Consider the following 64,883-nt stretch of genomic DNA (forward strand, 5'->3'; position numbering starts at 1 on the left):
GAAACCTGCCTTCTGCAGATAATTAGATTTCAAAGGTTATGGTCTTGTGCTGGAGGAAAAGAGATTGAATACCTTTCTTCACAGAACCCAAAGGTGGAGGAGGAGGTGGAGGAGGAGGAGGTGGTGGTGGAGGAGGAGGAGGAGGAGGAGGTGGCGGAGGAGGAGGACCAGTACTAGGAGGTCTCTTTGCAGGAGGCATTCCCAAGCTTCGGTCCTCAGGAGGGAACAGTAACGGTAATGATCCATGTTTATAATAAGAGGCTACAATGTACTGCAGCGGTCTCGATGCTACAATGTACTGCAGCAGCCTCGAGATGCTACAATGTACTGCAGCAGCCTCTAGAGGTTACAATGTACTGCAGCAGCCTCGAGATGCTACAATGTACTGCAGCAGCCTCTAGATGCTACAATGTACTGCAGCAGCCTCTAGATGCTACAATGTACTGCAGCGGCCTCTAGATGCTACAATGTACTGCAGCGGCCTCTAGATGCTACAATGTACTGCAGCGGCCTCTAGATGCTACAATGTACTGCAGCGGCCTCTAGATTACAATGTACTGCAGCAATGCTACAATGTACTGCAGCGGCCTCTAGATGCTACAATGTACTGCAGCAGCCTCTAGATGCTACAATGTACTGCAGCGGCCTCTAGATGCTACAATGTACTGCAGCGGCTTCTAGATGCTACAATGTACTGCAGCGGCATCTAGATGCTACAATGTACTGCAGCGGCCTCGATGCTACAATGTACTGCAGCAGCCTCTAGATGCTACAATGTACTGCAGCAGCCTCTAGATGCTACAATGTACTGCAGCAGCCTCTAGATGCTACAATGTACTGCAGCAGCCTCTAGATGCTACAATGTACTGCAGCAGCCTCTAGATGCTACAATGTACTGCAGCAGTCTCTAGATGCTACAATGTACTGCAGCAGCCTCTAGATGCTACAATGTACTGCAGCAGCCTCTAGATGCTACAATGTACTGCAGCAGTCTCGAGGTTACAATGTACTGCAGCAGCCTCTAGATGCTACAATGTACTGCAGCAGCCTCTAGATGCTACAATGTACTGCAGCGGCCTCTAGATGCTACAATGTACTGCAGCAGCCTCTAGATGCTACAATGTACTGCAGCAGCCTCTAGATGCTACAATGTACTGCAGCAGTCTCGAGGTTACAATGTACTGCAGCAGCCTCTAGATGCTACAATGTACTGCAGCAGCCTCTAGATGCTACAATGTACTGCAGCAGCCTCTAGATGCTACAATGTACTGCAGCAGCCTCTAGATGCTACAATGTACTGCAGCAGCCTCTAGATGCTACAATGTACTGCAGCAGTCTCGAGGTTACAATGTACTGCAGCAGCCTCTAGATGCTACAATGTACTGCAGCAGCCTCTAGATGCTGCAGCAGCCTCGAGATGCTACAATGTACTGCAGCAGCCTCTAGATGCTACAATGTACTGCAGCAGCCTCTAGATGCTACAATGTACTGCAGCCCTCTAGATGCTACAATGTACTGCAGCGGCCTCTAGATGCTACAATGTACTGCAGCAGCCTCTAGATGCTACAATGTACTGCAGCAGCCTCTAGATTACAATGTACTGCAGCAGATGCTACAATGTACTGCAGCAGCCTCTAGATGCTACAATGTACTGCAGCAGCCTCTAGATGCTACAATGTACTGCAGCGGCCTCTAGATGCTACAATGTACTGCAGCAGCCTCTAGATGCTACAATGTACTGCGGCATCTAGATGCTACAATGTACTGCGGTGTTTGATGCTACAATGTACTGCAGCAGCCTCTAGATGCTACAATGTACTGCAGCAGCCTCTAGATGCTACAATGTACTGCAGCAGCCTCTAGATGCTACAATGTACTGCAGCAGCCTCTAGATGCTACAATGTACTGCAGCAGCCTCTAGATGCTACAATGTACTGCAGCAGTCTCTAGATGCTACAATGTACTGCAGCAGCCTCTAGATGCTACAATGTACTGCAGCGGCCTCTAGATGCTACAATGTACTGCAGCGGCCTCTAGATGCTACAATGTACTGCAGCAGCCTCTAGATGCTACAATGTACTGCAGCAGCCTCTAGATGCTACAATGTACTGCAGCAGTCTCGAGGTTACAATGTACTGCAGCAGCCTCTAGATGCTACAATGTACTGCAGCAGCCTCTAGATGCTACAATGTACTGCAGCAGCCTCTAGATGCTACAATGTACTGCAGCGGCCTCGATGCTACAATGTACTGCAGCAGCCTCTAGATGCTACAATGTACTGCAGCAGCCTCTAGATGCTACAATGTACTGCAGCAGCCTCTAGATGCTACAATGTACTGCAGCAGCCTCTAGAGGCTACAATGTACTGCAGCAGCCTCTAGAGGTTGTATTAATATGGTTTGTAAGCGGTGTTTGAGATAAGCCATGATAACTATCTTGAACAAGTGTAATGTGTTGCTATATGTAAACTGTACTGCGCCACCTTGTTCTACACGTCCTCAAGACAAGTCAATTACAGGTCTGTCAGAGTTGACCAAAGTGCCAAGGTTTATTACATAACAAAACAATAATACAATGCATGACCCCAGACACCCCCCCCCCCCCAAAAAAAGTAACACAGTCCAACTTTAAACATACTCTTGAAAGTTGTAATCGTGGAATGCACAAGGCACAATTTCAAAAGGAGGTAGTGCATCATCAGTTGCTCTCGTCATCTTAGTGTTGCAGACCTTGGGGAGTGAAGTTCCCCAGTGCTGGATGAGTGAAGGAGTTTGGGAACCCCTGGTATTGAAGACATACATTATGGATAGATAGCAGCAGGGCAAGAAGTAATGCCAAGACTTGCATGTAAACACTTTACATTAAGTGGTGACTAAACACTCTTTGTAAGAGAACACTGGTGACTAAACACTCTTTGTAAGATAACACTGGTGACTAAACACTCTTTGTAAGAGAACACTGGTGACTAAACACTCTTTGTAAGAGAACACTGGTGACTAAACACTCTTTGTAAGATAACACTGGTGACTAAACACTCTTTGTAAGATAACACAGGTGACTAAACACTCTTTGACAGATGATAACACACTGGTGACTAAACACTCTTTGACAGATGATAACACACTGGTGATATTAGTATGCGAAAACACGCATGTAAATCCATACGACTTGCCTTTGCTCTCTAACCCAATAGTTCCCTTCTAAAACCAGCCTGCCCCAGAGGACTCTGCAGAAAGGGCGACGGAACATATAAACAAACATATAACGAAGAATATTAAACTAGTCCACCTGCTAGGGGCAATCCCAAATCTATTGCCCAAATACCAGCTCATTTGTGGACGAGACAAACCAAAAAACAACCTAATAAGGGACACAAAATTATATTTTTCAAAGAAACAATAATTATAACCCTGGCTCCTTTATAAAATATCAATATTAAAACTTCAAATACTTTATTAAATACACAACATTAGTAAAAAGACACAGTTCATATTACATTGTTAAAAGCGTATACGTTTCATAGTTCCTGTGCTATACCCTGTACCCTGTACCCTGTTCCCTATACCCTGTTCCCTATACCCTGTACCCTGTTCCCTATACCCTGTTCCCTATACCCTGTTCCCTATACCCTGTTCCCTATACCCTATACCCTGTACCCTGTTCCCTATACCCTGTTCCCTATACCCTATACCCTGTTCCCTATACCCTGTTCCCAGCTTACAACCGGCTTCCAAGCCGCTCCCCCCCCCCCAACAGTGTTGAAGACGTTACTGCAATACAAATCATAGCTGTCATTTACTTGAGTAAGCGGTAAAACCATTTACAGAAAATAAACAAAAGTTGCTGACCAAACGTTTGACAACTTGCCACAAGCACAGGCCACGTGCGTCGTCCATGGCAGAAACACTGGCTCGCTAATCGTATGTTGCGGCTCGCTAACTTATACCCCAATTCTCACCTGGTCTCAGTCACACCAGCCACTAGGTGACAAGGGCTACATATATTTCTGTAATGTATAGAGGGCACTAGTTGGTTGGTTGTTTTTAACCATAGCCCCATGTAAGACAAAATGATGTTAGACAAAGTGTGTGATGTTTGAAACCCTTATGCTTCCACAGGAGGCCCTAGACCCCCATGGTACCTCCAGGAGGCCGTTCCTCAGGCCCCAGACCGTTTGGTGGTGGGGGCCCCTCCGCTGGCCCTCCACGGTTCTCAGGGGCCCCAGCCTTTCCCCGGAGCAGCGCCCCCGACCTCCCCAGGGGACGGGCAGGCCCCCCGCGACCAGAGACCCCTGGTGGACCCCCTCCCCCAATCCCCAACACCCCACGGCCCAACCAGAACTTCCAGAGTCGAGGGACCCCGCCTGTTCCAGGAGGAGCCCGGATACCCAGCTCAGCCCCGGCACCTCCACCACCCAACCTTGCAGGCAGACACCAAGGCTTGCCCCCTCCCCCTGGCCCTATAGGGGCCCCGTCTGGGCCAAAACCCTCCTTTGGGGCCCCTCCGGTTCCCAGTAGTGGACGTCCCCCTCTACCCCCAGCCCCCCACCCTGGCAGACCCTCAGAGGACCCCTGGTCCCCACCCCCACCCCCACCCCTGGGGGGCCACCGGTCCTCCATATCCAGAGATGGACCACCGCCACCATCTTTCAACTCCAAGCCCCCCAGCTTGTCTTCCTCTCGGCCCTCCATCGGCGGTGGTGGAGCTCCCCCTCTCCCTCCTGGCAGACCGGGCCCTCCACTGCTGCCCCCAACGCCTGCGGGAGGAGACGAACACACCCCCAGACTACCACAGAGGAACATTTCACTCAACTCGCCGGCGCCGCCACCTGGCCGGTCAGGACCACTGCCACCCCCTCCCAGTGAGAGGCCGCCCCCTCTGGGTAAAAACCCCCCAGGACGGACGGGTAAGGATGCTGCTTCCTTCAGCCTCCCTTCAGGTCATATAATGATGACCACTGTCTCTTTTTGGGTTAGCTTAGCAACTAGAAACATAGTTAACCTTTCTGTGGTCAGCTTGGTCAGACATCAGGACACCGTGTATGTTTTTTGAGACTGGATGGAATATAGTTTGTAGCTATGATGTGAATTATAGCGATGATATACATGATACTATTATATAGAACTAGTGTTGCATTGAACTCTGTGGTGTAACCTCTTCTCCCCCAGGCCCGCTCCCTCCCCCTCCCTCCTCAGGTCCACGTGGAGGCAGTATAAGGTCATCTCCAGTCCCCTCACCTCCTAACCGGCCGGGAGCAGAGCCGCCCCGTGGGGGACAACGGCCCCCGCTCCCACCAGACCGACCGGGAATAGGAGGCCCTCCTCCCCCACCTCCTCCCATGGGCAACGGCTTCCAGAACTCCCATCACCAACACATTGGTGAGTGTAACAGAAGGAATTCACATGATGATTAATCCTGCTTGAGACCTTACTCCCTGATGTGCCCTTAGCTCCCATTGCTAATGACTTGGCTTCAGCTCAGTGGGCTAACAGTTTTGTAGACCCGGGTTTGAACCCATATAGGTATTTTAATTGACCTCGCTGAGAGTTGTGTTTCTCTCTCTGTCAGATGAGTGGGAGGCCAGGTTCCAGTTCCACCCTGTCTCAGACCTCCCTGTCCCAGAGCCTTACGTGTCCTGTCAGAAGACATACCCCAGCAAGTTGTCCAAGACTGACGGCAGAGGTAGGAACCAAGGCTTTCCTCCCAGACCTGGGTCAAATGCACGTCAAATACTTTGACATTCATGCGCTCTGCTTTAAAAATAGCAAGGCTAAATCAAGTGTTTTCTATATGTATTGATTTGTCCCAAATCTGTTTCCTCCTGAAAGTTTCCATCCTTCAGAGTATCTTCCTGTCCTTGACAGCCTGCTTGACATGTCCGCCTTATTTTCCTCTTCTTTCCTGTCCAGGTTCCGATAAAAAGTCCAGGGGTGCCCCCCACTACCCCCTATCCCCAGGTGAAGCGGTCGTTTTGGGATGTTTCCCCTTCCTCCCCTCCTCTCCCTCCCTCCCTCCCTTCCTTCCCTTCCCTCCTCTCTCTCTCCCTCCCTCCCTCCCTTCCCTCCTCTCCCTCCCTTCCCTCCTCTCCCTCCCTTCCCTCCTCCCTCCCTTCCCTCCTCTCCCTCCCTTCCCTCCTCTCCCTCCCTTCCCTTCCCTCCCTTCCCTCCCTCCCTTCCCTTCCCTCCGAGTACATGGATGTAAGTATGTCACTTCCACTGCCTCTGTCCATGAGGCTTATAGCACCTCCATGGAAGGACCATATTTACAGTGGGACTCACGCAACCATGTGTTTCTGCCTGGAGTTGACAGAATATTCTCATTTAACGAACAGCACTCCAAACCAACCAAAGTCGCAACAGAGGCTCGTTTTATAGGCTATGCATTTGGTTTTGCTCCACTATGTGTGTAGTGTTGAAACTGTATACTTTTGTTATCATTTTTCACTGTGCCTTTTTTTTCTTTTCAATTCCGGATTGTTATGAAGGATCTTTAACAGGTTAAGGGAAACAGTCTGTTTCTGGATGCTGTGCCTGTCTTTGCCAAAGAGCAACCGAACTATAGCATATCAGTTACAATATTCTAACCATCAAAGGGTACTTCTCCATACAGTTCATGTGCAGTTCACGGCATGTCTTGAACTTTGTTTTTACACGGTAGAGACAAAATGGACGCTTGTGTGTTACAGGATGCGTTGATGGAACTTTAGGTGAAAATGGAATGTTTTCTTTATGCCTTGAAAGAAAAAAAGAATGTCACTCATGACAGTTGTTAGTTTAATTTTGTATGATTTGAGTTGTTGGGAAGGACTATTTGTTTTTATTTTCTAAAGTTATCTATTTGACTATGTTTTGTTCTATACAGTTACAGTATTATCTTCTGCTTATTATATTATTATTATTATTATATTGCTTCTGTACTACAGCTCTGGGACGTCTCCGCTACTTGATATTAACATCAAGCTTGTCTCAGAACCACGTGCAGAGTGACAATCTAATATTTGACCTATGAAAGTAAATCATTCAAATGTATTAATGTTACATACATGATCCTGAAGTTATGAGATGAATGAGCTTTGCTCATAGAATTTGCAAGTGTTTAATGTATGCAAGGAGGATATGATTATGGATCAAAATATGCTGGCTGTAGGCTGATGTGAGAGAGAAAAGTGCTATGTTTGGCCTCAGTGTTTTCTCTGTTCTGTAAAGACGATATGATATGATACGATATGCATTTCTGAATAGAGAATGGGGGAATGGCAGGAGCACGTGTGTTTGACCAAAGACAGTTGGCTGCAATAGGACGTCGTCTCTTCCCACAGAGCGGTGTCTCAGATACAACTTGCATTGGAGACTACCTAGGACCAAACAGACAGACACAACTTGCATTGGAGACTACCTAGGACCAAACAGACAGATACAACTTGCATTGGAGACTACCTAGGACCAAACAGACAGACACAACTTGCATTGGAGACTACCTAGGACCAAACAGACAGATACAACTTGCATTGGAGACTACCTAGGACCAAACAGACAGATACAACTTGCATTGGAGACTACCTAGGACCAAACAGACAGATACAACTTGCATTGGAGACTACCTAGGACCAAACAGACAGACACAACTTGCATTGGAGACTACCTAGGACCAAACAGACAGACACAACTTGCATTGGAGACTACCTAGGACCAAACAGACAGATACAACTTGCATTGGAGACTACCTAGGACCAAACAGACAGACACAACTTGCATTGGAGACTACCAATCAGACCAAACAGACAGATACAACTTGCATTGGAGACTACCTAGGACCAAACAGACATTGGAGACTACCTAGGACCAGACAGACACAACTTGCATTGGAGACTACCTAGGACCAAACAGACAGACACAACTTGCATTGGAGACTACCTAGCAAACAGACAGACACAACTTGCATTGGAGACTACCTAGGACCAAACAGACAGACACAACTTGCATTGGAGACTACCTAGGACCAAACAGACAGACACAACTTGCATTGGAGACTACCTAGGACCAAACAGACAGACACAACTTGCATTGGAGACTACCTAGGACCAAACAGACAGATACAACTTGCATTGGAGACTACCTAGGACCAAACAGACAGATACAACTTGCATTGGAGACTACCAATCAGACCAAACAGACAGATACAACTTGCATTGGAGACTACCTAGGACCAAACAGACAGACACAACTTGCATTGGAGACTACCAATCAGACCAAACAGACAGACACAACTTGCATTGGAGACTACCTAGGACCAAACAGACAGACACAACTTGCATTGCATTGAGACTACCTAGGACCAAACAGACAGACACAACTTGCAACAGACACAGACACAACTTGCATTGGAGACTACCTAGGACCAAACAGACAGACACAACTTGCATTGGAGACTACCTAGGACAGATAAACAGACAGGACCAAACAGACAGACACAACTTGCATTGGAGACTACCTAGGACCAAACAGACAGACACAACTTGCATTGGAGACTACCTAGGACCAAACAGACAGACACAACTTGCATTGGAGACTACCTAGGACCAAACAGACAGACACAACTTGCATTGGAGACTACCTAGGACCAAACAGACAGACACAACTTGCATTGGAGACTACCTAGGACCAAACAGACAGACACAACTTGCATTGGAGACTACCTAGGACCAAACAGACAGATACAACTTGCATTGGAGACTACCTAGGACCAAACAGACAGACACAACTTGCATTGGAGACTACCAATCAGACCAAACAGACAGATACAACTTGCATTGGAGACTACCTAGGACCAAACAGACAGACACAACTTGCATTGGAGACTACCTAGGACCAAACAGACAGACACAACTTGCATTGGAGACTACCAATCAGACCAAACAGACAGACACAACTTGCATTGGAGACTACCTAGGACCAAACAGACAGACACAACTTGCATTGGAGACTACCTAGGACCAAACAGACAGACACAACTTGCATTGGAGGAAAAAAGAGGACCATTAAAGTTGTGTGTTAGTTCCTCCTCAGGTGACAGACATAATGAATGACATTCCTCATGGGGACATTTTTCTTTCAGTCTTCTTTCAGAATGTATTCTGTCTCTTGTTCCCTAGTTATCTCTGTTAACCCAAAGTCAAATATAGCGTAGTTGGGTCAGCTACACGCAGAAACTGCCCACGGGAGATTAGTTCCCTATGACATTTACAATGGTACTGCAGAGTGCTTTATGCACTTTGGCTTCAAGGGAATTTATATAGGATTATTCTTTTTGATGCATTCAACTGTTTTTGTTTCTGCCTTTTTGAGTGTATTTTCTTCCTGATGCTTTTCAATGTAAAACAAAGCAAACTATTTCCAAATGGATTTTTTAAATAAAGCAAATAAAGTTGAGACTTCTTGTGTTCTCGTACAAAAGGAAGTTAGTTGCTTCACTAACACTCTCAAACTACACTATTTTAGAATCAAATCCATTTTTTAATGGGGATATGCAACGAGTGGAGTATTCTAGGTTTCTATCTATTTTAAAGGTGTCTAGTCTTAGCTAATTCGTTGATTTATTGACCTAAATGTATTGATTTATTGACCGGTCTTAACTCACATTATACAGACCTCTTGAGAGACCCATACCCATGTCAGAGTGCGGTCGCTTTCCCACCCAATCAAAGCCGAGTATAGCTCGTCGAAACAACACACGACAATTGGATGGCTGGCTTGTCACTCATAATTTAGGGCGTTGATGAACAATGGCACGAAATGAGGCCACAAATGAGAATTGTTTAGTGCTTATCAGGGATCCTTGGGACATAAACCTTTCCTCTCACCATTTTACATGTCAACTTCAATTGGGGCAACATCAATGTCTTGACGTGCCAAGCATCCCAAATAGCTTTACGCCAAATGATAATAGCATGTACTACCGTTAGCTAGCTGTCAACAGCAGTAGATAGAGTTCAGACTAACGTTTATATAGCTACATTTTTATTTATTTTTTAAACCCGACAATCACGTGTTAAATATGCAATATCTCGTTACCAGATGTGCAAGGTATGACGCTTTTATAACTGACGCGTAATGTAACGTTGTATTTTCGCCATATGTTTTTTTAGCAAGCGAGCTAACTGACGTTAATGTAACTGTTACTATCAACGAATAGCATGCTAACTTTATAATGCAATATCTGTGGTATGCATGTCATCAGCACTGCACTCCTTGTAAATATCTTTGTTTTGGTTATTTTTGACAACAACAGATTCAGCCTCTCCTGTATAGGGGATTGGTAGGGCCAGGAGTTTTTCCTAGACTTGTCACTTGATCAGGAAACGCTATTGGTCCTTGGTATTACATATGTTTTTCTGACAACCCAAAAAAAGTGTATGACTTATCCTACTACAACTGATTATTATTGTTTCAACAAGGGCATTGCGGATGTATTATCCTGAACTGGTGCCCAGCGTGACTGTTCTGTACTCGGATATCGAAAATATTCCCATCGGTGAAGTAATTTAGTGCTCCTACAACCACAAAACAACCATGGATACCTACGTAGCCATCCATGGCAAGAACATATCCCACAATCCACTCTCCTCCACCCAAGCCATGTCTATCGACAAGCTCTTCCCGGCTCTCCTGGAGTGTTTTGGGATCATCCTGTGTGGATACATCGCCGGTAGGACAGACATAATCACCTCCTGTCAAGCTAAAGGATTAGGGAACTTTTTGTCTAAATTCGCCCTTCCGGCGCTGCTTTTCAAGAACATGGTTCTGTTGGACTTTAATAACGTGATCTGGTCGTTCCTGTGGAGTATCCTGATAGCCACGGTGTCGGTGTTCGTCCTGGTGTGTGTTCTGACGCTCGCCGTGGCCAGTCCGGAGAGCAGGTACAGCAAGGCAGGACTCTACTCCATCTTCGCTACGCAGAGCAACGACTTCGCCCTGGGGTATCCCATTGGTGAGGATAGTTGTCTTTTGGAATGTGATCGTAGTACAATAGGGCCAGTTTATTTTACTTTGGAAAGTTCAACCTCTTTGTCAAAACAGACCCAGCCGTTCCCCACACAGTGCATTCTGAAAGTATTCAGACCCCTTGACTTTTTCCACGTTGTTACTTTACAGCCTAATTCTAAAATTGATTACATAGTTTTTTCCGTCATCAATCTACACACAATACCCCATAATGACAAAGCAAAAACAGGTTAGACATTTTTTCACATTTATATAAATAATTAAAATTTTAAAAAAATCACATTTCCATAAGTATTCAGACTCTTTACTCAGTTCTTTGTTGAAGCACCTTTGGCAGTGATTACAGCCTTGAGTCTTCTTGGGTATCACGCTACAAGCTTGGGGAGATTCTCCCAATCTTCTCTGCAGATCCTCTCAAGCTCTGTCAGGTTGGATGGGGAGCATCGCAGCTCAGCTATTTTCAGGTCTCTCCAGACATGTTCGATCGGGTTCAAGTCCGGCTCTGGCTGGGCCACTCAAGGACATTTAGAGACTTTTCCCTAAGCCACACCTGCGTTGTCTTGGCTGTGTGCTTAGGGTTGTTGTCCTGTTGGAAGGGGAACCTTCGCCCCAGTCTGAGGTCATGAGTGCTCTGGAGCAGGTTTTCATTAAGGATCTCTCTGTGCTTTGCTCTGTTCATCTTTCCCTCGATCCTGACTAATCTCCCAGTCCCTGCTGCTGAAAAACATCCTCACTACATGATGCTGACACCACCATGCTTCACCGTAGGGATGGTGCCAGGTTTCCTCCAGACGTGACGCTTGGTTTTTGCTCTGACATGCACTGTCAACTGGGACCTTCATATAGTCAGGTGTGTGCCTTTCCAAGTTGTAGAAACAGCTCAAAGATGATCAATGGAAACAGGATGCACCTGAGCTCAATTTATAGTCTCATAGCAAAGGGTCTGAATACTTATATAAATAAGTTATTTCTGTTTATTTTTAATACATTTGCAAACACTTCTCAAAACCTCTTTTCGCTTTGTCATTATGGCGTATTGTGTGTAGATTGATGAAGAAAACATTTTATTTAATCAATTTTAGAATAAGGCTGTAACGTAACAAAATGTGGAAAAAGTGAAGGGGTCTGAATGCTTTCTGAATGCTCTGTATTTGTTGGAACATCTGGGAGTCCCTGTGGTTTGGAAACCATACAATAACATCTGCCACCCCCGTCCCTGCAGTGGACGCCCTGTACAGGAACACATATCCAGAGTACCTGCAGTACATCTACCTGGTGGCTACTGTCTCCCTGATGTTCCTCAATCCCATAGGATTTGCCTTCTGTGAGGTCCAGAAGTGGAAGGACCACCCAGAGAGACAGCAGGGCAAGTTGCAGATCGGTCAAGAGTGGTGCTGCTGCAGGTCATTTCATCTTGCTTTCTTCTGTGATCAATAGTTTTTTTCTTTGTTTTGCAAATTACATTAAATGGTGCTTTATTCTTTATTGGACTAGGAACATATTTACCATTCAATAAAAGTAGTAAATACGTAGGAGTTTGTAACAAAGAAATTAGAGTGAAAGGATCTGTGTATCTGTTAGCTAGCTGTGATGAGAATGGAAAAACATCTTAATATCACAGTGCATAATAAAGGCTAGAAAACATGGTGTCAGGGTGTGTCTTAGGGGGTTGGGTTAAAACATGGTGTCAGTGTGTGTCTTAGGGGGTTGGGTTAAAACATGGTGTCAGGGTGTCTTAGGGCGTTGGGTTAAAACATGGTGTCTTAGGGGGTTGGGTTAAAACATGGTGTCAGGATGTGTCTTAGGGGTTGGGTTAAAACATGGTGTCGGGATGTCTTAGGGGTTGGGTTAAAACATGGTGTCAGGGTGTGTCTTAGGGGTTGGGTTAAAACATGGTGTCAGGGTGTGTCTTAGGGGGTTGGGTTAAAACATGGTGTCAGGGTGTCTTAGGGCGTTGGGTTAAAACATGGTGTCTTAGGGGTTGGGTTAAAACATGGTGTCAGGATGTGTCTTAGGGGTTGGGTTAAAACATGGTGTCGGGATGTCTTAGGGGTTGGGTTAAAACATGGTTTCATGGTGTCAGGTTGTGTCTTAGGGGTTGGGTTAAAACATGGTGTCAGGATGTGTCTTAGGGGTTGGGTTAAAACATGGTGTCAGGGTGTGTCTTAGGGGGTTGGGTTAAAACATGGTGTCAGGGTGTCTTAGGGCGTTGGGTTAAAACATGGTGTCTTAGGGGGTTGGGTTAAAACATGGTGTCAGGATGTGTCTTAGGGGTTGGGTTAAAACATGGTGTCGGGATGTCTTAGGGGTTGGGTTAAAACATGGTGTCAGGGTGTCTTAGGGGTTGGGTTAAAACATGGTGTCAGGGTGTCTTAGGGGTTGGGTTTAAAACATGTTGTCAGGGTGTGTGTCTTAGGGGGTTGGGTTAAAACATGGTGTCAGGATGTGTCTTAGGGGGTTGGGTTAAAACATGGTGTCAGGGTGTGTCTTAGGGGTTGGGTTAAAACATAGTGTCAGGGTGTCTTAGGGCGTTGGGTTAAAACATGGTGTCTTAGGGGTTGGGTTAAAACATGGTGTCAGGATGTGTCTTAGGGGTTGGGTTAAAACATGGTGTCAGGGTGTGTCTTAGGGGGTTGGGTTAAAACATGGTGTCAGGGTGTCTTAGGGCGTTGGGTTAAAACATGGTGTCTTAGGGGGTTGGGTTAAAACATGGTGTCAGGATGTGTCTTAGGGGTTGGGTTAAAACATGGTGTCGGGATGTCTTAGGGGTTGGGTTAAAACATGGTGTCAGGGTGTCTTAGGGGTTGGGTTAAAACATGGTGTCGGGGTGTCTTAGGGGGTTGGGTTTAAAACATGGTGTCAGGGTGTGTCTTAGGGGGTTGGGTTAAAACATGGTGTCAGGGTGTGTCTTAGGGGTTGGGTTTAAGCATGGTGTCGGGGTGTGTCTTAGGGGTTGGGTTAAAACATGGTGTCAGGGTGTGTCTTAGGGGTTGGGTTAAAACATGGTGTCGGGGTGTGTCTTAGGGGTTGGGTTAAAACATGGTGTCAGGGTGTGTCTTAGGGGTTGGGTTTAAGCATGGTGTCGGGGAGTGTCTTAGGGGTTGGGTTAAAACATGGTGTCGGGGTGTGTCTTAGGGGTTGGGTTAAAACATGGTGTCTGGATGTGTCTTAGGGGTTGGGTTAAAACATGGTGTCGGGGTGTGTCTTAGGGGGTTGGGTTAAAACATGGTGTCGGGGTGTGTCTTAGGGGTTGGGTTAAAACATGGTGTCAGGGGTGTGTCTTAGGGGTTGGGTTAAAACATGGTGTCGGGGTGTGTCTTAGGGGTTGGGTTAAAACATGGTGTCGGGGTGTGTCTTAGGGGTTGGGTTAAAACATGGTGTCGGGGTCTGTCTTAGGGGGTTGGGTTAAAACATGGTGTCGGGGTGTGTCTTAGGGGTTGGGTTTAAACATGGTGTCAGAGTGTCTTAGGGGTTGGGTTTAAACATGGTGTCAGGGTGTGTCTTAGGGGTTGGGTTTAAACATGGTGTCGGGGTGTGTTTTAGGGGGTTGGATTAAAACATCGTGTCAGGGTGTCTTAGGGGGTTAGGTTAAAACATGGTGTCAGGGTCTCTTAGGGGGTTGGGTTAAAACATGGTGTCAGGGTGTGTCTTAGGGGGTTGGGTTTAAGCATGGTGTCGGAGAGTGTCTTAGGGGGTTGGGTTAAAATATGGTGTCAGGGTGTGTCTTAGGGGGTTGGGTCCTTCTGTAGCTCAGTTGGTAGAGCATGGCGCTTGTAACGCCTGGGTAGTGGGTTCGATCCCCGGGACCACCCATACGTAGAATGTATGCACACATGACTGTAAGTCGCTTTGGATAAAAGCGTCTGCTAAATGGCATATATTATATTATTATTATTATAAGCATGGTGTCGGGGTGTGTCTTAGGGGGTTGGGTTAAAACATGGTGTCAGGGTGTGTCTTAGTGGGTTGGGTTAAAACATGGTGTCAGGGTGTGTCTTAGGGGGTTGGGTTTAAACATGGTGTCAGGGTGTGTCTTAGGGGGTTGGGTTTAAACATGGTGTCAGGGTGTGTTTTAGGGGGTTGGATTAAAACATGGTGTCAGGGTCTCTTAGGGGTTGGGTTAAAACATGGTGTCAGGGTGTCTTAGGGGTTGGGTTAAAACATGGTGTCAGGGTGTGTCTTAGGGGTTGGGTTAAAACATGGTGTCAGGGTGTCTTAGGGGTTGGGTTAAAACATGGTTTCATGGTGTCTTAGGGGGTTGGGTTAAAACATGGTGTCAGGTTGTGTCTTAGGGGTTGGGTTAAAACATGGTGTCAGGTTGTGTCTTAGGGGGTTGGGTTAAAACATGGTGTCAGGTTGTGTCTTAGGGGGTTGGGTTAAAACATGGTGTCAGGGTGTCTTAGGGGGTTGGGTTAAAACATGGTGTCAGGGTATCTTAGAGGGTTGGGTTAAAACATGGTTTCATGGTGTCAGGGTGTGTCTTAGGGGGTTGGGTTAAAACATGGGGTCAGGTTGTGTCTTAGGGGGTTGGGTTAAAACATGGTGTCAGGGTATCTTAGAGGGTTGGGTTAAAACATGGTTTCATGGTGTCAGGGTGTGTCTTAGGGGGTTGGGTTAAAACAGGGTGTCTTAGGGGGTTGGGTTAACGGCAATAAGGCACATTTTTGTGGACTGTAAGGAAAGTGGACAGTAAAGTGTTCTTCTATACGGTGGTGGCTGGTGGACATTGTATCCCACTTTTATTCTATTTTATAGGTACTGAAGAACCCTATAGTGTTCATGGTGGTGGTCGGGATCGTGTCCCACTTTGTCCTGGGCCAGAGGATCCCTGCTGTGATGGAGGAGTTTGTGGATGGCCTGGCCAACTCCTTCGGATGAGCAGCTCTATTCTACCTGGGACTATCTATGGTGGGACAGGTGGGCAAACTCACCAGGTCTACTGGAGTAGCCCTTATCCTGCTCATCACTGCCAAACTGTGAGTTACAGAAATGTCAATAGCTGACTTTCCTTCAAGTCGTTATCAACCTACCCTGTGGGAATGGATGGATAGGGTGCTGACAACTGCATTACTGCAGTCGTAAATAGGGTCCTGTCCTAGTGGTCCTATCCTAGTGGTACTGTACTGTCCTAGTGGTCCTATCCTAGTGGTACTGTCCTAGTGGTACTGTCCTATCCTAGTGGTACTGTACTGTCCTAGTGGTACTGTCCTATACTAGTGGTACTGTACTGTCCTAGTGGTACTGTACTGTCCTAGTGGTACTGTCCTAGTGGTACTGTACTGTCCTAGTGGTCCTGTACTGTCCTAGTGGTACTGTCCTATCCTAGTGGTACTGTCCTAGTGGTCCTGTCCTGTCCTAGTGGTACGGTACTGTCCTAGTGGTACTGTCCTAGTGGTCCTGTACTGTCCTAGTGGTCCTGTACTGTCCTAGTGGTACTGTCCTAGTGGTACTGTCCTTGTGGTACTGTCCTGTCCTAGTGGTACTGTCCTAATGGTACTGTCCTAACACAGTGGTATCTGTCTCTCCTATGTAGGCTGGTGATGCCTCTCATCTGTAAGGACATGGTCGACCTGCTGGACTCTACAGGTTCCAACAGCAGCAGTCTGAACCACTCCAGCCTGTCCAACTATGCCTTTCTCTACGGGGTGTTCCCCCCTGCTCCCAGCGTAGCCATCTACGCATCACAGTACAACATGGAGCTGGTAACACACACACACACACACACACACACACACACACACACACACACACACACACACACACACACACACACACACACACACACACACACACACACACACACACACACACACACACACACACACACACACACCACAGAGCAACATGGGGCTGGAGGTGGGTGAGTATAACATTATCAATTCGTATTTAATTTCTTAGCAAATAGCCACCTTTCTAGACAGCCAAGGCTTGTATTTACACATCTCTCTCTGTACCTCCCTGTCTGTCCTCCTGTAGGTGACATCAGGGATGGTGATCAGCACGTTCCTGTCTGCCCCCATCATGTTCGTGTCAGCCTGGCTCCTGACCATCCCCCTGATGAACCCCAAGCCACTGGTCACTGAGCTGCAGAATGTCAGCTTCAACATCAGCATCGTCAGCCTGGTCGCACTGGTGAGGGTTCTCTCTATTTCTGTTCTCATCTGTCTCTCTCTGTTTCTCTCTCTCTCTCTCTCTCTCTCTCTCTCTCTCTCTGTCTCTCTCTCGCTCTCTCTGTTTCTCTCTCGCTGTCTCTCTCACTATCTCTACATGAAAGGCAAATGAAGAAGGCAGACTTTGACACTCTTTTCAATAGGCTTGGTTGTTTAGCTGATTGAAGCAAGGGGTTTATCAGGGCTTACTGACTCCATGGTGTTGATCAGGGCTTGCTGACTCCATGGTGTTGATCAGGGCTTGCTGACTCCATGGTGTTGATCAGGGCTTGCTGACTCCATGGTGTTGATCAGGGCTTGCTGACTCCATGGTGTTGATCAGGGCTTGCTGTATCCATGGTGTTTATCAGGGCTTACTGACTCCATGGTGTTGATCAGGGCTTGCTGACTCCATGGTGTTTATCAGGGCTTGCTGACTCCATGGTGTTGATCAGGGCTTGCTGACTCCATGGTGTTGATCAGGGCTTGCTGACTCCATGGTGTTGATCAGGGCTTGCTGACTCCATGGTGTTTATCAGGGCTTGCTGACTCCATGGTGTTTATCAGGGCTTACTGACTCCATGGTGTTGATCAGGGCTTGCTGACTCCATGGTGTTGATCAGGGCTTGCTGACTCCATGGTGTTGATCAGGGCTTGCTGACTCCATGGTGTTGATCAGGGCTTGCTGACTCTATGGTGTCGATCAGGGCTTGCTGACTCTATGGTGTCGATCAGGGCTTGCTGACTCTATGGTGTTGATCAGGGCTTGCTGACTCTATGGTGTTGATCAGGGCTTGCTGTATCCATGGTGTTGATCAGGGCTTGCTGACTCTATGGTGTTGATCAGGGCTTGCTGACTCCATGGTGTTGATCAGGGCTTGCTGACTCCATGGTGTTTATCAGGGCTTGCTGACTCCATGGTGTTGATCAGGGCTTGCTGACTCCATGGTGTTGATCAGGGCTTGCTGACTCCATGGTGTTGATCAGGGCTTGCTGACTCCATGGTGTTTATCAGGGCTTGCTGACTCCATGGTGTTTATCAGGGCTTACTGACTCCATGGTGTTGATCAGGGCTTGCTGACTCCATGGTGTTGATCAGGGCTTGCTGACTCCATGGTGTTGATCAGGGCTTGCTGACTCCATGGTGTTGATCGACTCTATGGTGTCGATCAGGGCTTGCTGACTCTATGGTGTCGATCAGGGCTTGCTGACTCTATGGTGTTGATCAGGGCTTGCTGACTCTATGGTGTTGATCAGGGCTTGCTGTATCCATGGTGTTGATCAGGGCTTGCTGACTCTATGGTGTTGATCAGGGCTTGCTGACTCCATGGTGTTGATCAGGGCTTGCTGACTCCATGGTGTTGATCAGGGCTTGCTGTATCCATGGTGAAGAATGCAGCTTTAATGATAGAGGATTCATACCAATGGCTTTTTAAAATTCTAATCTACTCTGCAAGGACTTTTGACAAGTTGAGTGGGTTCAAGCTGTATTTAAACACTGGATACACTGAAACACATCGTGTTTGTGTTTGTAGGTGTGGACCATCGCTGTCATTCTCCTCAGCAAGAAGTTCAAGAGGCTCCCACACATGTTTTCTATGAACCTCTTCCTGGCACAGGTTATTACATATATATCTTTCATATAGAGTACATTCTGAAAGGGTTATTTCATATACAGTACATTCTGAAAGGGTTATTTCATATACAGTACATTCTGAAGGGTTATTAAATATATCCTTCATATACAGTACATTCTGAAAGGGTTATTTCATATACAGTACATTCTGAAGGGTTATTAAATATATCCTTCATATACAGTACATTCTGAAAGGGTTATTTCATATACAGTACATTCTGAAGGGGTTATTACATATACAGTACAGTCTGAAGGGGTTATTACATATATCCTTCATATACAGTACATTCTGAAAGGGTTATTTCATATACAGTACATTCTGAAGGGTTATTACATATATCCTTCATATACAGTACATTCTGAAGGGTTATTACATATATCCTTCATATACAGTACATTCTGAAGGGTTATTAAATATATCCTTCATATACAGTATATTCTGAAGGGTTATTTCATATATCCTTCATATACAGTACATTCTGGAAATATTCAGACCCCTTGACTTGTTCCACATTTTGTTATGTTACAACCTTATTCTAAAATGGATGAAAAATGTTTTTGCCTCATCAATCTACACACAATACCCCATAATGACAAAGCAAAAACTGTTTTAAAAAAGAAGACGTTTTTAGAAAAAAACCTCAAATGCAAATATCACATTTCCATAAGTATTCAGACTCTTTATTCAGTTCTTTGTTGAAGCACCTTTGGCAGCAATTACAACCTTGAGTCTTCTGGGGATGACGCTACAAACATGGCACACCTGTATTTGGGGAGTTTCTCCCATTCTTCCCTGCAGATCCTCTCAAGCTCTGTCAGGGGTGGGTGGGTGACTGAATGGATGGGTGGGTGGGTGACTGACTGGATGGGTGGGTGGGTGACTGACTGACTGGACGGGTGGGTGGGTGACTGACTGGACGGGTGCGTGGGTGACTGGCTGGATGGGTGGGTGACTGACTGGATGGGTGACTGACTGGACAGGTGGGTGGGTGGGTGACTGACTGGACGGGTGGGTGGGTGACTGACTGGACGGGTGGGTGGGTGACTGGCTGGATGGGTGGGTGGGTGACTGACTGGATGGGTGGGTGACTGACTGACTGACTGGAGGGGTGGGTGGAGGGGTGGGTGACTGACTGGATGGGTGGGTGACTGACTGGATGGGTGGGTGGGTGACTGACTGGACGGGTGGGTGGATGACTGACTGGACTGGACGGGTGGGTGGGTGACTGACTGGATGGGTGGGTGACTGACTGGATGGGTGGGTGGGTGACTGACTGACTGACTGGACGGGTGGGTGACTGGCTGGATGGGTGGGTGACTGACTGGATGGGTGACTGACTGGACGGGTAGGTGGGTGACTGGCTGGACGGGTGGGTGGGTGACTGGCTGGACGGGTGGGTGGTTGACTGACTGGATGGGTGGGTGACTGACTGACTGGAGGGGTGGGTGGAGGGGTGGGTGACTGACTGACTGGATGGGTGGGTGACTGACTGACTGGATGGGTAGGTGACTGGGTGGGTGGGTGACTGACTGGGCGGGTGGGTGACTGGCTGGATGGGTGGGTGACTGACTGGATGGGTGACTGACTAGACGGGTGGGTGGGTGGATGACTGACTGGACGGGTGGGTGGGTGACTGAAAGGACGGGTGGGTGGGTGACTGACTGGACGGGTGGGTGACTGACTGACTGGACGGGTGGATAAGTGGGTGACTGACTGGAAGGGTGGATGGGTGGGTGACTGACTGGATGGGTGGATGGGTGGGTGACTGACTGGATGGGTGGGTGACTGACTGGATGGGTGGGTGACTGACTGGACGGGTGGGTGGGTGACTGACTGGACGGGTGGGTGGGTGACTGACTGGACGGGTGGGTGGGTGACTGACTGGGTGGGTGACTGACTGACTGGATGGGTGGGTGACTGACTGACTGGACTGGTGGGTGGATGACTGACTGGTCTGGACGGGTGGGTGGGTAGGTGACTGGATGGGTGTGTGACTGGGTGGATGGGTGGGTGGGTGACTGACTGGACGGGTGGGTGACTGACTGGAAGGGTGGGTGACTGACTGGATGGGTGGGTGACTGGCTGGCTGGACGGGTGGGTGGGTGACTGACTGGATGGGTGGGTGGGTGGGTAGGTGACTGGATGGGTGGGTGACTCGATGGGTGGGTGGGTGACTGACTGGATGGGTGGGTGACTGACTGGATGGGTGGGTGACTGACTGGAGGGGTGGGTGACTGACTGGAGGGGTGGGTGGCTGACTGGATGGGTGGGTGGCTGACTGGAGGGGTGGGTGGCTGACTGGATGGGTGGGTGACTGACTGGGTGACTGACTGACTGGGTGACTAACTGGGTGACTAACTGTTACCCTGTATGGCCTGTGGTTTACACTACAGTACTGTTACCCTGTATGGCCTGTGTTTTACACTACAGTACTGTGACCCTGTATGGCCTGTGGTTTACACTACAGTACTGTGACCCTGTATGGCCTGTGGTTTACACCACAGTACTGTTACCCTGTATGGCCTGTGGTTTACACTACAGTACTGTTACCCTGTATGGCCTGTGGTTTACACTACAGTACTGTTACCCTGTATGGCCTGTGGTTTACACTACAGTACTGTTACCCTGTATGGCCTGTGGTTTACACTACAGTACTGTTACCCTGTATGGTCACAGGTGATGTCACAAGACGAGGTGCTGTTCCTTGACCCTGTTTCCCAGGTGACATCACAAGCCCCCATGATGGGGAAGTGACACGTTCCACAGCTAGCAGGAAGTAAACAACACGGAATGAGAACACTACCAGTTGGGTCTCCAATAACTTCCCTCACAACACCACTCATTATGTCCTCTCTGTTGAAGCGTTGGAAACCTACGTCTAGCTGCATTCCACTGTGTATAGATTAGGAATGAGAACACTACCAGTTGGGTCTCCAATAACTTCCCTCACAACACCACTCATTATGTCCTCTCTGTTGAAGCGTTGGAAACCTACGTCTAGCTGCATTCCACTGTGTATAGATTAGGAATGAGAACACTACCAGTTGGGTCTCCAATAACTTCCCTCACAACACCACTCATTATGTCCTCTCTGTTGAAGCGTTGAAAGCCTACGTCTAGCTGCATTCCACTGTGTATAGATTAGGCTACTGGTGAAAATCAATAGTTCATTTACAAAAACAAATTATAAGCCTTAACTGTGCACATTTTCTGAATATGTGCTCATGATCACAGTCACAGACAGTTCAAAGTGCATCCGTCTCAAATAGTAATTCAGATTCCCATGTAAAATGTCCTTTTAACCGACTACAATATCACACATTATATATTTTGGGGATTAAAATGCTCAACATTTGAAGAAAAGTCAATTTTCTTCCCGGCTAACTATCAGGAAGTTTGAAAAGACAGGCAGAGTGTTCAGGGAGCTTATAGTCATGAGCCGGCCTTGACTGACAGCTCTTTGAAACCCCTGATGTCAACCTGGGCTGCAGTCCTGCAGTAAAATCAGCCCTAGCAAATCAGGTGGTACACAAACAGCTCAAACGTTGAAATGGCAACATTTGGCATGTCTCTACTGGGAGGGGTTCACAGCAGAACTGACAGATGTGTTGAATGACAACTACCCCCCCCCTTTTGTTCCATCATGTCTCTACTGGGAGGGGTTCACAGCAGAACTGACAGATGTGTTGAATGACAACTACCCCCCCCCCTTTTGTTCCATCATGTCTCTACTGGGAGGGTTCACAGCAGAACTGACAGATGTGTTGAATGACAACTACCCCCCTTTTGTTCCATCATGTCTCTACTGGGAGGGTTCACAGCAGAACTGACAGATGTGTTGAATGACAACTACCCCCCTTTTGTTCCATCATGTCTCTACTGGGAGGGGTTCACAGCAGAACTGACAGATGTGTTGAATGACAACTACCCCCCCCTTTTGTTCCATCATGTCTCTACTGGGAGGGTTCACAGCAGAACTGACAGATGTGTTGAATGACAACTACCCCCCTTTTGTTCCATCATGTCTCTGCTGGGAGGGGTTCACAGCAGAACTGACAGATGTGTTGAATGACAACCACCCCCCCTTTTGTTCCACGCTTGAAGACCAGTAACACCAGACAGATGAAAGAGGAGACATAAGTATCTCTACCATAGATGAATAGTGTAAACGTTTAATTATATTTGATGACACCCTACAGGCACCAGTAGAGTAGCTGTATAATAATAATAATAATATATGCCATTTAGCAGACGCTTTTATCCAAAGCGACTTACAGTCATGTGTGCATACATTCTACGTATGGGTGGTATAAACCACACCCCTCCACAAACACACCTTCTCCGATGTTGGTTACAAAGCGGTACTTATTTAAATTAGGTGAGAGAATATCATGTTACCATTGGTGTATTAAAATGAGTTAGGGTGATGTCACCCCTTTTCCCTTAATAAAAGTGTTTGACATGGGGACCAGTATCTTTATGACCAACCTTGATCAATGTAGGAGAAACACTCATTTTTTTTCATACTTTGGTCATCATACGTTGATCTGGTTTCATCCAAATATCATCACATTTCATGAAAAACTGTTCATGACCTTTAAGTATCCTCGGCATAGTGGCATTTAAGACGTTTCTCTGCCCCTGAAACAAAGTCTATAAACTCCTCTGTGTAAAGCTGTAGTGGTGGAGGCCAATCTAGTCCAGCGGGGTCAGTCAAGTTCAATCAGACCCAGCATGGCTGTATTTCAGCAGGGTCATCTCCTCTTTCTGTCGTCAGCTGCTTGTCCCTGGTTCTGTCTGTGTCGTCCATTCTGCTGCAGCCCGTCCAGTTGGAGGTGGTTCTGGCTGTAGAGCTTGATAAGGGCTCCGGGAAGCAGGGCCACACAGGCGATGGCCAACAGCTGTAGCAGCGTCCCCCAGGAGAAGATATCGTCCAGGGAAGAGATCTCTGACAGGATGGAGCCGGTCCTCACGCAGATGAAGTTATACGGGATCAGACCTGATGACGGAGAGACTGGGTTAGACCTCCTAGATAAACACTAGACCTGATGACGGAGAGACTGGGTTAGACCTCCTAGATAAACACTAGACCTGATGACGGAGAGACTGGGTTAGACCTCCTAGATAAACACTAGACCTGATGACGGAGAGACTGGGTTAGACCTCCTAGATAAACACTAGACCTGATGACGGAGAGACTGGGTTAGACCTCCTAGATAAACACTAGACCTGATGACGAAGAGACTGGGTTAGACCTCCTAGATAAACACTAGACCTGATGACGAAGAGACTGGGTTAGACCTCCTAGATAAACACTAGACCTGATGACGGAGAGACTGGGTTAGACCTACTAGATAAACACTAGACCTGATGACGGAGAGACTGGGTTAGACCTCCTAGATAAACACTAGACCTGATGAAGGAGAGACTGGGTTAGACCTCCTAGATAAACACTAGACCTGATGACAGAGAGACTGGGTTAGACCTCCTAGATAAACACTAGACCTGATGACGAAGAGACTGGGTTAGACCTCCTAGATAAACACTAGACCTGATGACGAAGAGACTGGGTTAGACCTCCTAGATAAACACTAGACCTGATGACGAAGAGACTGGGTTAGACCTCCTAGATAAACACTAGACCTGATGAAGGAGAGGAGAGACTGGGTTAGACCTCCTGGATAAACACTAGACCTGATGACGAAGAGACTGGGTTAGACCTCCTAGATAAACACTAGACCTGATGACGAAGAGACTGGGTTAGACCTCCTAGATAAACACTAGACCTGATGACGAAGAGACTGGGTTAGACCTCCTAGATAAACACTAGACCTGATGACGGAGAGACTGGGTTAGACCTCCTAGATAAACACTAGACCTGGGGAAGGAGAGACTGGGTTAGACCTCCTAGATAAACACTAGACCTGATGAAGGAGAGGAGAGACTGGGTTAGACCTCCTAGATAAACACTAGACCTGATGAAGGAGAGGAGAGACTGGGTTAGACCTCCTAGATAAACACTAGACCTGATGACGAAGAGACTGGGTTAGACCTCCTAGATAAACACTAGACCTGATGACGAAGAGACTGGGTTAGACCTAGATAAACACTAGACCTGATGACGAAGAGACTGGGTTAGACCTCCTAGATAAACACTAGACCTGATGACGAAGAGACTGGGTTAGACCTCCTAGATAAACACTAGACCTGATGACGAAGAGACTGGGTTAGACCTCCTAGATAAACACTAGACCTGATGACGAAGAGACTGGGTTAGACCTCCTAGATAAACACTAGACCTGATGACGGAGAGATTGGGTTAGACCTAGATAAACACTAGACCTGATGACGAAGAGATTGGGTTAGACCTAGATAAACACTAGACCTGATGACGGAGAGACTGGGTTAGACCTCCTAGATAAACACTAGACCTGATGACGAAGAGACTGGGTTAGACCTCCTAGATAAACACTAGACCTGATGACGAAGAGACTGGGTTAGACCTCCTAGATAAACACTAGACCTGATGACGGAGAGACTGGGTTAGACCTCCTAGATAAACACTAGACCTGATGACGAAGAGACTGGGTTAGACCTCCTAGATAAACACTAGACCTGATGACGAAGAGACTGGGTTAGACCTCCTAGATAAACACTAGACCTGATGACGAAGAGACTGGGTTAGACCTCCTAGATAAACACTAGACCTGATGACGAAGAGACTGGGTTAGACCTCCTAGATAAACACTAGACCTGATGACGGAGAGACTGGGTTAGACCTCCTAGATAAACACTAGACCTGATGACGAAGAGACTGGGTTAGACCTCCTAGATAAACACTAGACCTGATGACGGAGAGACTGGGTTAGACCTCCTAGATAAACACTAGACCTGATGACGAAGAGACTGGGTTAGACCTCCTAGATAAACACTAGACCTGATGACGAAGAGACTGGGTTAGACCTCCTAGATAAACACTAGACCTGATGACGGAGAGATTGGGTTAGACCTAGATAAACACTAGACCTGATGACGAAGAGATTGGGTTAGACCTAGATAAACACTAGACCTGGGGAAGGAGAGACTGGGTTAGACCTCCTAGATAAACACTAGACCTGGGGAAGGAGAGACTGGGTTAGACCTCCTAGATAAACACTAGACCTGATGACGAAGAGATTGGGTTAGACCTACTAGATAAACACTAGACCTGATGACGGAGAGACTGGGTTAGACCTCCTAGATAAACACTAGACCTGATGACGGAGAGGAGAGACTGGGTTAGACCTCCTAGATAAACACTAGACCTGGGGAAGGAGGGGAGAGACTGGGTTAGACCCCCTAGATAAACACTAGACCTGATGACGGAGAGACTGGGTTAGACCTAGATAAACACTAGACCTGATGACGAAGAGACTGGGTTAGACCTAGATAAACACTAGACCTGGGGAAGGAGAGACTGGGTTAGACCTCCTAGATAAACACTAGACCTGATGACGGAGAGACTGGGTTAGACCTCCTAGATAAACACTAGACCTGATGACGAAGAGACTGGGTTAGACCTCCTAGATAAACACTAGACCTGATGACGGAGAGACTGGGTTAGACCTCCTAGATAAACACTAGACCTGATGAAGGAGAGGAGAGACTGGGTTAGACCTCCTAGATAAACACTAGACCTGATGAAGGAGAGATTGGGTTAGACCTAGATACGTAGAATGTATGCACACATGACTGTAAGTCGCTTTGGATAAAAGCGTCTGCTAAATGGCATATATTATTATTATTATATTATAAACACTAGACCTGATGACGGAGAGACTGGGTTAGACCTCCTAGATAAACACTAGACCTGGGGAAGGAGAGACTGGGTTAGACCTCCTAGATAAACACTAGACCTGATGACGGAGAGACTGAGTTAGACCTCCTAGATAAACACTAGACCTGATGACGGAGAGACTGGGTTAGACCTCCTAGATAAACACTAGACCTGATGACGGAGAGGAGAGACTGGGTTAGACCTCCTAGATAAACACTAGACCTGGGGAAGGAGGGGAGAGACTGGGTTAGACCTCCTAGATAAACACTAGACCTGATGGAGAGACTGGGTTAGACCTACTAGATAAACACTAGACCTGATGACGGAGAGGAGAGACTGGGTTAGACCTCCTAGATAAACACTAGACCTGGGGAAGGAGAGACTGGGTTAGACCTCCTAGATAAACACTAGACCTGATGACGGAGAGACTGAGTTAGACCTCCTAGATAAACACTAGACCTGATGACGGAGAGACTGGGTTAGACCTCCTGGATAAACACTAGACCTGATGACGGAGAGACTGGGTTAGACCTCCTAGATAAACACTAGACCTGATGAAGGAGAGACTGGGTTAGACCTAGATAAACACGAGACCTGAAGGAGAGACTGGGTTAGACCTCCTAGATAAACACTAGACCTGATGGAGAGACTGGGTTAGACCTACTAGATAAACACTAGACCTGATGAAGGAGAGGAGAGACTGGGTTAGACCTCCTAGATAAACACTAGACCTGATGGAGAGACTGGGTTAGACCTACTAGATAAACACTAGACCTGATGACGGAGAGGAGAGACTGGGTTAGACCTCCTAGATAAACACTAGACCTGGGGAAGGAGAGACTGGGTTAGACCTCCTAGATAAACACTAGACCTGATGGAGAGACTGAGTTAGACCTCCTAGATAAACACTAGACCTGATGAAGGAGAGACTGGGTTAGACCTCCTAGATAAACACTAGACCTGATGACGGAGAGGAGAGACTGGGTTAGACCTCCTAGATAAACACTAGACCTGATGAAGGAGAGGAGAGACTGGGTTAGACCTCCTAGATAAACACTAGACCTGATGACGGAGAGACTGAGTTAGACCTCCTAGATAAACACTAGACCTGATGAAGGAGAGGAGAGACTGGGTTAGACCTCCTAGATAAACACTAGACCTGATGACGGAGAGACTGGGTTAGACCTCCTAGATAAACACTAGACCTGATGAAGGAGAGGAGAGACTGGGTTAGACCTCCTAGATAAACACTAGACCTGATGACGGAGAGACTGGGTTAGACCTCCTAGATAAACACTAGACCTGATGAAGGAGAGGAGAGACTGGGTTAGACCTCCTAGATAAACACTAGACCTGATGAAGGAGAGACTGGGTTAGACCTCCTAGATAAACACTAGACCTGATGAAGGAGAGACTGGGTTAGACCTCCTAGATAAACACTAGACCTGATGAAGGAGAGACTGGGTTAGACCTCCTAGATAAACACTAGACCTGATGAAGGAGAGACTGAGTTAGACCTAGATAAACACTAGACCTGATGACGGAGAGGAGAGACTGGGTTAGACCTCCTAGATAAACACTAGACCTGATGAAGGAGAGACTGAGTTAGACCTAGATAAACACTAGACCTGATGACGGAGAGGAGAGACTGGGTTAGACCTCCTAGATAAACACCAGACCTGAGGAAGGAGAGACTGGGTTAGACCTCCTAGATAAACACTAGACCTGATGACGGAGAGACTGAGTTAGACCTCCTAGATAAACACTAGACCTGATGACGGAGAGACTGGGTTAGACCTCCTAGATAAACACTAGACCTGATGAAGGAGAGACTGGGTTAGACACCCTAGATAAACACTAGACCTGGGGAAGGAGAGACTGGGTTAGACCTCCTAGATAAACACTAGACCTGATGGAGAGACTGGGTTAGACCTCCTAGATAAACACTAGACCTGATGGAGAGACTGGGTTAGACCTACTAGATAAACACTAGACCTGATGGAGAGACTGGGTTAGACCTCCTAGATAAACACTAGACCTGATGACGGAGAGGAGAGACTGGGTTAGACCTCCTAGATAAACACTAGACCTGATGAAGGAGAGGAGAGACTGGGTTAGACCTCCTAGATAAACACTAGACCTGATGACAAAGAGACTGGGTTAGACCTAGATAAACACTAGACCTGGGGAAGGAGAGACTGGGTTAGACCTCCTAGATAAACACTAGACCTGATGAAGGAGAGGAGAGACTGGGTTAGACCTCCTAGATAAACACTAGACCTGATGAAGGAGAGACTGGGTTAGACCTCCTAGATAAACACTAGACCTGATGACGGAGAGACTGGGTTAGACCTCCTAGATAAACACTAGACCTGATGGAGAGACTGGGTTAGACCTACTAGATAAACACTAGACCTGATGACGGAGAGGAGAGACTGGGTCAGACCTCCTAGATAAACACTAGACCTGGGGAAGGAGAGACTGGGTTAGACCTCCTAGATAAACACTAGACCTGATGGAGAGACTGAGTTAGACCTCCTAGATAAACACTAGACCTGATGAAGGAGAGACTGGGTTAGACCTCCTAGATAAACACTAGACCTGATGACGGAGAGGAGAGACTGGGTTAGACCTCCTAGATAAACACTAGACCTGATGAAGGAGAGGAGAGACTGGGTTAGACCTCCTAGATAAACACTAGACCTGATGACGGAGAGACTGAGTTAGACCTCCTAGATAAACACTAGACCTGATGAAGGAGAGGAGAGACTGGGTTAGACCTCCTAGATAAACACTAGACCTGATGACGGAGAGACTGGGTTAGACCTCCTAGATAAACACTAGACCTGATGAAGGAGAGGAGAGACTGGGTTAGACCTCCTAGATAAACACTAGACCTGATGAAGGAGAGACTGGGTTAGACCTCCTAGATAAACACTAGACCTGATGAAGGAGAGACTGGGTTAGACCTCCTAGATAAACACTAGACCTGATGAAGGAGAGACTGAGTTAGACCTAGATAAACACTAGACCTGATGACGGAGAGGAGAGACTGGGTTAGACCTCCTAGATAAACACTAGACCTGATGAAGGAGAGACTGAGTTAGACCTAGATAAACACTAGACCTGATGACGGAGAGGAGAGACTGGGTTAGACCTCCTAGATAAACACCAGACCTGAGGAAGGAGAGACTGGGTTAGACCTCCTAGATAAACACTAGACCTGATGACGGAGAGACTGAGTTAGACCTCCTAGATAAACACTAGACCTGATGACGGAGAGACTGGGTTAGACCTCCTAGATAAACACTAGACCTGATGAAGGAGAGACTGGGTTAGACACCCTAGATAAACACTAGACCTGGGGAAGGAGAGACTGGGTTAGACCTCCTAGATAAACACTAGACCTGATGGAGAGACTGGGTTAGACCTCCTAGATAAACACTAGACCTGATGGAGAGACTGGGTTAGACCTACTAGATAAACACTAGACCTGATGGAGAGACTGGGTTAGACCTCCTAGATAAACACTAGACCTGATGACGGAGAGGAGAGACTGGGTTAGACCTCCTAGATAAACACTAGACCTGATGAAGGAGAGGAGAGACTGGGTTAGACCTCCTAGATAAACACTAGACCTGATGACAAAGAGACTGGGTTAGACCTAGATAAACACTAGACCTGGGGAAGGAGAGACTGGGTTAGACCTCCTAGATAAACACTAGACCTGATGAAGGAGAGGAGAGACTGGGTTAGACCTCCTAGATAAACACTAGACCTGATGAAGGAGAGACTGGGTTAGACCTCCTAGATAAACACTAGACCTGATGACGGAGAGACTGGGTTAGACCTAGATAAACACTAGACCTGGGGAAGGAGGGGAGAGACTGGGTTAGACCTCCTAGATAAACACTAGACCTGGGGAAGGAGGGGAGAGACTGGGTTAGACCTCCTAGATAAACACTAGACCTGATGAAGGAGAGACTGGGTTAGACCTAGATAAACACTAGACCTGATGAAGGAGAGACTGGGATAGACCTCCTAGATAAACACTAGACCTGATGAAGGAGAGACTGGGTTAGACCTCCTAGATAAACACTAGACCTGATGAAGGAGAGACTGGGTTAGACCTCCTAGATAAACACTAGACCTGATGAAGGAGAGACTGAGTTAGACCTCCTAGATAAACACGAGACCTGATGAAGGAGAGACTGGGTTAGACCTCCTAGATAAACACTAGACCTGATGAAGGAGAGGAGAGACTGGGTTAGACCTCCTAGATAAACACTAGACCTGATGAAGGAGAGACTGGGTTAGACCTCCTAGATAAACACTAGACCTGATGACGGAGAGGAGAGACTGGGTTAGACCTCCTAGATAAACACTAGACCTGATGGAGAGACTGGGTTAGATCTAGATAAACACTAGACCTGATGAAGGAGAGACTGGGTTAGACCTAGATAAACACGAGACCTGATGAAGGAGAGACTGGGTTAGACCTCCTAGATAAACACTAGACCTGAGGAAGGAGAGACTGGGTTAGACCTCCTAGATAAACACTAGACCTGATGAAGGAGAGGAGAGACTGGGTTAGACCTCCTACATAAACACTAGACCTGATGAAGGAGAGGAGAGACTGGGTTAGACCTCCTAGATAAACACTAGACCTGATGAAGGAGAGACTGGGTTAGACCTCCTAGATAAACACTAGACCTGATGACGGAGAGACTGGGTTAGACCTCCTAGATAAACACTAGACCTGATGAAGGAGAGACTGAGTTAGACCTCCTAGATAAACACTAGACCTGATGAAGGAGAGACTGGGTTAGACCTCCTAGATAAACACTAGACCTGATGAAGGAGAGACTGGGTTAGACCTCCTAGATAAACACTAGACCTGATGACGGAGAGACTGGGTTAGACCTCCTAGATAAACACTAGACCTGATGACGGAGAGACTGGGTTAGACCTCCTGGATAAACACTAGACCTGATGAAGGAGAGACTGGGTTAGACCTGTGTTAGACCGCTGAGCTAAAGGCGATATGGGAGGTGGGAGAGTGCGGAACATTAAAGATGGACATGATCTGGTAATTAATGACATCTGTTGTAGCAGTACTTCAATATAACTAGGGAGAGACTGTGTTAGCCTTCTGAGCTAAAGCCTAAACTTAATGAGCTAATGTAGGTCTTCACATCTTAACCAAAATGACGTATCGTGTCATTCTCAGTAGTCTTATATAATAGACCTGTGTGTTGTGTGGCAGTGCTGCTTCTCACCGATGAGTACGGAGAAGAAGAACATGGAGACAGGGATGTTGAGGATGGGGGACGTCACGTTCAGGAACCAGTTAGGAGTCACGGGGAAGAACCGCAGGAACAGGAGGAAGAAGAACAGACTGCTACGGTTCTCCTCCACCTGACAGAGAGAGGGAAGGAGAGGGCATGGGAGGGAGAGGAGGAGGGAGAGGGCATGGGAGAGAGGGAAGGAAGGAGAGCATGGGAGAGAGGGAAGGAGAGGGCATGGGAGAGGAGGAGGGAGAGAGAGAAGGAGAGGGCATGGGAGAGAGGGGGTGGGAGAGAGGGAAGGAGAAAACATGGGAGAGGAGGAGGTAGAGAGGGAAGGAGAGGGCATGGGAGAGGAGGAGTTAGAGAGGGAAGGGGAGGGCATGGGAGAGAGGGGTGGGAGAACAGAGGAGGTAGAGAGGGGGTGGGAGAACAGAGGAGGTAGAGAGGGAAGGGAGAGAGGGGGAGGGAGAGAGAGGGGCGGGAGAAAGGAGGTGGGAGAGAGGGGGTGGTAGAGGGGAGGGAGAGAGGGAAGGAGAGAGGAGGTTGAGAGGGGGTGGTAGAGAGGGGGTGGGATAACGGAAGAGGTAGAGGGAAGGAGGAGGAGGAGGTAGAGAGGGGGTGGGATAACGGAGGAGGTAGAGGGAAGGAGAGAGGGGGTGGGATAACGGATGAGAGAGAGGGGGAAGGGGGGGTGGGAGGATGAAGGAGATAGAGAGGGTGGGAGGAGGGGTGGGAGAACGAAGGAGATAGAGAGGGTGGGAGGAGGGTGGGAGAACGAAGGAGATAGAGAGGGTGGGAGGAGGGGTGGGAGAACGAAGGAGATAGAGAGGGTGGGAGGAGGGGTGGGAGAGGTGAATGAGATAGAGAGGGTGGGAGGAGGGGTGGGAGAACGAAGGAGGTAGAGAGAAGGAGGAGGGGTGGGAGAACGGAGGAGATAGAGAGGGAAGGAGGAGGGGTGGGAGAACGGAGGAGATAGAGAGGGAAGGAGGAAATAGAGGGTGGTAGAGAGCAGGAGGTAAAGAGGAAGAAAGAACTGTCATTTTAAATGTACTTATTAATGAATGATTGGAGGGATATTACTAAAGTCCCAACACTGTAAAAGAACACATGGCATTCTGCATTCTTACCCCGTGTAACACGCTTAGTTATGTTTCCCTTGTCACTGTTTATGTGTTCCTATTGGTCGGTTGAATTTACATATCAATAAGGTGTTATGTCATAGGTCATGCTTGCAGATAGGGGGAGGTCACGTTCTGAAATAGTGCATTTTATACATTATATACTTCTAGGACCTTTTATTGTCCCCCAGCACAAGGTGCACATTTGTAATGATCATGCTGTTTTAATCAGCTTGTTGATATGCCACACCTGTCAGGTGGATGGATTATCTTGGCAAAGGAGAAATGCTCACTAACAGGGTTATAAACAAATATGCGTACAACATTTGAGAAAAATAAGCTTTTCGTGCAGTATGGAAAATGTCTGGGATCTTATTTCATGAAACCAACACTTTACATGTTGTGTTTATATTTTAGTTCAGTGTATATTTGTGTACATTACCTGTTAGATATTGGTGGCTTCCTGGGGTGCACTTTTCTATAAGAGAGAGTTACCCAGCATGTTCTAATTCAGTTATTTCCATGCCAACAGACGATTCGCAAATCTGCAGCGATCAACATACTGTTGTCCTGAACATGTGTTTCCTGGTGTCTTATCGTCAGAATAATCACCGATCAACTGGGACCGCTGGCTGGACAGTCTTTTCTTTACAAACCAAAAACCCAAGAGAGTTACGAAGTACGATCACATCTGTTATACTGGTGATCAGACCAGTCTTCTGCTTCTCACTGGTCATCTGTTATACTGGTGATCAGACCAGTCTTCTGCTTCTCACTGGTCATCTGTTATACTGTCTGCACTGTTATACTGGTGATCAGACACTGTTATACTGGTGATCAGACACTGTTATACTGGTGATCAGACACTGTTATACTGGTGATCAGACACTGTTATACTGGTGATCAGACACTCTTATACTGGTGATCAGACACTGTTATACTGGTGATCAGACACTCTTATACTGGTGATCAGACACTGTTATACTGGTGATCAGACACTGTTATACTGGTGAACAGACCAGTCTTCTGCTCCTCACTGGTCCTCTGTTACACCTGTCTGACCTAATGTGTAAGCCAATGACAATGTAAGAGGAGACACACACACACACACACACACACACACACACACACACACACACACACACACACACACACACACACACACACACACACACACACACACACACACACACACACACACACACACACACACACACACACACACACACCCCTCTAGTCTATCTTTAGAGAATTGTAATCAAAGGACAAGAGGCAAAGGAAGGGTCTTGTACCCCCCTCCAGTCCTCCTCCAACAACCCCATGGTACTGTACCCCCCCCCAGTCCTCCTCCAACAACCCCATGGTACTGTACCCCCCCCCCTCCCAGTCCTCCTCCAACAACCCCATGGTACTGTACCCCCCAGTCCTCCTCCAACAACCCCATGGTACTGTACCCCCAGTCCTCCTCCAACAACCCCATGGTACTGTACCCCCCCCCCCCCCCCCCCCAGTCCTCCTCCAACAACCCCATGGTACTGTACCCCCCCCCCCAGTCCTCCTCCAACAACCCCATGGTACTGTACCCCCCCCCCCAGTCCTCCTCCAACAACCCCATGGTACTGTACCCCCCCCCAGTCCTCCTCCAACAACCCCATGGTACTGTACCCCCCCAGTCCTCCTCCAACAACCCCATGGTACTGTACCCCCCCCCCCCCCAGTCCTCCTCCAACAACCCCATGGTACTGTACCCCCCCCCTCCAGTCCTCCTCCAACAACCCCATGGTACTGTACCCCCCCCCTCCAGTCCTCCTCCAACAACCCCATGGTACTGTACCCCCCAGTCCTCCTCCAACAACCCCATGGTACTGTACCCCCCCCCCCAGTCCTCCTCCAACAACCCCATGGTACTGTACCCCCCCCCAGTCCTCCTCCAACAACCCCATGGTACTGTACCCCCCCCCCCAGTCCTCCTCCAACAACCCCATGGTACTGTACCCCCCCAGTCCTCCTCCAACAACCCCATGGTACTGTACCCCCCCCCAGTCCTCCTCCAACAACCCCATGGTACTGTACCCCCCCCCCCAGTCCTCCTCCAACAACCCCATGGTACTGTACCCCCCCCAGTCCTCCTCCAACAACCCCATGGTACTGTACCCCCCCCCAGTCCTCCTCCAACAACCCCATGGTACTGTACCCCCCCCCCCCCAGTCCTCCTCCAACAACCCCATGGTACTGTACCCCCCCCAGTCCTCCTCCAACAACCCCATGGTACTGTACCCCCCCAGTCCTCCTCCAACAACCCCATGGTACTGTACCCCCCCCAGTCCTCCTCCAACAACCCCATGGTACTGTACCCCCCCCCAGTTCTCCTCCAACAACCCCATGGTACTGTACCCCCCCAGTCCTCCTCCAACAACCCCATGGTACTGTACCCCCCAGTTCTCCTCCAACAACCCCATGGTACTGTACCCCCCCCCCCCCCAGTTCTCCTCCAACAACCCCATGGTACTGTACCCCCCCCAGTCCTCCTCCAACAACCCCATGGTACTGTACCCCCCCCAGTTCTCCTCCAACAACCCCAACCCCCCCCAGTGGTACTGTACCCCCCAGTCCTCCTCCAACAACCCCATGGTACTGTACCCCCCCCAGTCCTCCTCCAACAACCCCATGGTACTGTACCCCCCCCCAGTTCTCCTCCAACAACCCCATGGTACTGTACCCCCCCCCCCCCAGTCCTCCTCCAACAACCCCATGGTACTGTACCCCCCAGTCCTCCTCCAACAACCCCATGGTACTGTACCCCCCCCCCAGTCCTCCTCCAACAACCCCATGGTACTGTACCCCCCAGTCCTCCTCCAACAACCCCATGGTACTGTACCCCCCCCCCAGTCCTCCTCCAACAACCCCATGGTACTGTACCCCCAGTCCTCCTCCAACAACCCCATGGTACTGTACCCCCCCCCAGTCCTCCTCCAACAACCCCATGGTACTGTACCCCCCTCCTCCAGTGGTACTGTACCCCCCCCCAGTCCTCCTCCAACAACCCCATGGTACTGTACCCCCCCAACAACCCCATGGTACTGTACCCCCAGTCCTCCTCCAACAACCCCATGGTACTGTACCCCCAGTCCTCCTCCAACAACCCCATGGTACTGTACCCCCCCAGTTCTCCTCCAACAACCCCATGGTACTGTACCCCCCCCCCCCCAGTCCTCCTCCAACAACCCCATGGTACTGTACCCCCCAGTTCTCCTCCAACAACCCCATGGTACTGTACCCCCCCCAGTTCTCCTCCAACAACCCCATGGTACTGTACCCCCCCCCAGTCCTCCTCCAACAACCCCATGGTACCCCCCCCAGTTCTCCTCCAACAACCCCATGGTAGTTCTCCTCCAACAACCCCATGGTACTGTACCCCCAGTTCTCCTCCAACAACCCCATGGTACTGTACCCCCCCCCCCCAGTCCTCCTCCAACAACCCCATGGTACTGTACCCCCCAGTTCTCCTCCAACAACCCCATGGTACTGTACCCCCCCCCCAGTTCTCCTCCAACAACCCCATGGTACTGTACCCCCCAACCCCAGTCCTCCCTCCAACAACCCCATGGTACTGTACCCCCCAGTCCTCCTCCAACAACCCCATGGTACTGTACCCCCCCAGTCCTCCTCCAACAACCCCATGGTACTGTACCCCCCAGTCCTCCTCCAACAACCCCATGGTACTGTACCCCCCCAGTCCTCCTCCAACAACCCCATGGGTACTGTACCCCCAGTTCCCACCCAGTCTGTACCCCCCCTCCAACAACCCCATGGTACTGTACCCCCCCCCAGTCCTCCTCCAACAACCCCAGGGTACTGTACCCCCCCAGTCCTCCTCCAACAACCCCATGGTACTGTACCCCCCCCCCCCAGTCCTCCTCCAACAACCCCATGGTACTGTACCACCCCCAGTCCTCCTCCAACAACCCCATGGTACTGTACCCCCCCCCAGTCCTCCTCCAACAACCCCATGGTACTGTACCCCCCCCCCCCCAGTCCTCCTCCAACAACCCCATGGTACTGTACCCCCCCAGTCCTCCTCCAACAACCCCATGGTACTGTACCCCCAGTCCTCCTCCAACAACCCCATGGTACTGTACCCCCCCAGTCCTCCTCCAACAACCCCATGGTACTGTACCCCCCCCCAGTCCTCCTCCAACAACCCCATGGTACTGTACCCCCCCCCAGTCCTCCTCCAACAACCCCATGGTACTGTACCCCCCCCCAGTCCTCCTCCAACAACCCCATGGTACTGTACCCCCCCCCAGTCCTCCTCCAACAACCCCATGGTACTGTACCCCCCCCCCCCAGTCCTCCTCCAACAACCCCATGGTACTGTACCCCCCCCAACAACCCCATGTCCTCCTCCAACAACCCCATGGTACTGTACCCCCCCCCAGTTCTCCTCCAACAACCCCATGGTACTGTACCCCCCCAGTCCTCCTCCAACAACCCCATGGTACTGTACCCCCCAGTCCTCCTCCAACAACCCCATGGTACTGTACCCCCCAGTTCTCCTCCAACAACCCCATGGTACTGTACCCCCCCAGTCCTCCTCCAACAACCCCATGGTACTGTACCCCCCAGTTCTCCTCCAACAACCCCATGGTACTGTACCCCCCAGTTCTCCTCCAACAACCCCCCCAGTTCTGTACCCCAACAACCCCATGGTACTGTACCCCCCCCCCCCCCAGTCCTCCTCCAACAACCCCATGGTACTGTACCCCCCCAGTTCTCCTCCAACAACCCCATGGTACTGTACCCCCCCCCCAGTCCTCCTCCAACAACCCCATGGTACTGTACCCCCCAGTCCTCCTCCAACAACCCCATGGTACTGTACCCCCCCCCCCAGTCCTCCTCCAACAACCCCATGGTACTGTACCCCCAGTCCTCCTCCTCCAACAACCCCATGGTACTGTACCCCCCCCCCCCAGTCCTCCTCCAACAACCCCATGGTACTGTACCCCCCAGTCCTCCTCCAACAACCCCATGGTACTGTACCCCCCCCCCAGTCCTCCTCCAACAACCCCATGGTACTGTACCCCCCCCAGTCCTCCTCCAACAACCCCATGGTACTGTACCCCCCCCAGTCCTCCTCCAACAACCCCATGGTACTGTACCCCCCCCCAGTTCTCCTCCAACAACCCCATGGTACTGTACCCCCCCCCCCCCCCAGTCCTCCTCCAACAACCCCATGGTACTGTACCCCCAGTTCTCCTCCAACAACCTCATGGTACTGTACCCCCCCAGTTCTCCTCCAACAACCCCATGGTACTGTACCCCCCCCCCCAGTCCTCCTCCAACAACCCCATGGTACTGTACCCCCCAGTTCTCCTCCAACAACCCCATGGTACTGTACCCCCCCCAGTCCTCCTCCAACAACCCCATGGTACTGTACCCCCCCCCAGTCCTCCTCCAACAACCCCATGGTACTGTACCCCCCCCCCCCAGTCCTCCTCCAACAACCCCATGGTACTGTACCCCCCAGTCCTCCTCCAACAACCCCATGGTACTGTACCCCCCCAGTCCTCCTCCAACAACCCCATGGTACTGTACCCCCAGTCCTCCTCCAACAACCCCATGGTACTGTACCCCCCCCAGTCCTCCTCCAACAACCCCATGGTACTGTACCCCCCAGTCCTCCTCCAACAACCCCATGGTACTGTACCCCCCCCCAGTCCTCCTCCAACAACCCCATGGTACTGTACCCCCCCAGTTCTCCTCCAACAACCCCATGGTACTGTACCCCCCCCAGTCCTCCTCCAACAACCCCATGGTACTGTACCCCCAGTTCTCCTCCAACAACCCCATGGTACTGTACCCCCCCCCCCAGTCCTCCTCCAACAACCCCATGGTACTGTACCCCCCCCAGTTCTCCTCCAACAACCCCATGGTACTGTACCCCCCAGTTCTCCTCCAACAACCCCATGGTACTGTACCCCCCCCCAGTCCTCCTCCAACAACCCCATGGTACTGTACCCCCCCAGTTCTCCTCCAACAACCCCATGGTACTGTACCCCCCAGTTCTCCTCCAACAACCCCATGGTACTGTACCCCCCCCAGTCCTCCTCCAACAACCCCATGGTACTGTACCCCCCAGTTCTCCTCCAACAACCCCATGGTACTGTACCCCCAGTTCTCCTCCAACAACCCCATGGTACTGTACCCCCCCCCCCCCAGTCCTCCTCCAACAACCCCATGGTACTGTACCCCCCAGTTCTCCTCCAACAACCCCATGGTACTGTACCCCCCAGTTCTCCTCCAACAACCCCATGGTACTGTACCCCCCCCCCCAGTTCTCCTCCAACAACCCCATGGTACTGTACCCCCCCCCCAGTTCTCCTCCAACAACCCCATGGTACTGTACCCCCCAGTTCTCCTCCAACAACCCCATGGTACTGTACCCCCCAGTCCTCCTCCAACAACCCCATGGTACTGTACCCCCCAGTTCTCCTCCAACAACCCCATGGTACTGTACCCCCCCAGTTCTCCTCCAACAACCCCATGGTACTGTACCCCCCCCCAGTCCTCCTCCAACAACCCCATGGTACTGTACCCCCCAGTTCTCCTCCAACAACCCCATGGTACTGTACCCCCCAGTTCTCCTCCAACAACCCCATGGTACTGTACCCCCCCCCCCCAGTCCTCCTCCAACAACCCCATGGTACTGTACCCCCCAGTTCTCCTCCAACAACCCCATGGTACTGTACCCCCCCAGTTCTCCTCCAACAACCCCATGGTACTGTACCCCCCCAGTTCTCCTCCAACAACCCCATGGTACTGTACCCCCCCCCCAGTCCTCCTCCAACAACCCCATGGTACTGTACCCCCCAGTTCTCCTCCAACAACCCCATGGTACTGTACCCCCCAGTTCTCCTCCAACAACCCCATGGTACTGTACCCCCCCCCCCCCCAGTTCTCCTCCAACAACCCCATGGTACTGTACCCCCCAGTTCTTCTCCTCCAACAACCCCATGGCACTGTGGAGTGGAACAACATACTCTGTCTCTCTGTCACACCTTGTTCTGCAGCATGTCCACCTTGTCAGGGAACAGGCGTGTGACGTAGCTCTTCCCGAAGGCAGCAGAGAGCAGGTAACAGAAGGTAGAGCCGGTGGTGGTCAGAAGACAGGCCAGGACCAGACCCTGCCATGGACCAAACAGCGCCCCCGCCAGCATGTTCTGGGAAGCACAGGGGATGAGCAATGCTGAGCAGTGGTGGGAAAAGTACCCAATTGTCATACTTGAGTAAAAGTAAAGATACCTTCATAGAAAATGACTTAAGTGAAAGACACCCAGTAAAATACTACTTGAGTAAAAGTCAAAGTATATGATTTTTAAATATACTTAAGTACCAAAAGTTAACTGAAAACATAAATCATTTCAAAATGTTTATATTAAGCAAACCAAAAAACACAATGTTCTAGTTTGTTTATCTACAGATATCCAGGGTCACACTCCCACACTCCATCACTCCCACACTCCATCACTCCCACACTCCCACACTCCCACACTCCCACACTCCATCACTCCCACACTCCCACACTCCATCATTCCATCACTCCCACACTCCCACACTCCATCACTCCCACACTCCATCACTCCCACACTCCCACACTCCATCACTCCCACACTCCATCACTCCCACACTCCATCACTCCCACACTCCATCACTCCCACACTCCCACACTCCCACACTCCATCACTCCCACACTCCATCACTCCCACACTCCATCACTCCCACACTCCATCACTCCCACACTCCATCACTCCCACACTCCATCACTCCCACACTCCACTCTCCAACACTCCCACACTCCATCACTCCCACACTCCACTCTCCAACACTCCCACTCTCCCACACTCTGACACTCCAACACTACCACATTATTTACAAATGAAGCATGTGTGTTTAGTGAGTCTGCCAGATCAGAGGCAGTAGAGATGACCAGGGATGTTCTCTGTTTAGTGAGTCCACCAGATCAGAGGCAGTAGAGATGACCAGGGATGTTCTCTGTTTAGTGAGTCCACCAGATCAGAGGCAGTAGGGATGACCAGGGATGTTCTCTGTTTAGTGAGTCCGCCAGATCAGAGGCAGTAGAGATGACCAGGGATGTTCTCTGTTTAGTGAGTCCACCAGATCAGAGGCAGTAGGGATGACCAGGGATGTTCTCTGTTTAGTGAGTCCGCCAGATCAGAGGCAGTAGGGATGACCAGGGATCTTCTCTGTTTAGTGAGTCCGCCAGATCAGAGGCAGTAGGGATGACCAGGGATGTTCTCTGTTTAGTGAGTCCTCCAGATCAGAGGCAGTAGGGATGACCAGGGATGTTCTCTGTTTAGTGAGTCCACCAGATCAGAGGCAGTAGGGATGACCAGGGATGTTCTCTGTTTAGTGAGTCCTCCAGATCAGAGGCAGTAGGGATGACCAGGGATGTTCTCTGTTTAGTGAGTCCACCAGATCAGAGGCAGTAGGGAGGACCAGGGATGTTCTCTTGATAAGTGCGTGAATTGGACCATTTTCATGTCCTGCTAAGCATTCAACATGTAACTAATACTTTTGGGTGTCAGGGAAAATGTGTGGAGTAAAAAAGTACATAATTTTCTTTAGGAATGTTTTGAAATAAAAGTTGTCAAAAAATATAAATAGTAAAGTACAGATACCCCCAAAAACTACTTAAGTAATACTTCAAAGTATTTTTACTTAAGTACTTTACACCCCTACTGGTGAGGGTCAGGAGGCTGTTCTGACCATGGATTGAGGTTCTGGTCTTAGGGTCATAGGTTCATGGACACTTGGAAACATGTGTTCCATGGATGGAGGTTCTGGTCTTTAGGGTCATAGGTTCATGGAAACAAAGTGTGTGTTCCATGGATGGAGGTTCTGGTCTTTAGGGTCATAGGTTCATGGAAACAAAGTGTGTGTTCCATGGATGGAGGTTCTGGTCTTTAGGGTCATAGGTTCATGGAAACAAAGTGTGTGTTCCATGGATGGAGGTTCTGGTCTTTAGGGTCATAGGTTCATGGAAACAAAGTGTGTGTTCCATGGATGGAGGTTCTGGTCTTAGGGTCATAGGGTCATGGAAACAAAGTGTGTGTTCCATGAATGGAGGTTCTGGTCTTTAGGGTCATAGGTTCATGGAAACAAAGTGTGTGTTCCATGGATGGAGGTTCTGGTCTTAGGGTCATAGGTTCATGGAAACAAAGTGTGTGTTCCATGGATGGAGGTTCTGGTCTTTAGGGTCATAGGTTCATGGAAACAAAGTGTGTGTTCCATGGATGGAGGTTCTAGTCTTTAGGGTCATAGGTTCATGGAAACAAAGTGTGTGTTCCATGGAAGGGTGTAATGTTAGTCCCTCTTACCAGGAAGGAGGAGCCAGGGATGGCGAAGGACTGTTTGTAGATGTAGGCACTACAGAACAGCAGCACCACGTAGCCTGTGTGTTCTGTCTTATAGAACTGCAGCATCTCAGCCAGCTCCCTCAGCTCATCCAGGTCCGACGGGAACTTCAGTCTGGAAGGAAACAAACACCAGCAACATCAGATAACATGGTTCCTAGTAATAGTGTCAGATTTAGACCGAAATATTGGCACCTAGTTACTGTTTGCACCAGGGGGATTATTATTATTTTTCAAACGGGAATTGAGGACACTGAGGACAGAGCATTTAAGGTAACACAGGCGAAGGCCATAGGAAGGGGTTATAGGTCATAGGAAGGGGTTATAGGTTATACATTATAGGAAGGGGTTATAGGTCATAGGAAGGGGTTATAGGTCATAGGAAGGGGTTGTAGGTCATAGGAAGGGGTTGTAGGTCATAGGACGGGGTTATAGGTCATAGGACGGGGTTATAAGTTATAGGAAGGGGTTATAGGTTATAAATTCTAAAAAGGGGTTATAGGTCATAGGAAGGGGTTATAGGTTATAGGAAGGGGTTATAGGTTATAGGAAGGGGTTATAGGTTATAGCCAGCCATAGTACACACAGTACAGACATACTACGGCTGTATATGCATATACTATGTCTGTGTGTACTACAGCCGTAGTATATACAGCCATAGTATACACAGCCATAGTATACACAGCCATAGTATACACAGACATAGTATACACAGCCATAGTATACACAGCCATAGTATACACAAACATAGGATATACAGCCATAGGATATACAGCCATAGTATATACAGACATAGGATACACAGCCATAGTATACACAGACATAGGATATACAGCCATAGGATATACAGCCATAGGATATACAGCCATAGTACACACAGCCATAGTATACACAGCCATAGTATACACAGCCATAGTATACACAGCCATAGTATACACAAACATAGGATATACAGCCATAGGATACACAGCCATAGTACACACAGACATAGGATATACAGCCATAGGATATACAGCCATAGTATATACAGACATAGGATATACAGCCATAGGATATACAGCCATAGTATACACAGCCATAGTATATACAGCCATAGTATACACAGCCATAGTATACACAGCCATAGTATACACAGACATAGTATACACAGCCATAGTATACACAGCCATAGTATACACAGACATAGTATACACAGCCATAGAATACACAGACATAGGATATAAGGCCATATGATATACAGCCATAGGATATACAGCCATAGGATATAAGGCCATAGGATATACAGCCATAGTATACACAGCCATAGTATATACAGCCATAGTATACACAGCCATAGTATACACAGCCATAGTATACACAGACATAGTATACACAGCCATAGAATACACAGACATAGGATATACAGCCATAGGATATACAGCCATAGGATATAAGGCCATATGATATACAGCCATAGGATATACAGCCATAGGATATAAGGCCATAGGATATACAGCCGTAGTATACACAGCCATAGGATATACAGCCGTAGTATACACAGCCATAGGATATACAGCCATAGTATACACAGCCATAGGATATACAGCCGTAGTACAGACAGCCATAGGATATACAGCCGTAGGATACACAGCCGTAGTACAGACAGCCATAGGATATACAGCCGTAGTACACACAGCCATAGTACACACAGCCATAGTATACACAGCCATAGTATACACAGCCATAGTATATACAGCCACAGTATACACAGCCATGGTATACACAGCCATAGTATACACAGCCATAGTATATACAGCCATAGTACACACAGACATAGGATATACAGCCATAGTATATACAGCCATAGAACAGACAGTCGTAGTACAGACAGTCATTGTACAGACAGTCGTAGTACAGACAGTCGTAGTACAGACAGCCATAGTATATACAGCCATAGTACAGACAGTCGTAGTACAGACAGTCGTAGTACAGACAGTCGTAGTACAGACAGCCGTAGTACAGACAGCCATAGTATATACAGCCATAGAACAGACAGTCGTAGTACAGACAGCCATAGTATATACAGCCATAGAACAGACAGTCGTAGTACAGACAGCCATAGTATATACAGCCATAGAACAGACAGTCGTAGTACAGACAGTCGTAGTACAGACAGTCGTAGTACAGACAGCCGTAGTTGTAGTCATATAGGGAAGACATAATGCTCAGTCCCCAGTCGGCTGGTGTATGACTCATCTAAACTTGACTCTCTAGAGTATTGGGAATCTGGGGACACCCTAATCTGACATCATAGACAGGTCAAACACAGACTAAAGTGGGCATGGCTGGTGCCCGTGTGCAGCATGAGAGAGAGAGGTTTCCAGATGGCGGAGAGAGAGTATGAAACAGGATATGGGACAGAAATAGCGGCTTTTGCTCTGGGATTTCTGCCTCTGCTAGTTTCGATGCTGGAAGTATCAGGCTCCTCAGCAGTGACGCAGACACACGCAAACAGAATGAACCATAAACCATGAAACCTGAGCTGCTGGTATCACATCTAATTGTTGAGCTGAATGGGATGAATGGAAGGCAAAGCCACGGTGGTATTCCTCAGCACATAGTGTCCAGTGTTATGTCCTGGGAGGCACCTCATCAGAACCTTCCGGTGTGTATCTCTCAGCACACCGTGTCCAGTGTTATGTCCTGGGTGGCACCTCATCAGAACCTTCCGCACACCGTGTCCAGTGTTATGTCCTGGGTAGCACCTCATCAGAACCGTCTGGTGTGTATCCCTCAGCACACCGTGTCCAGTGTTATGTCCTGGGTAGCACCTCATCAGAACCTTCCGCACACCGTGTCCAGTGTTATGTCCTGGGAGGCACCTCATCAGAACCTTCCGGTGTGTATCTCTCAGCACACCGTGTCCAGTGTTATGTCCTGGGTGGCACCTCATCAGAACCTTCCGCACACCGTGTCCAGTGTTATGTCCTGGGTAGCACCTCATCAGAACCGTCTGGTGTGTATCCCTCAGCACACCGTGTCCAGTGTTATGTCCTGGGTAGCACCTCATCAGAACCGTCTGGTGTGTATCCCTCAGCACACCGTGTCCAGTGTTATGTCCTGGGTAGCACCTCATCAGAACCTTCCGGTGTGTATCTCTCAGCACACCGTGTCCAGTGTTATGTCCTGGGTAGCACCTCATCAGAACCTTCCGGTGTGTATCTCTCAGCACACCGTGTCCAGTGTTATGTCCTGGGTAGCACCTCATCAGGACCGTCCGGTGGTGGACCCAGCAGGAGACCCTAGAGACCCAGTGGTGTCCTCCTGTCCAGGCCGTCCATCCACCTCTGGATGTCTGTTCTCTAATAGAAGTGTACAGTGTTATGTTCTGGGTAGCACCACATCAGGACCGTCCGGTGGTGGACCCAGCAGGAGACCCTAGAGACCCAGTGGTGTCCTCCTGTCCATCCACCTCTGGATGTCTGTTCTCTAATAGAAGTGTACAGGCCTGATAAACATGACGGCAGGGTCGTGAAACTCCTTTATAATTAGGGAGGATGAAATATGATGGGACGATGGCATCACGCCAACCAAGACAAGTGTGTCCTGTCCAGGGTTAGATCAGAGCTGTGTGTTCTCATTACTCATCAGACTGAGGAGGACAGTATTTCAGGCCAAGTGAACCTAAGCCAACCAAGACAAGTGTGTCCTGTCCAGGGTTAGATCAGAGCTGTGTGTTCTCATTACTCATCAGACTGAGGAGGACAGTATTTCAGGCCAAGTGAACCTAAGCCAACCAAGACAAGTGTGTCCTGTCCAGGGTTAGATCAGAGCTGTGTGTTCTCATTACTCATCAGACTGAGGAGGACAGTATTTCAGGCCAAGTGAACCTAAGCCAACCAAGACAAGTGTGTCCTGTCCAGGGTTAGATCAGAGCTGTGTGTTCTCATTACTCATCAGACTGAGGAGGACAGTATTTCAGGCCAAGTGAACCTAAGCCAACCAAGACAAGTGTGTCCTGTCCAGGGTTAGATCAGAGCTGTGTGTTCTCATTACTCATCAGACTGAGGAGGACAGTATTTCAGGCCAAGTGAACCTAAGCCAACCAAGACAAGTGTGTCCTGTCCAGGGTTAGATCAGAGCTGTGTGTTCTCATTACTCATCAGACTGAGGAGGACAGTATTTCAGGCCAAGTGAACCTAAGCCAACCAAGACAAGTGTGTCCTGTCCAGGGTTAGATCAGAGCTGTGTGTTCTCATTACTCATCAGACTGAGGAGGACAGTATTTCAGGCCAAGTGAACCTAAGCCAACCAAGAGAGGCCACGGCCAGATCTCCACTGGGGCAGAAACCATAAACATAGGAGAGAAGGTGGGGCTGGATGAGACACACAGGGGTTTAGAGTAGGCCTATAGGAACATCATTTGAAAACAGGAACTACTGTGATATAATCACCTGTCAAAAACACCATCAGGCAAGGACAAATACTTTGAGAGAACAGCAACCAGCTGTGACATTTCCTCTGAATTAGCCTACACTGACAAGTCAGGTGTTTGATGATGTCATTTTCATAACTTAAAGTCGTGCGGTCGTCTGAGGGAAATGAGATGCTGCCAAACGCAGTGATTATGACAGCACCTCCATGGACTCTGCGCCGTCTGTCAATACACTTATCAACAACATAATCCTACAACAGATAACCACTCTGGGACTTTAATGTTACATTAGATCTATTACATAAATGGTGATGTCACTATGCTATTATTACCCCTAATAAAACACTGTGGAAGTCGCTATATATTGACTTATTTGACAAGTTGTATACGTAAACATGTCCTAGAAAGTGTCATTGTACAAGCAGGCAGCTGCTGTAGCCTATAATTATTATGCTAATAGCAACAACAAAAAAGTCTTGCGACATCTTGCGAATTGTAGCTGTAGATCTGTTGAGGCTGGCTACCTGTACTCTACAACTTCCACGTCCACGTCCCCCTCTGCGCTCTCGTTGTTTAACTCCACCGCATGTCGCCGGTGAAGATGTTGCGGTCCGGGCGGCAGGAAAGTGGACAGGAGATAGAGGTATAACGTTGCCGCTCCTACCACAGATAATAAACCCGAAATGGAGCCCATTGCTACGCGCTACACCGACCTCCTTATCAGAAAGGTTTGTTCGGTGACCGACTCCCGGTGTCGGTATTGAGAAGTGGACGTCACAGTTTAACTTCTGACAGTTGCCCTGTGGTCCTGGAATGCTTCCAACTATGTCTTCACTAGAGGGCAGCCTCGTGTTCTCTGGTGGTCAAGTACCAGACTAGAGTATTGAGGATCATTGTCTGGACCTTGATGTTATGAACTACAGTTGGCTCTCCTTACACCAAAATATGTTTTTGGGCAACAAGCTTGTTTCTCTGCACTACAACAGACATTGATGAAGGTGTTATCTGGTTTCTCTGCACTACAACAGACATTGATGAAGGTTAAATCTGGTTTCTCTGCACTACAACAGACATTGATGAAGGTTAAATCTGGTTTCTCTGCACTACACCAGACATTGATGAAGGTTAAATCTGGTTTCTCTGCAATACACCAGACATTGATGAAGGTGTTATCTGGTTTCTCTGCACTACAACAGACATTGATGAAGGTTAAATCTGGTTTCTCTGCACTACAACAGACATTGATGAAGGTTAAATCTGGTTTCTCTGCAATACACCAGACATTGATGAAGGTGTTATCTGGTTTCTCTGCACTACAACAGACATTGATGAAGGTTAAATCTGGTTTCTCTGCAATACACCAGACATTGATGAAGGTATTAGCTGGTTTCTCTGCACTACACCAGACATTGATGAAGGTGTTATCTGGTTTCTCTGCACTACAACAGACATTGATGAAGGTATTAGCTGGTTTCTCTGCACTACAACAGACATTGATGAAGGTATTAGCTGGTTTCTCTGCACTACAACAGACATTGATGAAGGTATTAGCTGGTTTCTCTGCACTACAACAGACATTGATGAAGGTATTAGCTGGTTTCTCTGCACTACAACAGACATTGATGAAGGTATTAGCTGGTTTCTCTGCACTACAACAGACATTGATGAAGGTATTAGCTGGTTTCTCTGCACTACAACAGACATTGATGAAGGTATTAGCTGGTTTCTCTGCACTACAACAGACATTGATGAAGGTATTAGCTGGTTTCTCTGCACTACAACAGACATTGATGAAGGTGTTATCTGGTTTCTCTGCACTACAACAGACATTGATGAAGGTGTTATCTGGTTTCTCTGCACTACAACAGACATTGATGAAGGTATTAGCTGGTTTCTCTGCACTACAACAGACATTGATGAAGGTGTTATCTGGTTTCTCTGCACTACAACAGCTGGTGTATGATGAAGGTATCATTACATTGTTAATAATGACTTACAACACTACAACACCAAGTAGTGAAACTGTGTGAAGTTACACTCAGCCACCAGTAGAGGGCAGGCTCATGTACAACGCACTGAAACTCACTCTACTGTTCATGTGCTTATAGCAGAAACGTACCATCTCTATTGCGAATGCAGATACACTGATTCACCACATTATTAACCTGATCCCACCAAGGATCCAAAATTACCTCGTGTCTGCCTTGATGTACACTCGCATTAACATCTGCTAACCATGTGTATGTGACAAATACAATTTGATTTGACATCTCCACAGAACCCAGAACGATATGTGACCACTTGGTTAAAGACTCATCAACGCGATTCTAAGGGTGCTCAAATCACTTAAAATAACCCTCATCAAGATCCGTTGCTTGTGCCTAATAGTCTGACATCACGTCATTATTACTACAAACAGATGACTCACCTCTCACAGTGGTGCTCATCTAGTACAGTCAGATCAAACATGATTCACTTCTCACAGTGGTGCTCATCTAGTACAGTCAGATCAAACATGATTCACTTCTCACAGTGGTGCTCATCTAGTACAGTCAGATCAAACATGATTCACCTCTCACAGTGGTGCTCATCTAGTACAGTCAGATCAAACATGATTCACCTCTCACAGTGGTGCTCATCTAGTACAGTCAGATCAAACATGATTCACTTCTCACAGTGGTGCTCATCTAGTACAGTCAGATCGGACATGATTCACTTCTCACAGTGGTGCTCATCTAGTACAGTCAGATCAAACATGATTCACTTCTCACAGTGGTGCTCATCTAGTACAGTCAGATCGAACATGATTCACCTCTCACAGTGGTGCTCATCTAGTACAGTCAGATCAAACATGATTCAATGTCTCGCAAGATCCTATAATGATTCATTAGTATTTTCACGTAATAAAACTGAATAGTATATACTGTAACATAGACCTATAAATTCACACCAAAAACACCTGTCCTTTCTTATCTGAAAATAATAAATCACAAATAAACTCTGCCGAAACTCACCACGGTGCCACTAGACAGGATATACGCTTCGATTGAAACCAAATAGACCTACAAGGTGTGTTAACGTCATCTGCTTGAGTTAATGTCACGTTCACAACTACAGTGAAATGCCTTTCTTTCCCAGCTCTAAACCCAACAGCGCAGTAATTCATGTCCTACTTTAAAAACAACATAAGGTAGAACAAGATGAAGAACACATTAAAAATAACTGTAAAGTAAGTAATCTTCATACAGGGTCAGTTCTAATAGCATGTTGACCACGTGCAGGCAGACTGGTGATAGAGGTAGGTATGTACAGGGTCAGTTCAATAGCATGTTGACCATGTGCAGGCAGACTGGTGATAGAGGTAGGTATGTACAGGGTCAGTTCCAATAGCATGTTAACCATGTGCAGGCAGACTGGTGATAGAGGTAGGTATGTACAGGGTCAGTTCTAATAGCATGTTGACCATGTGCATACAGACTGGTGATAGAGGTAGGTATGTACAGGGTCAGTTCCAATAGCATGTTGACCATGTGCAGGCAGACTGGTGATAGAGGTAGGTATGTACAGGGTCAGTTCCAATAGCATGTTGACCATGTGCAGGCAGACTGGTGATAGAGGTAGGTATGTACAGGGTCAGTTCCAATAGCATGTTGACCATGTGCATACAGACTGGTGATAGAGGTAGGTATGTACAGGGTCAGTTCCAATAGCATGTTGACCATGTGCAGGCAGACTGGTGATAGAGGTAGGTATGTACAGGGTCAGTTCAATAGCATGTTGACCATGTGCAGGCAGACTGGTGATAGAGGTAGGTATGTACAGGGTCAGTTCCAATAGCATGTTGACCATGTGCAGGCAGACTGGTGATAGAGGAAGGTATGTACAGGGTCAGTTCAATAGCATGTTGACCATGTGCAGGCAGACTGGTGACAGAGGTAGGTATGTACAGGGTCAGATCCAATAGCATGTTGACCATGTGCAGGCAGACTGGTGATAGAGGTAGGTATGTACAGGGTCAGTTCCAATAGCATGTTAACCATGTGCAGGCAGACTGGTGATAGAGGTTGGTATGTACAGGGTCAGTTCCAATAGCATGTTGACCATGTGCAGGCGGACTGGTGATAGAGGTAGGTATGTACAGGGTCAGTTCAATAGCATGTTGACCATGTGCAGGCAGACTGGTGATAGAGGTAGGTATGTACAGGGTCAGTTCAATAGCATGTTGACCATGTGCAGGCAGACTGGTGGTAGAGGTAGGTATGTACAGGGTCAGTTCAATAGCATGTTGACCATGTGCAGGCAGACTGGTGATAGAGGTAGGTATGTACAGGGTCAGTTCAATAGCATGTTGACCATGTGCAGGCAGGCTGGTGATAGAGGTAGGTATGTACAGGGTCAGTTCCAATAGCATGTTGACCATGTGCAGGCAGACTGGTGATAGAGGTAGGTATGTACAGGGTCAGTTCCAATAGCATGTTGACCATGTGCAGGCAGACTGGTGATAGAGGTAGGTATGTACAGGGTCAGTTCCAATAGCATGTTGACCATGTGCAGGCAGACTGGTGATAGAGGTAGGTATGTACAGGGTCAGTTCCAATAGCATGTTGACCATGTGCAGGCAGACTGGTGATAGAGGTTGGTATGTACAGGGTCAGTTCCAATAGCATGTTGACCATGTGCAGGCAGACTGGTGATAGAGGTAGGTATGTACAGGGTCAGTTCAATAGCATGTTGACCATGTGCAGGCAGACTGGTGATAGAGGTAGGTATGTACAGGGTCTGTTCAATAGCATGTTGACCATGTGCAGGCAGACTGATGATAGAGGTAGGTATGTACAGGGTCAGTTCAATAGCATGTTGACCATGTGCAGGCAGACTGGTGATAGAGGTTGGTATGTACAGGGTCAGTTCCAATAGCATGTTGACCATGTGCAGGCAGACTGGTGATAGAGGTAGGTATGTACAGGGTCAGTTCAATAGCATGTTGACCATGTGCAGGCAGACTGGTGATAGAGGTAGGTATGTACAGGGTCAGTTCAATAGCATGTTGACCATGTGCAGGCAGACTGGTGATAGAGGTAGGTATGTACAGGGTCAGTTCCAATAGCATGTTGACCATGTGCAGGCAGACTGGTGATAGAGGTAGGTATGTACAGGGTCAGTTCAATAGCATGTTGACCATGTGCAGGCAGACTGGTGATAGAGGTAGGTATGTACAGGGTCAGTTCCAATAGCATGTTGACCATGTGCAGGCAGACTGGTGATAGAGGTTGGTATGTACAGGGGTAAGGTGTCTAGGCATCAGAATATATGATTAACAGAGTAGCCGCAGTGTAAATGATGATGTCATGTGTGTGTGTATGAGTGTCAGTGTGTGTATAGAGTCCTGCAAGTCATAGAGACGGTGTGTGTGTATAGAGTCCTGTGAGTCTGTATAGAGACAGTGTGTGTATAGAGTCCTGCAAGTGCATAGAGACGGTGTGTGTATAGAGTCCTGCAAGTGCATAGAGACAGTGTGTGTGTATTGAGTCCTGTGAGTCTGTATAGAGACAGTGTGTGTAAAGATTCCTGTGAGTCTGCATAGAGACAGTGTGTGTATAGAGTCCTGTGAGTCTGTATAGAGACAGTGTGTGTGTGTGTATAGAGTCCTGTGAGTCTGTATAGAGACAGTGTGTGTATAGAGTCCTGTGAGTATGCATAGAGATAGTGTGTGGCTGGAGTCCAATGATTTTCCGGGCGTTCCTCTGACACCGCCTGATATAGAGGTCCTGGATGGCAGGGAGCTCAGCTCCAATGATGTACCGGGTTTTCTGCACCACCCTCTGTAGTGCCATGCGATCCAGGGCGGTGCTGTTGCCATACCAAGCAGCGATGCAGCCAGTCCAGATGCTCTCAACGGTGCAGCTGTAGAACTTTGATGATTTGAGGGCCCATTCCAAACCTTTTGATGGCCCACTACAAACCTTTTGAGGGCCCACTCCAAACCTTTTGAGGGCCCACTCCAAACCTTTTGAGGGCCCATTCCAAACCTTTTGAGGGCCCACTCCAAACCTTTTGAGGGCCCACTCCAAACCTTTTGAGGGCCCACTCCAAACCTTTTGAGGGCCCACTCTAAACCTTTTGAGGGCCCACTCCAAACCTTTTGAGGGCCCACTCCAAACCTTTTGATGGCCCACTCCAAACCTTTTGAGGGCCCACTCCAAACCTTTTGAGGGCCCATTCCAAACCTTTTGAGGGCACATTCCAAACCTTTTGAGGGCCCATTCCAAACCTTTTGAGGGCCCACTCCAAACCTTTTGAGGGCCCACTCCAAACCTTTTGAGGGCCAACTCTAAACCTTTTGAAGGCCCATTCCAAACCTTTTGAGGGCCCATTCCACACCTTTTGAGGGCCCACTCCAAACCTTTTGAGGGCCCATTCCAAACCTTTTGAGGGCCCATTCCAAACCTTTTGAGGGCCCATTCCAAACCTTTTGAAGGCCCACTCCAAACCTTTTGAGGGCCCACTCCAAACCTGTTGAGGGCCCATTCCAAACCTTTTGAAGGACCATTCCAAACCTTTTGAGGGCCCATTCCAAACCATAGTCTGGCTACAGCTATACACTACTGTGGTCTTCAATCAGAGACCAGTGGATCTAACTAGTCTGGCTACAGCTATACACTACTGTGGTCTTCAATCAGAGACCAGTGGATCTAACTCGTCTGGCTACAGCTATACACTACTGTGGTCTTCAATCAGAGACCAGTGGATCTAACTAGTCTGGCTACAGCTATACACTACTGTGGTCTTCAATCAGAGACCAGTGGATCTAACTAGTCTGGCTACAGCTATACACTACTGTGGTCTTCAATCAGAGACCAGTGGATCTAACTAGTCTGGCTACAGCTATACACTACTGTGGTCTTCAATCAGAGACCAGTGGATCTAACTAGTCTGGCTACAGCTTTACACTACTGTGGTCTTCAATCAGAGACCAGTGGATCTAACTAGTCTGGCTACAGCTATACACTACTGTGGTCTTCAATCAGAGACCAGTGGATCTAACTAGTCTGGCTACAGCTATACACTACTGTGGTCTTCAATCAGAGACCAGTGGATCTAACTAGTCTGGCTACAGCTATACACTACTGTGGTCTTCAATCAGAGACCAGTGGATCTAACTAGTCTGGCTACAGCTATACACTACTGTGGTCTTCAATCAGAGACCAGTGGATCTAACTAGTCTGGCTACAGCTATACACTACTGTGGTCTTCAATCAGAGACCAGTGGATCTAACTAGTCTGGCTACAGCTATACACTACTGTGGTCTTCAATCAGAGACCAGTGGATCTAACTAGTCTGGCTACAGCTATACACTACTGTGGTCTTCAATCAGAGACCAGTGGATCTAACTCGTCTGGCTACAGCTATACACTACTGTGGTCTTCAATCAGAGACCAGTGGATCTAACTAGTCTGGCTACAGCTATACACTACTGTGGTCTTCAATCAGAGACCAGTGGATCTAACTAGTCTGGCTACAGCTATACACTACTGTGGTCTTCAATCAGAGACCAGTGGATCTAACTAGTCTGGCTACAGCTATACACTACTGTGGTCTTCAATCAGAGACCAGTGGATCTAACTAGTCTGGCTACAGCTATACACTACTGTGGTCTTCAATCAGAGACCAGTGGATCTAACTAGTCTGGCTACAGCTATACACTACTGTGGTCTTCAATCAGAGACCAGTGGATCTAACTAGTCTGGCTACAGCTATACACTACTGTGGTCTTCAATCAGAGACCAGTGGATCTAACTCGTCTGGCTACAGCTATACACTACTGTGGTCTTCAATCAGAGACCAGTGGATCTAACTAGTCTGGCTACAGCTATACACTACTGTGGTCTTCAATCAGAGACCAGTGGATCTAACTAGTCTGGCTACAGCTATACACTACTGTGGTCTTCAATCAGAGACCAGTGGATCTAACTAGTCTGGCTACAGCTATACACTACTGTGGTCTTCAATCAGAGACCAGTGGATCTAAACAGTGATGTGGACCAATTCCTCATGCCACAAAGTGAGATTGATTGTGTGTGTGTGCGTGTGTGCGTGTGTGCGTGTGTGTGTATGTGTGTGCGTGTGCGTGTGCGTGTGCGTGTGCGTGTGTGTGTGTGTGTGTGTGTGTGTGTGTGTATCCATGCCTGCCTGTGTACATGACAAAGAGGGATAAAAGAAGAGAATAACCTCTAACACACTGAACTCGTCTGCAGCAATGACATACATGGTTCATAGTCTGACTGACTGGTTGTGTTGGGGGGGAGGAGCTACTTTGTGTTTGATCTATTATTCAAAAGAAGTGAAGATGAACATTGTTAGAATATTAATCTCCAAACCCTCACCACCACTCACTCAATCTGCATATACTTATATAGTTACTGTACTGGGGAACCCATCTATATATATAGTTACTGTACTGGGGAACCCATCTATATATATAGATACTGTACTGGGGAACCCATCTATATATATTGATACTGTACTGGGGAACCCATCTATATATATAGTTACTGTACTGGGGAACCCATCTATATATATAGATACTGTACTGGGGAACCCATCTATATATATAGATACTGTACTGGGGAACCCATCTATATATATAGTTACTGTACTGGGGAACCCATCTATATATATAGATACTGTACTGGGGAACCCATCTATATATATAGATACTGTACTGGGGAACCCATCTATATATATAGTTACTGTACTGGGGAACCCATCTATATATATAGATACTGTACTGGGGAACCCATCTATATATATAGTTACTGTACTGGGGAACCCATCTATATATATAGATACTGTACTGGGGAACCCATCTATATATATAGTTACTGTACTGGGGAACCCATCTATATATATAGCTACTGTACTGGGGAACCCATCTATATATATTGATACTGTACTGGGGAACCCATCTATATATATAGCTACTGTACTGGGGAACCCATCTATATATATTGATACTGTACTGGGGAACCCATCTATATATATAGCTACTGTACTGGGGAACCCATCTATATATATAGCCATTGTACTGGGGAACCCATGTATGTAGAGTTGAAGTCTGAAGTTTACATATACCTTAGCCAAATACATTTAAACTCAGTTTTTCACAATTCCTGACATTTAATCCTAGTAAAAAAATGTAAGGAAAAAGGACAGTTAGAATTATCACTTTATTTTAAGAATGTAAAATGTCACAATAATAGTAGAGAATGATTTATTTAAACTTGTATTTCTTTCATCACATTCCCAGTGGGTCAGAAGTTTACAAACACTCAATTTTGTAGCATTGCCTTTAAATTGTTTAACCTGGGTCAAAAGTTTGGGGTAGCCTTCCACGAACATTCCACAATAATTTGGGTGAATTTTGGCCCATTCCTCCTGAAAGAGCAAGTGGAACTGAGTCAGGATTGTATAGGCCTCCTTGCTCACACATGCTTTTTCAGTTCTGCTCACAAATGTTCTATAGGATTGAGGTCAGGGCTTTGTGATGTCCACTCCAAAACCATGACTTTGTTGTCCTTAAGCCATTTTGCCAAAACTTTGGAAGTATGCTTGGGGTCATTGTCCATTTGGAAGACTAATTTGCAAACAAGCTTTAACTTCCTGACTGATGTCTTGAGACGTTGCTTCAATATATCCACATAATTTTCCTCCCTCATGATGCCATCTATTTTGTGAAGTGCACCAGTCCCTCTTGCAGCAAAACATCCCCACAACATGACGCTGCCAGCCCCTTGCTTCACGGTTGGGATGGTGTTCTTCAACTTGCCTCCCCCTTTTCCCTCCAAACATAACGATGGTCATTATGGCCAAACAGTTATGTTTTTGTTTCATCAGACCAGAGGACATTTCCCCAAAAAGTACCATCTTTGTCCCCATGTGCAGTTGCAAACCTTAGTCTGAATTTTTTTATTGGCGGCTTTGGAGCAGTGGCTTCTTCCTTGCTGAGCGGCCTTTCAGGTTATGTCGATATAGAACTCGTTTTACTGTGAATACAGATACTTTTGTACCTGTTTCCTCCAGCATTTTCACAAGGTCCTTTGCTGTTGTTCTGGGATTCATTTGCACAATTCTCACCAAAGTACATCCATCTCTAGGAGACAGAACGCGTCTCCTTCCTGAGTGGTAATAAAGTGAAATAATCTGTAAACAATTGTTGGAAAAATGACTTGTGTCATGTGCAAAGTAGATGTCCTAACCGACTTGCCAAAACTATAGTTTGTTTACAAGAAATTTGTGGAGTGGTTGAAAAACGAGTTTTAATGACTCCAACCTCAGTGTATGTAAACTTCCGACTTCAACTGTACATACAGTACCAGTCGAAAGTTTGGACACACCTACTCATTCAAGGGTTTCTTTATTTTAACTCTTTTTGACATTGCAAACTGATACTGAAGACATAAAACGATGAAAGGCACACTCCTGTCTATATAAGGTTCCACAGTTGACAGTGAATGTCAGAGCAAACACTAAGCCATGAGGTGGAAGGAATTGTTCATAAGGCTCTGAGACAGCATTGTGTTGAGGCACAGATCTGGGGAAAGGTACCAACAAATGTCTGCAGCATTGAAGGTCCCCAAGAACACAGTGGCTGCCATCATTCTTTAATTAAAGGAAGAAGTTTGGAACCACCAAGACTCTTCCTAGATCTGGCCTCCCGGCCAAGCTGAGCAATCGGGGGAGAAGGGCCTTGGTCAGGGAGGTGACCAAGAACCTGATGGTCACTCTGACAGAGCTCCAGATTTCCTCTTTGGAGATGGGAGAATCTTCCAGAAGGCCAACCTTCTCTGCAGCACTCCACCAATCTAGCTTTTATGGTAGAGTGGCCAGACAGAAGCCACTCCTCAGTAAAAGGCATATGACAGCCCACTTGGAGTTTGCCAAAAGGCACCTAAAGGACTCTCAGACCATGAGAAACAAGATTCTCTGGTCTGATGAAACCTTTGGCCTGAAAGCAAGTGTCCAGCCTGGAGGAACCCTGGCACCATCCCTATGGTGAAGCATGGTGGTGGCAGCATCATGCTGTGGGGATGTTCATCAGCGGCCGGGACTGGGAGACTAGTCAGGATTAAGGGAAAGATGAACAGAGCAAAGTACAGAGAGATTCTTAATGAAAACCTGCTCCAGAGCGCTCAGGAACTCAGACTGGGGCAAAAGTTTACCTTCCAACAGGACAACGACACTAAGCACACAGCCAATACAATGCAGGGGGATGGCTTTGGGACAAGTCTCTGAATGTCCTTGAGTGGCCCAGCCAGAGCTCGGACTTGAACCCGATCGAACATCTCTGGAGAGACCTGAAAATAGCTGTGCAGTGACGCTCCCCAAATATAGGTGTGCCAAGCTTGTAGCGTCATAGACTTGAGGCAGTAATTGCTGGCAGAAGTGCTTCAACAAAGTACTGAGTAAAGGATCTGAATACTTACTTAAATGTAAAATTTAATATTTTTATTTTAAAAAATGCATTAAATTCTAAAAGCCTGTTTTTGCTTTGTCATTATGGGTTATTGATGAGGAAAATAATTTAATCAATTTTAGAATAAGGCTGTAATGTAACAAAATGTGGAAAAAGTCAAAGGGTCTGAATACATTCTGAATATACTGTATGTGTGTGTATATGCGAAGCCTTTCCCCTGCAGACATCAGTGTTTATGCTGCCAGCGTACTATAGATAGTTGTACAACGCTGGGGGAGGGAGGTCTCTCTGACAGATGTCTACACCAGATGTTGCAGTCACTGGGGGAGACAATAAATCACTCAGACAGACACTGTGTGTGTGTGTGTGTGTGTGTGTGTGTGTGTGTGTGTGTGTGTGTGTGTGTGTGTGTGTGTGTGTGTGTGTGTGTGTGTGTGTGTGTGTGTGTGTGTGTGTGTGTGTGTGTGTGTGTGTGTGTGTGTGTGTGTGTGTGTGTGTGTGTGTGTGTGTGTGTGTGTGTGTGTGTGTGTGTGTGTGTGTGTGTGTGTGTGTGTGTGTGTGTGTGTGTGTGTGTGTGTGTCTCTGTCTCCACATGGGGACATAACTGGGCGACAGAGACCCGCAGGGAGGCTCTGTCCTCTGGGGAGAAAAGCAGAACAATTCCAGCTGCTCTCTATTCTCAGATCCTCAAAGAAGAACCAGGACAAGCAGGACAGCCAGTCGACTAGGTTAACCAGGACAACCAGTCAAATGACAACCAGTCAACCACTGAACCAGTCAAATGGCAACCAGTTAACAAGTGAACCAGTCAAATGGCAACCAGTTAACAAGTGAACCAGTCAACCAGTTAACAAGTGAACCAGTCAACCAGTTAACAAGTGAACTAGTCAACCAGTTAACAAGTGAACCAGTCAACCAGTCAACCAGTCAAATGACAACCAGTCAACCAGTTAACAAGTGAACTAGTCAACCAGTTAACAAGTGAACTAGTCAACCAGTCAAATGACAACCAGTTAACAAGTGAACCAGTCAACCAGTCAACCAGTCAAATGACAACCAGTTAACAAGTGAACCAGTCAAATGACAACCAGTCAACCAGTTAACCAGTCAAATGACAACCAGTCAACCAGTTAACCAGTGAACCAGTCAAATGACAACCAGTCAACCAATTAACCAGTGAACCAGTCAAATGACAACCAGTCAACCAGTTAACCAGTGAACCTGTCATGTTTGTCATTCATTGTCATGTCTTGTCCCTGTGCTCCCCATGCTATTCGTTTCCCTCTGCTGGTCTTGTTTGGTTCTATCCTCCTCTCTCCCCCTCCCTCTCTCACTCTCTCGCTCTCTCTTCTCTCTGTCGTTCCGTTCCTGCTCCCAGCTGTTCCTATTCCCCTAATCATCATTTAGTCTTTCCACACCTGTTCCCGATCCTTTCCCCTGATTAGACTCCCTATTTATTCCTTTGTGTTCCGTCCCTGTTCCGTCGGTTCCTTGTTTTGTATTCCATGCTGTAATTGCGTTTCGCCCTGTCCTGTCGTGTTTTTTGCCGTGATTGTGTATCACCCTGTCCTGTCGTGTTTTGTGCCTTCTTCAGACGCTGCGTGTGAGCAGGTGTCTCAGTTGACTACGGCCTGCGCCTACCCGGCGACCTGCAGTCTGTGGCCGCTTCTCCAGTTGTTTTCCCTCTACTATCTAGAGGATTTCAGTTATTCGGTTTTGAGCATTAATAAACTCTGTTTCTGTTAAGTCGCGTTTGGGTCCTCCTTCACCTGCATAACAGAAGGAACCGATCAAAGAATGGACCCAGCGACTTCAGACGCTCATTACACTGCCGTCGAGTTCCAAGGAGCCATGCTCGGCAGACACGAGCAGGAATTGTCTGCTGCTCGCCATGCCGTGGAGAACCTGGCCGCTCAGGTTTCCGACCTCTCTGGACAGTTCCAGAGTCTACGTCTCGTGCCACCTGTTACTCCCTGGCCTGCCGAGCCTCCTGAACCCAGGGTTAATAACCCACCTTGCTACTCCGGGCAGCCCACTGAGTGCCGCTCCTTTCTCACGCAGTGTGAGATTGTGTTCTCTCTCCAACCCCACACATACTCTAGAGAGAGAGCTCGGGTTGCTTTCGTCATTTCACTCCTTACTGGCCGGGCTCGAGAATGGGGCACAGCTATCTGGGAGGCAAGGGCTGATTGCTCTAACAGATTCCAGAACTTTAAAGAGGAGATGATTCGGGTTTTTGACCGTTCAGTTTTTGGTGAGGAGGCTTCTAGGGCCCTGGCTTCCTTATGCCAAGGTGAACGGTCCATAACGGATTATTCCATTGAGTTTCGCACTCTTGCTGCCTCTAGTGAGTGGAACGAGCCGGCGCTGCTCGCTCGTTTTCTGGAGGGACTCCACGCAGTGGTTAAGGATGAGATTCTCTCCGGGAGGTTCCTTCAGATGTGGACTCTTTGATTGCTCTCGCCATCCGCATAGAACGACGGGTAGATCTTCGTCACCGGGCTCGTGGAAGAGAGCTCGCATCAACGGTGTTTCCCTGCTCCGCATCGCTACCATCTCCCTCTGGCTTTGAGACTGAGCCCAGGCAGCTGGGAGGGATTCGCATCTCGAATAAGGAGAGGGAACAGAGGATCACCAACCGCCTGTGCCTCTATTGCGGAGTTGCTGGACATTTTGTTATTTCATGTCCAGTAAGAGGCCAGAGCCCATCAGTAAGCGGAGGGCTACTGGTGAGCGCTACTACTCAGGTCCCTTCATCTAGATCTTGTACTACTATGTCGGTCCATCTACGCTGGACCGGTTCGGGTGCTACATGCAGTGCTTTGATTGACTCTGGGGCTGAGGGTTGTTTCATGGACGAAGCATGGGCTCGGAAACATAACATTCCTTTCAGACCGTTAGACAGGACTACGCCCATGTTTGCCTTAGATGGTAGTCATCTTCCCAGTATCAAATTTGAGACACTACCTTTAACTCTCACAGTATCTGGTAACCACAGTGAGACTATGTCTTTTTTGATTTTCCGTTCACCGTTTACACCTGTTGTTTTGGGTCACCCCTGGCTTGTATGTCATAATCCTTCTATTAATTGGTCTAGTAATTCTATCCTATCCTGGAACGTTTCTTGTCATGTGAAGTGTTTAATGTCTGCCATCCCTCCCATTTCTTCTGTCCCTACTTCTCAGGAGGAACCTGGCGATTTGACAGGAGTGCCGGAGGAATATCATGATCTGCGCACGGTCTTCAGTCGGTCCCGAGCCAACTCCCTTCCTCCTCACCGGTCGTATGATTGTAGTATTGATCTCCTTCCGGGGACCACTCCTCCTCGAGGTAGACTATACTCTCTGTCGGCTCCCGAACGTAAGGCTCTCGAGGATTATTTGTCTGTGTCTCTTGACGCCGGTACCATAGTGCCTTCTTCCTCTCCGGCCGGGGCGGGGTTCTTTTTTGTTAAGAAGAAGGACGGTACTCTGCGCCCCTGCGTGGATATCGAGGGCTGAATGACATAACGGTTAAGAATCGTTATCCGCTTCCCCCTTATGTCATCAGCCTTCGAGATTCTGCAGGGAGCCAGGTGCTTTACTAAGTTGGACCTTCGTAACGCTTACCATCTCGTGCGCATCAGAGAGGGGGACGAGTGGAAAACGGCGTTTAATACTCCGTTAGGGCATTTTGAGTACCGGGTTCTGCCGTTCGGTCTCGCCAATGCGCCAGCTGTTTTTCAGGCATTAGTTAATGATGTTCTGAGAGACATGCTGAACATTTTTGTTTTTGTCTATCTTGACGATATCCTGATTTTTTCTCCGTCACTCGAGATTCATGTTCAGCACGTTCGACGTGTACTACAGCGCCTTTTAGAGAATTGTCTCTACGTAAAGGCTGAGAAGTGCTCTTTTCATGTCTCCTCCGTTACTTTTCTCGGTTCCGTTATTTCCGCTGAAGGCATTCAGATGGATTCCGCTAAGGTCCAAGCTGTCAGTGATTGGCCCGTTCCAAGGTCACGTGTCGAGTTGCAGCGCTTCTTAGGTTTCGCTAATTTCTATCGGCGTTTCATTCGTAATTTCGGTCAAGTTGCTGCCCTCTCACAGCTCTTACTTCTGTCAAGACGTGTTTTAAGTGGTCCGGTTCCGCCCAGGGAGCTTTTGATCTTCTAAAAGAACGTTTTACGTCCGCTCCTATCCTCGTTACTCCTGACGTCACTAGACAATTCATTGTCGAGGTTGACGCTTCAGAGGTAGGCGTGGGAGCCATTCTATCCCAGCGCTCCCAGTCTGACGATAAGGTTCATCCTTGCGCTTATTTTTTCATCGCCTGTCGCCATCTGAGCGCAACTATGATGTGGGTAACCGTGAACTGCTCGCCATCCGCTTAGCCCTAGGCGAATGGCGACAGTGGTTGGAGGGGGCGACCGTTCCTTTTGTCGTTTGGACAGACCATAAGAACCTTGAGTACATCCGTTCTGCCAAACGACTTAATGCCCGTCAAGCTCGTTGGGCGTTGTTTTTCGCTCGTTTCGAGTTTGTGATTTCTTACCGTCCGGGTAGCAAGAACACCAAGCCTGATGCCTTATCCCGTCTGTTTAGTTCTTCTGTGGCTTCTACTGATCCCGAGGGGATTCTTCCCTATGGGCGTGTTGTCGGGTTAACAGTCTGGGGAATTGAAAGACAGGTTAAGCAAGCACTCACGCACACTGGCGTCGCCGCGCTTGTCCTAGTAACCTCCTTTTCGTTCCTGTTTCCACTCGTCTGGCTGTTCTTCAGTGGGCTCACTCTGCCAAGTTAGCGGGTCATCCCGGTGTTCGAGGCACTCTTGCGTCTATTCGCCAGCGCTTTTGGTGGCCGACTCAGGAGCGTGACACGCGCCGTTTCGTGGCTGCCTGTTCGGACTGCGCGCAGACTAAGTCGGGTAACTCTCCTCCTGCCGGTCGTCTCAGACCGCTCCCCATTCCTTCTCGACCATGGTCTCACATTGCCTTAGACTTCATTACCGGTCTGCCTTTGTCTGCGGGGAAGACTGTGATTCTGACGGTTGTCGATAGGTTCTCTAAGGCGGCACATTTCATTCCCCTCGCTAAACTTCCTTCCGCTAAGGAGACGGCACAAATCATTATTGAGAATGTATTCAGAATTCATGGCCTCCCGTTAGACGCCGTTTCAGACAGAGGTCCGCAATTCACGTCACAGTTTTGGAGGGAGTTCTGTCGGTTGATTGGTGCGTCCGTCAGTCTCTCTTCCGGGTTTCATCCCCAGTCTAACGGTCAAGCAGAGAGGGCCAATCAGACGATTGGTCGCATACTACGCAGCCTTTCTTTCAGGAACCCTGCGTCTTGGGCAGAACAGCTCCCCTGGGCAGAATACGCTCACAATTCGCTTCCTTCGTCTGCTACCGGGTTATCTCCGTTTCAGAGTAGTCTGGGTTACCAGCCTCCTCTGTTCTCATCCCAGCTTGCCGAGTCCAGCGTTCCCTCCGCTCAAGCGTTTGTCCAACGTTGTGAGCGCACCTGGAGGAGGGTGAGGTCTGCACTTTGCCGTTACAGGGCACAGACGGTGAGAGCCGCCAATAAACGCAGGATTAAGAGTCCAAGGTATTGTTGCGGCCAGAGAGTGTGGCTTTCCACTCGCAACCTTCCTCTTACGACAGCTTCTCGTAAGTTGACTCCGCGGTTCATTGGTCCGTTCCGTGTCTCCCAGGTCGTCAATCCTGTCGCTGTGCGACTGCTTCTTCCGCGACATCTTCGTCGCGTCCATCCTGTCTTCCATGTCTCCTGTGTTAAGCCCTTTCTTCGCACCCCCGTTCGTCTTCCCTCCCCCTCCCGTCCTTGTCGAGAGCGCACCTATTTACAAGGTACATAAAATTATGGACATGCGTTCTCGGGACGGGGTCACCAATACCTAGTGGATTGGGAGGGTTACGGTCCTGAGGAGAGGAGTTGGGTTCCGTCTCGGGACGTGCTGGACCGTTCGCTCATCGATGATTTCCTCCGTTGCCGCCAGGATTCCTCCTCGAGTGCGCCAGGAGGCGCTCGGTGAGTGGGGGGGGTACTGTCATGTTTGTCATTCATTGTCATGTCTTGTCCCTGTGCTCCCCATGCTATTCGTTTCCTCTGCTGGTCTTGTTTGGTTCTATCCTCCTCTCTCCCCCTCCCTCTCTCACTCTCTCGCTCTCTCTTCTCTCTGTCGTTCCGTTCCTGCTCCCAGCTGTTCCTATTCCCCTAATCATCATTTAGTCTTTCCACACCTGTTCCCGATCCTTTCCCTGATTAGACTCCCTATTTATTCCTTTGTGTTCCGTCCCTGTTCCGTCGGTTCCTTGTTTTGTATTCCATGCTGTAATTGCGTTTCGCCCTGTCCTGTCGTGTTTTTTGCCGTGATTGTGTATCACCCTGTCCTGTCGTGTTTTGTGCCTTCTTCAGACGCTGCGTGTGAGCAGGTGTCTCAGTTGACTACGGCCTGCGCCTACCCGAAGCGACCTGCAGTCTGTGGCCGCTTCTCCAGTTGTTTTCCTCTACTATCTAGAGGATTTCAGTTATTCGGTTTTGAGCATTAATAAACTC

The 64,883-nt window shown here is 48.1% G+C and overlaps 3 protein-coding genes across 3 annotated transcripts in view; 2 read left to right on the top strand and 1 right to left on the bottom strand.

Annotated features, from left to right (window-relative positions):
• The window catches only part of LOC124026140 (WAS/WASL-interacting protein family member 1-like), a gene marked incomplete at its 3' end in the record, with an annotated part of 7,111 nt that extends 1,119 nt beyond the window's left edge, over positions 1 to 5,992 (top strand). Inside the window, exons 3-7 of the mRNA XM_046339303.1 lie at positions 85 to 113; positions 4,129 to 4,906; positions 5,169 to 5,378; positions 5,569 to 5,682; positions 5,910 to 5,992. Coding sequence (XP_046195259.1) covers positions 85 to 113; positions 4,129 to 4,906; positions 5,169 to 5,378; positions 5,569 to 5,682; positions 5,910 to 5,992 — 1,214 coding nt within the window. The remainder of the gene's footprint in view (positions 1 to 84; positions 114 to 4,128; positions 4,907 to 5,168; positions 5,379 to 5,568; positions 5,683 to 5,909) is intronic.
• A 4,576-nt stretch (positions 5,993 to 10,568) lies between these two features.
• On the top strand, positions 10,569 to 18,795 carry LOC124026141 (integral membrane protein GPR155-like). Its single transcript, XM_046339304.1, is given in 7 exon segments — positions 10,569 to 10,986; positions 12,223 to 12,370; positions 14,642 to 14,672; positions 15,756 to 15,976; positions 16,534 to 16,702; positions 16,977 to 17,132; positions 18,685 to 18,795. Coding segments are annotated over 7 exon segments (1,254 nt in total).
• A 4,149-nt stretch (positions 18,796 to 22,944) lies between these two features.
• LOC124026142 (transmembrane protein 41A-B-like) lies at positions 22,945 to 47,630 on the bottom strand. The gene is made up of 5 exons (XM_046339306.1): positions 47,381 to 47,630; positions 42,407 to 42,557; positions 40,067 to 40,228; positions 31,882 to 32,020; positions 22,945 to 23,785 (listed from the first exon to the last, which is right to left on the bottom strand). Exons 1-5 carry the CDS (start codon positions 47,548 to 47,550, stop codon positions 23,541 to 23,543), a joined length of 867 nt encoding a protein of 288 aa, XP_046195262.1. The 5' UTR covers positions 47,551 to 47,630; the 3' UTR covers positions 22,945 to 23,540.
• Between the last annotated feature and the right edge of the window lie 17,253 nt (positions 47,631 to 64,883).

This window comes from Oncorhynchus gorbuscha, unplaced genomic scaffold, assembly GCF_021184085.1.
Source record: "Oncorhynchus gorbuscha isolate QuinsamMale2020 ecotype Even-year unplaced genomic scaffold, OgorEven_v1.0 Un_scaffold_2631, whole genome shotgun sequence".
Classification (NCBI taxonomy): domain Eukaryota; kingdom Metazoa; phylum Chordata; class Actinopteri; order Salmoniformes; family Salmonidae; genus Oncorhynchus; species Oncorhynchus gorbuscha.

What these genes read in the sequence shown, in the direction of transcription:
- LOC124026142 (XM_046339306.1), bottom strand. Translation starts at nt 47,550, where the DNA reads ATGGGCTCCATTTCGGGTTTATTATCTGTGGTAGGAGCGGCAACGTTA. An exon ending in TCCCTGGCTCCTCCTTCCTG is followed by an intron (nt 40,229 to 42,406) that starts GTAAGAGGGACT and finishes TGTGCTTCCCAG; the next exon opens with AACATGCTGGCGGGGGCGCT. An exon ending in CTTCTTCTCCGTACTCATCG is followed by an intron (nt 23,786 to 31,881) that starts GTGAGAAGCAGC and finishes CTCCGTCATCAG; the next exon opens with GTCTGATCCCGTATAACTTC.